This window comes from Rhamphochromis sp. 'chilingali' (genome assembly GCF_963969265.1).
Source record: "Rhamphochromis sp. 'chilingali' genome assembly, chromosome: 4".
NCBI classification, from domain to species: domain Eukaryota; kingdom Metazoa; phylum Chordata; class Actinopteri; order Cichliformes; family Cichlidae; genus Rhamphochromis; species Rhamphochromis sp. 'chilingali'.
In genome coordinates this window covers 21,716,106-21,788,194 of record NC_137948.1, presented here as the reverse complement: position 1 = coordinate 21,788,194, position 72,089 = coordinate 21,716,106, and the positions used below count along the sequence as shown (strand labels likewise).

The window sequence follows — 72,089 nt, the reverse complement described above, 5'->3', positions numbered from 1 at the left end:
ATTGTAATCATAAATGAAACAATAGGTTTGTGCTCCATTTTTGTTTTTATTATTTGAATCTAAAGTACTGCAAAAAGTCTTGAGCCATGCGTCATGTTTTATTTCTGAGCTACCAGATAGTCTTGTAAATGTTTAAAATGATCTTAAGCAATACTTCTCCAGGATTTTTGGAGATTTCTTTGGGCACTGGCTGCTTTTTCACTCTTTCTACTGTACTTGAGCATTTACAGAGGAAACTTTTGTGTTTGTTTGTAAAGCCACTGATTTATGAATCATTCAAGTATAAAAAGGGCGGATAACTCAAGGGATGAACCAATGTTGTGTCAACACATAACAAACAACGCAGCAAATAAACAGTTTTGTCTTTAGGCACTTTGTTCTTTAGTTGAATCTAAAAAGTAATTTCTTTTTTCATTAACAAGGCTCTGAAAACGTGGCACACACCAGTGTGGTGTCCAGAATGTGCTTAGAAAAATGGCATTAAACTGGAAAAATGGAGGAAAAAGGAAGCTTTCTACCGCAGTTTAACCCTCTGGGGTCCAGGGTATAATTGGCCGTTTTTGACTACTTTTGATTTTACCTCTATATTTCACCTTTAAAATATGTTTTTCTTGCCTTGTTTGGTATCATTATTTTCAGCACAACCTCAAATATCTGAAATTTGAGTTATTTTTTCATTTTGGTATACTATATTAGCACAGTTGATCTAAATTCAGACAAAAAATTCAAAACCCGAGTAGAAAAAAGTTATATTTTTTACTGTAAAACCCACAAGCATGTTTAACGAATCATTTTCATAACTTGAAATGCAAATAGAAATTGTACATTTCTAAAAATTATGCACAAGTTTTGCAAACAAAAAAGTTATATGGTACTATTTACCTAAAAATGCACCGGGGCTTCAGGTGTTTTTTATATAACCGTTTAAATCTATTTACAAAACAATCAGGTGTGCTGCATCAAATAAGAAGGCACACAAATTATTTGTGCCAGTCCAAAAAATTTAGTTTGTGTTCAGTATAAGACAGAGGAGAACACCACAGGCCTAAACCCTGCAGGTCTGACAGCAGGAGGTGCATGAGTCCAGTTTTCCATGTGGGAACAGCGTTTACACTGGAATCTGCCTTTGACGGCTTTTTTTGGAGAAAATGTGAAATTCAGCAGTCTAACTGGCACACAATACAAGACAATAACCACACAACCCACTAACTACAGCCTCCAAACACGCTAAACGTCACTAATGTCTCACATATGAAAACTCGCTCTCTCTCTCTCTGTCGCTCGCCCGCTTTCTGTCGCAGGTGTCACTCCTAAAAACTTCCCCTTCTCCCTAAACAACCAAATGTCACATGTTGCCATATCATTCTTTTTCATTGGCTGACATGGTAAAACCTAACACCAATAGGGAAGGGGTGTTTTTTCTTTTTCTTTTTTCACTCGCAAGCGGAGAGTGTTTGCTAGCGCTGTCTGTAGAAAACGCAGTTTTTCCCGTTCTTCCCACTGTAAACACCGGTGTTTTGTTCAGAAAAAAACATTGCGTGTATTTTTTATCATAACTCTGGTTTTACGTAGCCCATCGACACAATTCACAAACTGGTATATAGTCTGAAGTCTGCACTTTCGACCCAATTTGAAATGGAGAGTCTGACTTACTGCATCTTGTAGCTGTGTCGTCTTAAATTGGTCATGTGATTTTGACGCGCCGGCACGTCCGGCGACCCCAGAGGGCTAATAAGGAGAAATTATTTGGAAGAATTTGAATATGATTTATTGAGGTGGAGAAATTTATGTATTTATTGATTAGATGGCAGAATCCCAGAGGTGAATGAATTTGAGTCTAGACACTGGTAGTGGTGAAGATGAAGACTGAGGTTTGGATGGAGCTCTGACTGAGGTGTCTTTGAGGTGGAGATGCAGAGGAGGTGGGGAGTCTGAAAGGGAGAATGATGTGGAGGCTTATTGGCCCAAAGAAAGCAGGCAATAAGATGACTGGACTAGAGTAATGTTGACAGTATTGAGATTGACAGCGTGGGAAAGAGGTAGTGATGTAGAGAACAGAAAAGCAGCACTCAAGAAAGCAGGCAGATGAGTGATTACAGAGCTCCCTTACTGAACTTGCGCATAAGCTTGATATGAACAGTATCTGAAATCTCTGATACAGGACCCGAGAGATGCATCTAGCCCTTCAGTTTATCCATGTGTTGCTCACTGAAGTTGCATCAGAAATGGGTGGCTCTCAAGAAGCCATTTTTAAGGAAGGGAAACGGTGAGAAAGGGCTGATTATTCCAAATTACACAAGAACTGGACTGAAAATAAGTGGGAACAGGTCTGATGGAATGAAGAATCCAAATTTGAAAATTTTTGGTTCAAATTGTTGTTAGTATATCATGAGAGGATGGTTTCCGGTTGACGGCATGTCGGAATAGTCGCTCTTCGCAGGGCTCCTACTTTTATCACAACTACTTAATAATTTTCTCACTACCTGCTACAAAGTGGGGACTTATATTGGTGGTATTGTTTGTCTGGTGTCATAATCTGCCAAGATGACCAGTAGAAACACCAGGAACCAGGAGCAAAAAAGAAATGAGCTCGGTGCAGCTAATGAGGCTATCATGGCTATGCTAAAGACCACGCTGGATGAGCACAAAGCCTCGCTTTCGGCAGAATTCAAGACATCCGTTCAGCGACTTGAAAACAAGCTGGACAGCATCCAAACAACTCTCAACAGCCATGACCAACGGATTACGGCTTTGGAAACCACGGCCACAGCTACAAATGCGGAGCTCCAGGATGTGGTGGCTAAGTTAGCGGTAGTGGTAGAGGATAGCGATAAGCTGAGAGCTAGGCTAATCGACATTGAAAGCAGAAGCCGCCGCAACAACATTCACCTCTTGGGGGTCCCTGAAAATATTGAGTGGCCCAGGCCAACTGTGTTCTTTTCTCAGATGCTTGTGGACATATTTGGAGTGGACGTTTTGAAAACAGCCCCGGAGTTGGATCGAGCCCACCAGGCGCTGGTAGCAAGACCAGGCCCCAACGTGAAACCTCGAGCGGTTGTTGTCTATTTCCATAGCGATCAGACCCATCAGCTCGTTGTGTGCAAAGCTCGGGAAATGCGGGGTAAACTGAAATATAAGGGCACCCCCATCCATATTGTCGAGGACTATTGCCCTGCGGTGCTGGAACAATGGTCCGCTTACCGCAGAGTTATGAAGGAGTTGTATGATCTTGGACTCAAGCCTCAGCTTCGCTACCTGGCCAAACTGCTCATTATGACTGACGAAGGGAACCGGAAGCGACTGGCGTCACCAGGCGACGCTCGGAGCTACATCGCCTCACACCAACCTCTGAGTTTTAACATTCTGGAGACCTGATCTGAAAACATGGTCATGGTTGGATCCTGCCACTTCCGTAGAAGGGCTCATGACATTTTAGTTTGATGTTTGGTATCTAGAAGACAGCATGGTATGAGTGATTCTAACCTCATTCTTTTTCACTGTTCTTCTCTCATTTTCATTTACAATACCCCTGTTTATACTATTGTTCTAATGCCACTGTTGGCATGCTCACTAGTCTGCTACATACACATATATGTATATACTGTTTTACTTTATATAAACACATATTCTTTTATTATTATTACCTCTCCTACAGTTTGATTCCTGCCATGTACAAATGGAGGACAACAATACCTCAGCCTGCCCTTTGTTGTGCTTTTCTTCTGTCCGTTTTTGTATAGTAAGATACATCCTAGTTCCTCAATTTTTCTAGACGAATATAGACAAGGTATATTTTCATAGTGAGACCTTGCCGCCAAAGGGAAGCCATTTGATAGAGTTGTGATGGCAAAGTCTTCGCAGGGGAATGTTTATACCCTGCTGTGCAATGGACACTTGCAAGTTTTGTTTTCAGGAGTTTCCAGGTCCAATTTATGTTGTTCAACGTGCATGTATGTATTGTCCTGTTTTATGTTTTTTCTGTTTTGTTTTTTTTCCCCTTTCCTGTTCACAGCCTATTACCTCAAGTACAGACACCAGTCTTCCCCTGGCCACTGTCAACTTGTCAAATCAAAGACCTGTCTGAATACAGTAAGGTATGTTGAACACAATCAGCGGTCTTAGAATTGTCTCCTGGAAAGTGAGAGGTGTGAGGAATGCAACCAAAATTAACAAAGTTGTGGCGCATTTACAGCAGCTTAAAGGAAATGTGTTTTTTCTTCAAGAGACGCATCTCTGCAACAAAGAAGTGAGGTGACTCAAGAGAAACTGGATCGGCAATATATATCATTCCAAATTTAACGCCAAGGCTAGAGGGACAGCCATACTTATTCGTAATAATATTCTGTTTGAGTAACATAAAGTTATTGCTGATCCAGATGGCCGTTTCACATTTGTGTCAGGAAACTTGCAGGGCTCACTTGTAATACTGGCTAGCGTGTACGGGCCGAATTGGGACGATGACTCTTTTATAGCTAAACTTTTCTCTTCACTTCCAAATTTGGAAAACTATCATCTTATTATTGGAGGGGACTTTAACTTGGTTCAGGACACTCTGCTGGATAGATCGTCAACTAAGGCCTGTTCCTTAAGTAAATCTGCTAAAACCCTAGAATTTTTCAAAACTCAGCTGGGGATTGTGGATCTATGGCGACATGCAAATCCTACTACTAAGGCATTTTCTTTTTTCTCTCATCCCCACCATACATATACACGTATAGACTTTTTTCTTATCGATATTAGGTTTCTGTAAAATTAGCCATTGTGAGTATCATGTTATCGCCATTTCAGATCACTCACCAGTTTCTTTTGATGTGGTATTAGCGACCCCCTCTCGACCCATTAAACATTGGAGATTTAACTCTAGCCTGTTGATAAGGGATGACTACACAAAATTTTTGAGATCACAGTTCTCACTTTTCCTTGAATTGAATAACTCTACTGAAGTGTCAAGAGGTGTACTATGGGAAACGTCGAAAGCCTACATGAGAGGCCAGCTTATAGGCTTTGTGTCAAATTTAAAGAAGGAAGAGCTATCTTACACGGCCAGTTTATTGAATAAGATCAAAGATCTAGATGGCAGATATGCATCAAACCCAGATCCTAACCTCTATACAGAACATGTGAAAGATCAAGCCAGTCTCAATTTAACCACCACCGCAACAGCTATGGTTCAATTAATTGAGACAAAGCAACGCTTTTTTGAATCCGGTGATAAGGCAGGGGAACTTCTGGCCTATCAAGCCCGTGCCGAAGCAACCTCCAAACTAATTCCAAAGGTCAAGTCTGCTGCTGGTGACATAATATCAAACCCAGAGGGAATTAATGAAGTATTTGTTCGTTTCTATTCCAATCTGTACACTTCAAGTTCTCCCCCTCTATCAGAAGAAACTCTCCAAAATATAATTTTTCCAAGAATAGATAGAGATCTGACGAAGGGATTAGGGGGACCAATTACTGTAGTAGAGGTACAAGAAGCCATTGAATCCTTAAACACAGGTAAATCGCCGGGCCCTGACGGTTACTCTGCAGAATACTATAAAGCCAATTCTGATCTTATGCCACCATTGTTGAAAGATATGTATAATGAAGCCTTTTCAAAATGTCAATTACCCAAGACTTTGTCCGAAGCTACTATTTGTTTAATCTTGAAAAAAGACAAGGATCCTCTGTTCTGCAGCAGTTACAGACCAATTTCTCTTTTAAATATTGATTTTAAAATACTATCTAAAATTCTCCACACATCGTGCAACTCAATTCCAGAGGTTGTGGTATCTCTTGACGCGGAGAAAGCCTTCGACCACGTCGAGTGGAGCTTCCTCTATGAGGTGATGGATAGTTTTGGCTTAGGGGTTGACTTTATTCTCTGGGTTAAGCTACTATATTCTTCGCCATCCACCTGTATTCGTACTAACAACAACTTGTTTTCGCCTTTTCCACTTGAGAGGGGCACTAGGCAAGGGCACCCTCTCTCACCCCTCCTATTCGCCATTGCTATCGGGCCTCTTGTAATATGGCTGCGTTCAGAGGATAGATTTAAAGGCATTACAAGGTTCGGTGTGACCCACAAACTCTCCCTTTATGCAGGCGACTCCTGTACATTTCTGACCCTCTAAACTCATTCCCAGTGCTTTTTAACATACTGGACCAATATGGTACACTGTCAGGATATAAGCTCAATTATCAAAAAAGCGAGTTGCAACCCCTCAACTCCCTGGCCAGAGCTCTTCCCCACTCAATAGTGCCCTTTAAGTGGGCAGAAACCGGATTTAGATATCTGGGGGGTTTTATTTCCGCTTCTATACCTAAAATGATGAAGGAGAATTTTCTATCCCTACTAGACAATGTTGGGAAAGATTGTGACCGTTGGACTTCACTATCATTGTCAGTGGCAGGGAGAGTTAACCTGATAAAGATGAGTGTCCCCCCCAAATTCTTGTATCTTTTTCAACATGTCCCAAGTCTTCTTACTAAGGCATTCTTCGACAAGATAGAAAAAATTCTGTCACATATCATATGGGGAGGGAAACAAGCTAGAATTCGCAAGTCTATTCTTCAGTCCTGTAAAACTGACGTGGTCTTGGTCTGCCCAATTTTAGACACTACTATTGGGCAGCTAACATACAAAAACTCTTACATTGGGTTCACAACAACCCCCTGTACCAGCCTGGGTACAAATGGAAACTGCATCTAGCTGTTACTCATTATCATCAACACTCAGCTCACCACTCCCTTTCTCTCCAACCCTTGTTGGGGATAATCCAATAGCTAAGGAAGCGGTAACTATTTGGCGACAGTTCAGAAAATACTTTGGGCTACTTGGACTGTCTTTGCTAACACCTTTATTAAAAAATTGTAATTTTGCACCTTCAAACATTGATGCGGCCTTTAGAAGTTGGAAAGATAAAGGACTTAGGACTGTTAAGGACTTGTACAGTCAGGACACCTTTCTATCTTTTGCTGACCTATCGTCTAAATACGACCTGCCTAATTCCAATTTTTTTCGTTATCTTCAGGCTAGAGGTTTTGTAAAGACGCAGTTCCCTCACTTTCCCAATCTGCCTCCAGAAACAAATCTGGATATCATCCTGCAGACGAACCCTCATCAAAATAGACTGATATCAGCCTTGTATAAAATACTAGATACTTTGGTCCCCAAATCCATTTCTCATACTAAGTTGAGATGGGAGGAAGAGCTACAGACAACCCTGCCAGAACAGCAGTGGGTGTCATGCGGTGTAGTAGGACTCAGGCGCAGAGCAGAGTTCAGGGGAAAACAACATTTATTTACACAATCACCAGGTGCAGATATATACAGTGAGGGGAACGGGGGTCCTAGGTCCGAAAGGGAAGTCCGGGATTGGAGTCACTCACACGCTAGCTCTTCTTCTTTACAGTGGTTGAAACAACAGGTTAGTCACAGGTCCGGGGAAAACTGTGCACAGGGGAAAATAAGGTTACACAGAGATCGCAGCAAGTTTACAAAGCTTAAGGATTCGAGGCAGAGGTTCACTGACGTGTCTAGCATAATCATCCAGCAGTGAGGCTGTCTGCGTCCTGGCCTTAAGAGCACAACCCGTAATCAGAGCCTGACGAGATGCAGGTGTGCGCCAAGGGCGGGAACCTGCAGTGAGCTCCGCCCTGGCGAGGAGGAGAGAGGAGAATGTACACCAAACACATGTGGCCTTGTGGAGCTGGCCGGGCAGACACGGGGACCATGACAGTGGGATTCTGCTTTGAAATTGATACACTCGTCCTCAATTTGTGCCTGTCATGCTTTGATTCAGTGCAAGGTGGTCTATAAAGTACATTATACAAACGCAAAATTATCTAAAATCTATCCAACCATTAGTGATCCCTGTAGCAGATGTGGACTATCACCTATGAACCATGTCCACATGTTTTGGTCTTCGACATATTCGACAAACTTAGCCAAGCATATGGCCAGACTGTCCCTCCTAATCCACTCTCCGCAATTTTTGGCATTCCTCCCGACTTGAACTTATCTGGCCCCCTCAAACAGGCCCTAGCCTTTACCACTTTACTAGCTCTGAGGCTTATTCTGTTGAAGTGGAAGCTTCCTCACCCCCCAACTCATAATCATTGGGTGAGAGATGTACTCTTTAACTTAAAGTTGGAAAAACTTAGATTCTCTCTAAAAGGTTCTATTAGGAAATTTAACATAATCTGGAAATCATCTCTCTTACTGGTGGAGTCTGAAGTGAACTGAGTGAAGCTACATTATAAAGTTTGGATTTTTTTATTTTATTTTATCTTATTTTTACTTTATTTATTTGTTTTTCCTTTGGTTTTGTTTGGTCCCTTTTTTGTTTTTTGTTTCTGTTTCTGTTTTTGTTTTATTTTGTTTTTTGTGTGTGTGTGTGTGGGGGGGGGGGGGGGGGGTTGTTGTTGTTGTTTTGGGTTATGCTTGCTATGTGTATGGGTCTTGTGATATTCTTTTTTTGTGTGTGTGGGCAGAGACTGGCTCTCTGCGGTGTCTTGTCTAGTGTGGACCTGGTAGGGGGAGAATTCGTGATGGGGGGGTTGGAGGGGACAATGGACATACAACTGTTCTGAAATCAAGATCGACTTTGCTGTTGCTAACTTTGTATGTCATCGTTGAAATCAATAAAACAAAGTTGGAGTATATCATGAGAGAGGCACAACAGTGAATATCTACAGCCATCTACAGGCCCTGCCATGATTTGGGGCTGCATTTCAGTCAGTGGTGTTGATTCATTCCATCAAAATTGATGGCATGACAATAATCTCAAACACACTGTCAGTGCAGTATAAACACACACACAATGGAACATTAGCAGTCATGGATCGGCCTCTCCCCCACATAGCAAGGAGGTCTGGCCCAGATCTGGTATCAAGGCGGCACTGCTGGCTGACTTCTGGCGTGATAAGGTGTATGTCATCCAGATATGGGCCAGGCCTGGCATAGATGGCACTGTCTATGTGATGGCATGCCATATCTGGCCCGATTGTGGTTTGGTTTATGTGGCCCAGGCCCATAGAAAACAGGTCTTCCCTGGATCCGGCATCAAGCTGGCACTTCTGACTGACTGCTGTGATGGCAGGGTGTATGTCTACCAGATGTGGGCCGGGTCTGGCAATGATGGCACTATTTATGTTCCTATTTTCCTATTTTAGTTAGAAGACCCAAATGCCATGTTGCAATACTATACTGCTATGGTAGCCAACGTTTCAAATGCAGGTTTGACAGGTTTGTGAGTGTACACTTTATCCAAAACCTAGTGACAGTTTACTCATCTTTGCCAGTGGGTGGCTGTAGCTCAGGAGGTAGAGCGGGTCACCTACGGATTAGAAGGTTAGTGGTTCGATCACTGGCTCCTCCAGTCTGCATATCAAGCGTGTGAATGTGTACGAATGTAGTTAGGAAGCACTCAGTTTAGAGAAAGTGGGTGAATGTGGCATGTTACATAGAGCACAATGAGCAATCCAGGAGACTAGAAAAGCGCTATATAAGAGTCAGTCCATTCACTGTCTGAGCAGAGTTTTGTCATGTTACTTTTGCATGTTGTGGCACATGTTGTTATTACATGGCTTGATTAAGATACACATTAGGCTGACATCTGGGGCCAGAGCTGAAACTGTTCTGGGCCAGCACAGGGCCAGCAGTGTGTCTGCAACTGGCCCGTGGCTGCACACAACTTACACATGGCCCACATACTGCAAAGAATGACCGCCGTTTGGTGGCCCAGATCAGGTTTGCCAGAGGTAATCCACACATGGGCCAGCACAGGACCACCAGTGTGTCTGCAACTGGCCTTGTGATCTGGCAAACCAAATCTGGGCCACCGAAAGGCCGTCATTCTTTGCGGTATGTGGGCCATGTGTAAGCACATTGTGTGGGCCAGATCTGGACCATACCAATTTTGCTATGTGGGCCTGAACTTGAAGTAATGGAACAAATGGCAGAAAGCATCATAAAGAAGACCTTTGAACATCCTTCAAGAAGCCTGGAGAAGTATTCCTACTTAAAGAAATAACCAGAAAGCTTGCCTAAGAGAGTTCAGGCTGTGTTGATGAATAAAGGCGGTCATGCCAAACGCTGACTTTCAGGTTCATTAGAATTATATTACAGCACTTGAAATCATGACGATAATAAAAATAATAATAATATATGAAGCATGGAATAATATATACTATTATCTGGCAGATCGTGGTCTGACAAACAAATAATATTGTATTAAAGGAATTTTTTTCATATGGTATTATATGAAAAATTTAATATGATATTAGGAGAAATCTGTGCCTGTGAGTGAAAGCTGCTAACCTTGCTAGTATGAGCTGATAGGTTACCACCCTATCGTCTTTACTTCAAACAGCTCTTCACAAACCAGCAGTTGACATGTCAACCTTTTACACATATACTGTATACATGTATCATAGTAGCATTAACTGCTGAGAAGCCATGGGCAGAAGATCATGATGGGCTATGCTATCCTCCCAAGATGCTCTCTAATTTCTATACTGCAAGAAAACAAGTATGCGTATTTGAATTCAAACTGATGAAACACAAAGTGATGGCTCATTAATTTTTTATATAATAATGGACAAAAACAAAGAAAATGGACACAGCCATCCAGTGTAAAAGAAACAAGTAAAGAAGCCAAAAAAACCCAAACAAACTACCCTTTTACTCACTGCTTTGGCTGTTATTGTTCCACATTGCTACTCCAATAATCCTTTTAGCCATTGTAGAGGCGCACCAAGATTTACACTAACTACTCACACTCCTCAGCACCAAATTAGACTCACGCGGAGGCAGTTTTCAAAGCAAGCAGGTTGTTTTGGCAAAAGCTGCAGCATAGACAGGTTGCTACTTTGTCAGCTGAGTAACAATCTGTGGGCAGTGTAGTTGTTAAACGAATAAACACATCACTGGCTGAATTACCTCAGCGCAACTCACTCTCATTCATACATGCATGTCTCAAAGGTCGGCCAAGCATTTGTCGCAGTCTCACAAAGCCTCGTCCCTCTTGCACTTGAACACAAAGGAAGGTAAACCAACATCAAAAGCACCTCTGTGAACATTTGGAGGCATGCACGCACACCCTTATAAACCATAAGAAAAGATATTAGGGCCATACCTCAACCTCTGACTACTGTAGGTCAACTGCATCTTTATTCCAGAAATCAGTCCTATTAATAATTCATGCAAAGCCATCAATATTTCAGTCATAAGCAGTCATATTTCTGTTCTGCCTGTAAAAATAAATCATTAATGGCCAGCGGAACTCTTAAAAACAACAGAGCAGAGAGGTGGCGTGCATTTACGTATGTGCGTGCGTGCGCGCGCGCCTGTGTGTCCACCTAGACATGCGAGCTGCTGACCCCCAAGCACATCAGCGCATTCATCATTTTATCTGACTCCTATCCTCGATGATTTGTGTGCAGCCATCCTTAAATCACTTCTGAAACAGTGATTTAACACTCTGTATGGCACGGTCTATGCTCCTGATTAAAAGGAAATTAGTCTTTATTTTTAAACCGCATCATCAGTTGAGACTTATCTCCAGGCCCTCACTGGGAAGTACCGTGATCCCATGCTGAAATTGCTTTTTTTGTGTGTGGAAGTATCAACTATTCAAAGCAATTTTCTGGAAGTGTAATGGCTTTCACATTGTTGTGGAGTCCATATAGAATGCCAGGCTTGACTTAAGGCTGCAGTGACTAGGTGGGTTTGAAACAATAAACAACAAGCTGTTTCTAAGATGACTGTCCTTCTTGTATTTGAATCTGTGCACAAAAGCAACTCCCAAAAAAGATCAAAGTGAGTGCCTTGTGCAGCAAAAGTTTGAAACAAAAAAAGGGTGAGGACGTCACATATCATTAAAAAACACCTTCAGAGGTGAAAGTGGCAGAGAGCGCCGACACGCGAAAGTCATACCAGCGTCACTAACGCGAGAGCTTGCAAAATTTCTTCACAGCTCCCTGGTTTCACTGTCATCAGTATTCACTGACCAGAATGGATGAGAGTAATAGCTGGTAAAATGGCCTGACTGTCACAAAGCAAATTACTTTCATTTCAACCATCAAGTAGGGAAAGCCACTGACATGTAAATAGCAGACAAAAAAAAGAGAGAGAAAAAGAAACGAGAAAGGCACTTACGCAAAAGTCATTGACATGTAAATACCAACAGAGGGAGATGAAAGAGAAAAGAGGAAAGATGATAAGGGAGGGGTAGGGAAACAGAGCGGGTGAAAGAGGGAGAAAGACAGACTCAAAGCAACGTCAAGCTTTCGAGTTTCTGAAGAGCCGTAATGGTCCTCATTCTCATTCAGGTGTAATTTAAATGAATAGGTTGCCAATTTGATTGATAGAATCTTGGATGAGGCTTTCAGCTCTGAATGTAACCTATGAAGAAGGTAAATAACACTCTGCTCTTTCAAGTATCCCTCTCCCTATCTCTCCTCTCCAGCCAAGTGCAGTGCCACCCATGTGAGACAGAGTTGTACATGAGTCACATAATATCCTCTCTTTTGCACCGAAATGGCTTCCTCAGTGTGTCAAGCGCTGTGCTCCGGTGGCTGTCGCAGTTGCATCCCGGGCCCGTGCTGTATGAATGATGACAAGGAGCAACTGGCTTCCATTGGGATCTAATCAAATGTGAGGGCCCATGCGGCTGCAGCCTGATAGAGAGGCGCTTTAACAGAGCTGCTCAAGGGAGACTCATCCATCAACCTGCAACCAACCAAAGAGCACTGGGCTACCGCTGGCAGTGATGGAGAACTCAGTGACTGACTCAATGGAGGTGTGCAAGCGTCTGCCTGCACATGCACGTGTATGCGTCGACGCATAGGGGGAACAGAATATGAGGGAACATAACCTCGTTATCCCCGGCTTTAACGCAGACTTTAAAACGAGTTATGTTTGAGAGCACGGATATGTGATATCTGATAGATGTGCTAACAGAGTTACATGACATCAGATGAGGCCTTCTTGAAAACGGCAGGCGGAAGAACCATTAAATTTCGTGTCAGTATCAGTCTTCTCAGCGCACGAATGTTATCAGTCATGACCTTGTGACGATATGGATCCACTGCTGTCTACTGTAAGCTACACCTTGTGAACCAAGTGCTTTTTAAAATCTGTAATCGGCTAACAGGCAGCAGCAATGTCTTTTTAGAAAACCAGCTAAAGAAATGTCTGAGATTACTCGAGTCGTGCAAGTTTACCCTGTTTGAACTTTTTTTTTTTTATCTTAAAGAAAACATTCTCAGCTGAGCAAATAAAAAAAGGCTAACTGTGTGAAGAGCACATTTGGAAAACAGATCATAGCACGATTATCTCCTCCCTTAGGTTTCGGTAGAACAGACGGAAAAGCGACAAGAGAAATGAAGTGAATGAACGCCGATAAGGATCGAATGATTCGCCGATTTCAAAATAAGGGATGGGTTAGCGTGTGTGCAGGTGGGTGCTTATGTGTGTGTGTTTGTCTTCCTTTATCAGTACAGACAGCAGGCCTGTGAGGTCAGTACCTAATCACAGTGAAGGTTAGATTTCTATCTTACTATTTTCCAAGTCCCTATCTTTCCATCTCACTACTGGCCTCTCTCTAATCTACTGCCAGAGATCCACAGCAGGGCAAAGGATTCAGATAATATTAGTGAAATGTTTCCAGGTATTAACGCACACAAACAGCTACAGAGAATGTGGTGTGTGTGTTTGCGGCGGGGTGAAAGTAAGCAAGCATGGGAGGTTTAGCAAGAGCAGCAGTAGGTGTTATATATCTAATCAAGCATGGTATTGACTTTATGTTTATTTTGTGCTTATTTATTGTTTTCTTAGTCACATTACCTCTGCGCTGTGTCCCCGCAGTGACACAGCTGTAATTTACTCCCATAATTAAATATCTGGCTGAAAACTCAAAAGCCTGATTTTCTCCAATTGAATTCCCAATTCCTCACAGATACGCTGCATCAGCTTACAGACTCACTGAGGCTCCGGGTTTGGACGATGTTTGGAGATGTGTAAACACAAAGAGAGAGAGAAAGAAAGAAAGAGATGCTGGAAAATATGGTGAGATGATATTGTAGAAGCAACGAGGGGAAAAAAGATGAAGAGAAGTTTGAGAGGAGGAATAGAAATTGAGGGTAGAAGGAGCTAGAGAGGATCAGTGAATAAATTAGACAGAGAGAGATTAGATCTGCGACAAGCTGAAAGATGTAGATTTTTTCGGTGCCAGGACAGCATTTGGCCAACCCTCTCCTTTTGGGCGTCGTCCAGGCACTTAGAGATGGGTGACACACACTGGCATCTGTTTGTTTGTGTGTCAGAGCAGTGTGTGTGTGTGAGAGAGAGAGTTTACATGTAGCCACTGGAGTTTAGAGATTACAGCGAGAGGTGAGGCCAAACTGACAACAGCTGCTGACATATAAACCACATGACATTGATTTATTTCTGATTCCGGCTTAATACCCCTTCCTTACCCCTTAACGTACAGACACTCGTAACACATACACGCACGCAGTTATAAGTCAGTGTGATTGATATAAAAGCTGTCATGCTCTCTCCTGTGCTGTCAGGCTTCTCTTATCTCCATGGTGACACGGTGACAGGGCTCCATCTATCCCAAAGCCTGTGACACACACATACACAAAGGCATGTGCACAAATGGAACCTATATAAAAACACATGTACATATATAAGGTCTGCATACACAAATATGGCATTTTGGGATTTGTATTATAAAACCACTGATGAGTGAATGATTAGAAATCCTTGGTGTTAATGTAGATCTAACTCTGACACAAACCACCCACCTAAACGTTGCTGAAAACCAACCGACCAACCCCGCTCCCGTTTCTCTGCATGGATCATTAAACTTTCATTTGAAATTGAGCACACACAGCATGCGAAGGCTTCTGATGCTAAAGGCTTCTTCTAACCTACTGGTGGCCAGATCTGTCATGCAGAGTTTAGGTCCAGATATTTTCAAAGGGGGACATTCAAAAGAACTAGAAGCTGTCTATATATATAAACTGAACCAGTGTTTCAATGTCAACCGGCAAAAATCAATAAATAAATTACAGATGCACGCAGCAGCTATTGCAAGATCAGAAACCCAAAGCTGAAAACTTCTGTCAACAGGTTGCTCAGCTGTTGGACAAAGCAGAGGAGCAGCAAAACAAAAAGACTGACAGGCAGAGAGGAAAAGAGAAGCACAAGCCAACTACAGTAGTTAGTTATGATATACTACTACCCTCTGCTGGACGTGAGGGTAACCTGCAGGATATTATCTTCTTTAATTCTCTCCTTTTTTTAACACTCAAATTCTCATTATGCTAGTTACATTGATCTTTTTTATTTTTTAATCTAGCAGACAAAGTCCTTGGATGTATTGACTTTCACCTTTAAATACACGAAACACCAGACTAATCCAGCTTGTCTACCTCTCTCTGGAATAAAAAATGACAAAGAAGATTAATCAAAAAAAAGAGTATAAAAGAGAGCTTGAGAAAAGTATTGACTTATTGGATGTATGCTAAAGTGAGCCAAATACATTTTGTTTTAAGAGGAGATGAATCAATCACTGACAGCTTTCTTGGTAGCTATGGACCTTTAGCAAGAGGATTGCATTAACTGTTAGTAGCTGTTGTGTTGCATCAGTTTTGTGGTTCTTGCGTCTGGGAATAATTTTCCTAAATCTGTATGATTTTATGATTTAGCTCATTCAAACTCAGGGTGAAGAAAACCTTAAAGCCTTCTATGAATGACCACGTCGCTGCAGCTGGTTAAGGACCAACTTTTAAAGTTAGTTTCACTGAGGACCACACTATAAAATGAAGATAATAGCAAGAGCCCAAAAACCAGTATAAATACTGACAATATGGAACATTTAGTAAAATTAAATACATGCTTATGTAAAACCAAAGTAATTGCATATAGTTCCATAAGTCCTACAAGTCTTAACATAACAACTCAGTAGCTATCGAACCCAGTCATTCAGTTTTGTCTCTACAACGCAGACTAATCTTCTGCCTGCACATAAAAATGTACAAATACACTGAAGCTCAGTGCTTTTAAGATTTGGTTGAAAAAAACATTATCTGCTGTAGCCACGTCTCTTTTTAGCAGCAGCTACCCATTTATCTTTTCTGGTATGTGGACCCAAACATCAAACTGACACTTCAAATTATCTTCTTTGCAAAAGAAAAATATAAATGGTTATAAAGTTGTCTCATGGCAAAGAGATCCATGGATTGCTGTGCTATTCTCTGTTAGCTTGCTTGCTAGTTTGAAGCTGCAGTAGAGATTTGCCATCACAAGTGTAGCTTCAGCTGGGCATTGTATGGTCCCATTTCATCCACCAAACACTTCCAATCAGATAATGACCATCTGCTTTTTATGCAAAATCACATTTTGTAGGAAAACATAATTTTGCTTTTGTTCTGAAGGCAACTGCTATTTTTTAAAACTTACATATGTACATGTGTGCAAGTAGATGAGTCTTCATTGTAAATGTTTTGGTACTGCTGTTTATGAGAGATGTGTGCTGTGTTTTTGAAAGATGAATATAGACCGTTTTGTGGGTCTACAGGTTGAATTGCCATTACATAACTAAACAGAGAAAGGACCTCCAAACCTTTGCTAGCAAAGCTGCAAAGGCAGCAACTTCCTCCCACAGTACTCTTGAGTGATGGTGGAATCGAACCGTGGATTCGGACTGTTTTACTGTGAGACAACAGTGGTAATTGTCACTCAATGAAAGAGAGGTGGGGGGGTCACAGAGGTAACAGCATGCCTGGATAGGCTTGGGCCGAAATGGGCCAAAATATGAATGCTGTTTCTATAGCAATAATTGTTGGTAGTTGTCCTGTCTGCAACATCTAATTTTATCAGTATCACTTGATGAAGAGTGCACACTTTTCTGTTGTAAAATAGGATAATGAAAGCAAACACAATAACCAAATATTATACGTACAGAATAAAATATATACAGTATGTGCAGAAGATTAATATTGGAGAGAAGTGAGTTAAAGTTATTGTTGCAGCCCTAACAGCCCCAGTTTCTTTACAGTGTCCATGGACGTGGTTGTGCCAATTAGAGATAAAACTGGGTATGTAAAAATTTGAAAATAGCCTTAAATGACAGGTAGACTCAAAAATATTTGAGTTTGCCCTTTGCAAAATCCTTTCCCAGGAGTCTATCCCACCTCTCTTATTGAAATCATTGAATTAGATCTCGCATTCATGTTTGGTGCCTTTTGAAGCTTTAGGTTTTCATACTTTCATATGAATAAATAAGATGGCTATCTTGCAGTTAACTGCAAAAACAGCCTTTCCAAGAAGTGTGGTTTCCATTACTGGTAAGTGAAACATTAGTAATTTATCACTTAACGCTAATTAACTGGTATGTGTGTCTGTGCAGTGCACCAACATAGTGCTAGCAAGCTTTCTGTCCTCAGCTGATAACTTAACACTGCACTGTCCAGAAAGTCAACATGGAGGGAGAGTATGACATCACTGTCTTCCACGTGCTCCATCTGTGGTGTCGGCCATTAAAGGGATAAAATGAACCTCATTTCTGATGTGCAAAGGTCTCCAGCTTAACTATTTTCAATGAAATAATTCATCTTAATTACCTACTTTTTATTATGTCAAGGTCAGTTTAGCTGTTGGTAGTGGAAAAGTCTTTCAATCCTGTTAAATCATTTACAAAGAAATACTAATTGCTTCTTGGGCAGATCCATAGGGAGAGCTCTCAGAATAGGCTGTGAAGAAGATGAACATACAGTGACAGAAGGCCATCTTTCATTTACGCTCGTACAAGCTAAGTCAACAGTTTCCAAAAAGACACCCTTAACAGACTAATGCACACAGGAGAAGTCCAACATCTTCTTTCAGGTGCATCTCAGGTAAAGACTTAAGATTTCAGTGGACGTAAGATCACAGCACACCCTGTTCTCATACTATTGACAAATCCATCACACAGATATTGTGCAGAGAGGGAGGACTTTGCACTCAATATGGTAAGCCCACTTAGTCCATCACAAAGTGTTCAGTAGCTCCTGATGATTGCCCTTGGAGGCAAGATAATAGGCACTAGCAAGGTATAAAGAGGGAAATGTGGCTAAGAATGACTGGAGGGTGTCATGAATGATGCCCACTGTGTTTTTCTGCAACATCAGATTTCTGATCAGCACCCCCCCATACGTCTCAGTTAACAGAAGAGCGCCCACACAGGGCCACCAGCGACAACAAAACAACTTGAAGAATGTAAATTAAACATACCTGCAGATGCTTTTTTTTTTTTAAAAAACTGTGAGTCACTGTGTCTGTGTGCGTGGAAAGGGGGGGGGGGGGGTGCATGCGGGGGGAGAAGTGGGGGTTGGTTGGTCTGCAGGCCCCAGCAGGCAGAGTGAATAATTAAGTAAGCGAAGCAGAGTACCAAGCTGGGTGTTTTGTTACCCCCACTCTCACTCAGCACAAGCATACAGCATTAGATAACCCCATCTATCCACGTGTGTGTGCATGCATGTGCAGTTGGCTACTTTAGATGATTCGACCATTTGATACCTACAAAAGCCTCTTGCTGCTTGGTAACAATTCCAGACAGAAAGCCTATACATCCCCTATCACACTGAGACTGGCTGCATCAACTGCTGCAATCAGCATCAGCCTTGTCTGGGCTCAAAAACATGAATCGCATGCGCTCCTCTGTTCAATACTGCTGCACAGTGGCATCGAGGGCATGTAACAGTTTATAACGATATGATTTTGTTTTTCTTATTCTTGTATATTTTAGTTTGGCGAGAAATTATATGCGACACTGTAGGAAGCGCGGGAAAAAAGTTTCAGTCATCTCTGCAAACAAAATATGCTTTTTTTATTCAGCATTAGCATTTTGTTTACAATCTATTTACAACATGGACACACATGACAGAACAAGTGAGGACTTTTTTTTTTTTTTTGCCTAGATTTAAAATGAAAGTAAAATAATGTCGAACCAACTACAGTGAAGTGAGGACAGGTAAGGATGGCGCAAAAGACGGCAGAATACACAAGGAATTAAAGAGAAAGACAAAGATGTGGACAAAGGGAACAAGCTAGTACACTACAGAAAACAGAGCAATGATCAGTTATTCAAGCAGGTAAAATATAGACATCACGAGAACAGATACACTCGACTTTATATTTACTGAAACATAAAGTTGGGACATTTAAGTATGTAGGGTACAACATTATTAATACTGAAAAACTAAAAAAACTAAAAAAAACAAAAAAAACAACCATCTTTACAAACATTTCTCTTCAGATCCTGTTCATAGCTTGCGTAGCACTAGCAGGCCCATCAGCCATACCCACCATGGGCTGGGTTGGGCTGTGCAAGTGATGTTATAGCTCACAGAGAAAGGAAGGTCATAAAACTTCTCTGAAATATTTTAAAGTATTTGTGAACATTTTGTTCTTAACAACGTTGACTAGGTTAAATGTTCCGTTGCCATTACATTAAGGTTGTTGTTGTTGGTAAACAGTCCCTCTGCTATGATTCCATCCATTAAAAAAAAGGTAGAAGAACAAGAAGAAGCACAGTATGTGTAGCTTGGTAGTTTGATAAATCAACTAAAGATCCCACGTTCGTGATTTTTTTTTCTTCTCCTATGCCTACGAGCACCTTCTAAAATACAAATTAGAAGGATAATGAAACCCTGCAGACTCTAAAGATGATCTTCGACTGGCCTTGTACTTTGAACTCAGCAAAAGAGAATTTCCCCACAGGGACAGTTATCACTTTGACACATCATTATTCATTGTAAATGAGGGGTTTATTTCTATAGTTTGAACTATGTCAATCCTTTTTTCCCTTTTAAATACCTCTCTGTTACCTGTATTTACAATTAGCAGGCACAGTGGCAAAAATTAAGAGTAGAAATAGTGACAACAGTTAGGTCATATACAGTCATGGCCAGAGTTTTGGATAGTTTTGACTTGACTCTTCAAGATTCAGCTCAAGTGCAGTTATTGAATCATCAAAGGGTTAAACAAAAATACTGCATGAACAACTAAAGAATTAAAACCTTTTTTTCCAATGCAGTTTCTTATTTTCAAGATCTCAGATATAATTGAAAAGACCGGGTGAGTTTTTTTTTTTTTGTTGTTCCTCTTCCCATAAATTTAGCAGGTAAAATAGATTTCAAGCATGGAATTTGCATTTGGAAATCATAGCTGTGAAATGAGGTCAAAAGGAATCTCAATAAAACTGAAACAGACCTCATTCAAGGTCCCAAAACAAAGCAAATTCATTAGATACACAAAGAAAAACCAGGGTTTTGGTGAAGAGGAAAATAAGCCTGGATGCTAAATGAAGGCAACAGGTGTATGATCCCAGGATCCTTTATACAATAAAAACACCAAAACCAGAAGAAACCAACCAAACTTCATAAAAGCTATTAGAAAAGTCAGACCACTTCTGGAATTGCACTCTTCAACAGGTTGAAACTTAGAGCGGACCATGTCCAGAATGATGGAAAGAAAAAAAAGATACACGATATTTGGGACAACTCACAATCAATAACATAACACGGTAAGGCCAATATAATGAATGGGCTTGAGTGGTTTCAAGTGGCTCTGGGTCACTAGTATTTACTGATGATGGGACAGTCTAAAGTCAACAGATCGATACTTTCTGCTCATATTTAGCCAAATGCAGCAAAGCTGACTGGGTAACTGTTCAGACGGACAATGACCGAAAGCATGTTGTGAAATGAACCCAGTTTTTGAAGTTAATGACCTGGAATATTGTGCAATCACTGAAGCGGCCCTCTGATCTCAACCTGATTAAGCTGCATTTCACTTCCAAAGCAAACCTAAAGACTGAAGACAATAACTGAAAAAAACCTTAGACATGTCCATGGGTTCTAGGCATCAGTAGTTACTGAGTGCAAGTAATTTTTAACCCTTTATTAAAAGAATGACTATTTTATTTACCAATTATATTTGAGCCCGAGAAAACAGGCTTAAACTGTTGTACTTCGACAGTTAATGCAGCGTTTTTGTTCGGACCCCTGAATTAAAACAAAGCCTCCACTTGAACTGATATTGATATTTTGATATTGTGAGTGCCACTGTTCAAACACCACACGTGAACCACATCTGTTGTGCTTCATTCATGCACCCATCCTAGTCCAGAACAACCACACACACGTATTCAAGCACACTGCGTACCCATAAATCTGTGTAACTGTGTACAGAATGTGAATAACTTACACTCAGAATTAATATAATTACAGAAGGTAAGTTTGCACATAAACCTCAACAGCATTTCTAAAAGATTTACAGAAGTGAAGCGCTGAGTGGAAATCTACCTGAACAGAATAATTTAAAAACATCTGTAACACATTAGAATTAAAACATTTATTAACAAATCATTAACAGCTGAATCATAGTTGAATGATGTACAAAGTGAAGTGTAGCACTGGAAATGACATCAAAAAATAGGAGAGAGAGATGAGGGCTGAAGAATTAAAATATGGGGCTGATGATGCAACTAATCATGAGTGTAAGTAATGCCCAGACTCCTCCCCTCACTACATGAGCTTAAGTAGCTTTCTGATTTTACTTTGCCTGTTCATAATATTGTAATATCGTTACTGCAGAAAAAAAAAAAAAAAGAAAAAAAAAAACATGATCACCTTTTCACAAGGACAAGCCACATAGAGTTCGGCAGAGTCGCTCTCTACCACAACAAAAGTCAGTCAAGAGATAATGCAAAGACCGCACAGCTAAGTGCAGTCACAAGTTGGCACCACCTTGTGAAAAGGGAAAACAGTGCATGAACAAACTGGCCAGCCTGAAGACAACAGTACATTCTGTGGATAATGCAATTAAAGAACACGCAGACTGGGCCATACTCACGCTGACTGCTGCCATCAGCTGTTTCTTTGTTTGTCTGTTTCACGAGTATGAAGGACAAGGGTGGAGTGCAGATGTGGGCTAAGGATTCGGAGTGTACATGGTGCTGTCACACCGACCGAGATATGAAATAAATTAAAAATAAGACGCGTTAAAAAGTCTGATCATTAAAATGCATTTGTACAGTAATAAATAGTTTTACCCTCTATTTACAGTTCACCAAACACTTCTGCAGTTAAAAACATTTAATGCTAAATCTTTCAAAAGCCATCTTAATTTGTTTTGTTTTGATTTTTCGAGGATGAGAGGGTTGGCGCTCAAGATTCCCCCTCTTCATCATCCTTCCACTGGTAAGGAAGGCAGGAAGACAGAGAACAGGCAGGAAAGAAGACGCACGGGTAGAAATAATGTCCCCAAATATGTCTTTCCTGTGTTTCATCCTCAAAGAATTCACAAATTTAATGATGTATTGCTGCACCTGCTGTTGTGGTTGTTAAAGTTTTTGTTAAATATACCTCATTACACACACACACACACACACATTCACCCATATTCACACACACACACAGATTTTGAGCACCCGATGTCTTGCTCTGTCCTCACACGACGCATTGTGTATCCTTTCCACAGCCTCTTGCTTGTTCTGAGTAGCAGTTGCCACTAGACGCAGACCTAAGAACAGCCTTCTTTCCAAACTTTCATAAAACCAGTGAACCAAAAGCTAGAGCTGAGTCTGTAGGGCAACTTCTTCCTCATCCCTCCTAACCTTTCGAAGCATCAATTGATCTTCTTTTCATTTTTCAAGGAGCCGTTGCGTTTGTGTTTCCCATTGGCCATGTTCTCATTATGGCAATGTCCATTGGCCATGCTGCCATCATCTCTGACGTTATCGCCTCTGCTGTGGTCCCTGGACCTGCCCCTCAGCAATCGTGCCAACCGGCGTAGGGCAAAGACCGCAAGAGCCATGGCAGCCCCTACAGTAATGACCACATCCAGCAGGAAATACTGGTAGAGGGACACCTCATATACAGCTGAGCGCAGGTGGCTCGCACCGTTGTGACGGAGAATATAGCCGATCCAGTAAACAGCCCTGCTCACAGGGTGGCCTGGTTGATCTTTGTGAATATTGGAGAGATAACGGGCTTGCTGGCGGTACCTAGGTTGGTAGGTAGAGGAAAAGTGAGATGGCATAAAAAATGAGGAAGGAGATTTGTTGAACAAACACTGCAGTCACAACCAAATCAACATATAGCTTAAAATATGAAATATTATAGACACCCTAAATCACAATGACCTGATATCATGAAAGGTCACCAGGGGGTGTGCTACGACGCTAAGAAAAGCTCGAAGTCAGAGTTCCCTGTGTGGCTTTCTTTATCTTGCTAAATCACCATAGTAACTACTGTTGAACACATAACCTAGTCAGGAGGTTAGGTTCACCGAAAGAATCACCAATTCTCTCTTTTATTGCATGTTTTAAGAGCAATGTAAACTCTCTGCAGGGAGAATGCGTGTGCAGGTTGTTAAAACATACTTTATGAAAAACACTAAATGAACTGTAGGTAGCAATGCCAGAATGTACATGTGCAGAAAATATATAAATGTTTTTGTATTGTAGCTATTTTTGAATTGCAGCCACTAAAATACACACCAAGAATATCTGTTCAATCAATAAAGTTAACTGGCAACTAACTAAAGTGATTTCCACGCCTCCGATATTAGGCAGTAACATTTAATGTTTAAACGTATCCAATTAAAAGTTTCAGAGCTCTAATGTGTGGCTGTCATCTTAAAAATAAACAGCAGCACAGAGCGCTGTTGACAGTAATTAAACTGAATTAAAATGTTTATTTTACCACAGTGTGTTAAATCACCAGATTAACCGTTTTCTGCAGCATTAATCTCGTCTTAAATCGCAACAATTGCATTTTACTGTTATTTTTTTAATGTTAATTAAAGATTTTTGTCAGGTTTTTTTAATCATCATCGGCACCATCAGATAACATTCACTCAGAGGGATCATTTTGTGCAGAACAGCAGTCACATGATCTGTGAAAAACGCCTTTTTATATGAATGGAGTCTCAAGCATAGAGCCCAGCCTACTTCATAATACCCGTTATCTCTGACTTGGGTTTTAGGTTTTAGGTAAGCTAAAACCTAAAAGCCTTTTATCAGATCTCACTGATAAAAGCAATAATACACAAAGCAGTACAAGACAAACTAACCTGGTGTCTGTGATGACGCTGCTCAGGGCTGTAAAGAGGTCTTCCTCTGTCATGTATTTCCAGTGCAACATGATTCCCATTCCTTTGGCTGCTACGCGCGTCATAGTATCATAATGGTCACCAAAAAGAGGTACACCCACCACCGGCACACCATGATACATGGCCTCATAGATGCTATTCAAGCCCCCATGGCTCAGGAACGCTCTTGTGTTAGCGTGACCTAGATGACAAGAAACAACAGGTGGTTTTTTGTATGTTATGCATAAAGTTTTTGACGGGGCTGTTTTGCTAAGGTTAGAAACAGTTTAGAGAAAGTGAAACAGCAGCACATCAGGCATCATTCAAAAAGAAAACCAAAAAAAAAAAAAAAAAAAGGAAAACATTTTATGACCATGGCTTAGAGCAGTGGGTAACCATAACACCACAGAAAAACATACATTGTTATTTTTAATTTTATAATGCTTACTGTCCTAGTGTGTGTCCTGCAGGTAAAATGGCATTACATCGTCGCATAATCAAGTCCTTGCTGTCAGACTTTGAATGTGGCATATTCCTCATCCCTGTCAGGCACAATGAACCTGTGTGTATTCTTTCTAGTGAGGTTAATAAGTATGTGAAGAAGGGATCCATACTACACAAAACCTAGTGAGCCACACCCACAGGGTGAAACCAACAACTCCTGAGGGATGTGTAAAAACTTGTCATCAAGCAGTAGTACAAAAAATTTACGTTCTTACTTTTTTCAAGGTAAATATAATAACAGAAGAGTTCCTACAGTTTTTTAAAATCTTGTTTTTATTTTCTTTGAGTTTAGTTTCATTTAGTTTTCAGTGTGAGTTTACATCTTTCAGACTCATTTCTGTAATTTTAATGTTTTATATTTGATATTGTGAATTATTGTAATGGGGGCTCTTCATCAGATTAGAATTTAAGAAGGTCTGAACGGGTATTATAACACAAACGACACTTTGTGGAAACGGTTAACTCACATACATGTTAGTGTTACCGTTTCTAGGAAATGCACTGAGGTCTGCTCATATTTGTTAAATTTGACTAATCTTGCAAAGACAAGATCAAAATTACATGGTCTATATATTTTTAATTTATTTCTCGATGAACATGAACAATGATTTTTTTAACTACATGTATTTTGATTTGCAGTTTTAGTTAACTAGAATCACCTCGATCTGAGTCGCAAACAAAATATGTTGATAAAAGAACTGGATGCTACGTTTTTTTAATGATCTCATGTCCTTACCTAATAAGTCATTCTGAGGCATCCAATCAACAAGCTTGGTGTTGTTGCCAAGGTTACTGGGTGGCACGCCAGAGAATCTGAGGAGGAGGAAACAATGCAGAGGACAAACATTGAAGCAATTTATTTTAGTTTTGAGAAGAAAATCTTAAATTTAAGCCAATTGAGAAAAAAAAAAAAAATCTTGAGGTGCTTTAAGCAAAGTAACAATTTATTAGATTGAATAACGCACTTGCTAACACCTTGATAAAGTGTGACATTATTTTAAAGTGCTACCCAGACTTTACCAGTAAAAATCAAGTAAGAAAGTCCAAGTTTCTTCATACTACACAAGTGTTTGCATGTCACACTGTCTCTTGATTGCAGTTTTCAAATGCTAAATGAGGTCAGTAATATAGAGCACGGTTGGTAGAGCGTGGGGCCAGAAATAGTCTGTTTCCAACCACAGTGACTAACTCCGCACTGTGGTGCAGTGGCAAACAGTGTCGGTTGTGTAGCTCAAGCAGTCTAGTGCCACATCTACTAATTGCGATTCTTTCTGCTACAATGTATAATTTCTTAACACTTCTAAGACACTGGGGGGGGGGAAATAATTAAAATTATGAAAATATAAAAGAACAAAAGGGGACTACTGAGTGTACAACGACACTCACTGCACAGGTTTTCACCTTGATTGCTAATGAACACTTAGTGATTAGTGTGAATTTCCACAATAATGTGCTCAGTCAAATTCTTTTTTTTTTTAAACAATGTAGTGTTTTAACACAAAGATTTGGATGTTTAGTCCTAAGAGATCAGAAGTTATCCATAAAGATTATGCGAGTTGTGTTCATCCCTCACATTATTGCGAGGATTAGTCTGCCAGACAAATCACAGTGACTAACTTTAAAAAACGATATAACCGACAAACTAAAGAGACAGTCTGGTCAATGCATTTTTTTAGCTGCTAAGAGCTGTGATATATGTAAATGAGGATAATAGTAAATGCCAGCCAGACAAGGTCATTTCGAAACTGTAAGAAAACGTATACACAAAATGAATCATGCACAAAATATAGAAAATCGTATCTTTTGAAAAATGAGACCGATACTACGGCAACAGTGAATCTACACTGACCTATATTAACAAATTTAGTTGTTACAATCCACCTGCCAACACCTTTAGCAGCACATGGTAACATTATCTTATTTCTGTTTTTTCCCACCCCTTTTTGTCCAGCCTCAAAAACCTTTTTGTTTACTTCGTCTTGGTTTACATTCTTTTACTGATAATCTTTTTCTCTTTGGCTTAATGTGTAACTTCCCCTGGATAATGAAACGGCCCAGTCTTTGTTAATTTTGTTAAATGGTGCGAGTCCTATCGTCAGTTAACCATATCTAAGACAGAAGTACGCATACACAAGAGGTCACATTGTCTAAGGGTCAGATAGTGGAATGTATTTGTTCTCAAAAATATCTCGCAACAGTCACTGACTCTAAACTGAACTTTGAAGCAAACTGTGAAGCTGTGTGCACAAAAAGAGGCTATCATGTTTGAGGAAGCTCTGTCATCTCCACATTGATAAAACCCACTGATGATTTTATCATGCTTCTTTTGAATGTCTTTTGTCCTTTTCCTTGGTATCATATCTGTAATGAACAGAAACTCACTCAAATTGTTAAATTGTCTGATCTGTGAGCCACAGCTGAGCCCAGCACCCCTCTATACCCTGTATTTCCTCAGTATTTTGTATTATGCTTATCTGTTAGCTATGGTCCATGTTTGTATTGAAAAATGGAGAACAGAATACAAACACACACCTTTAATATCACGAAAAAACTCTAGGACTGACTCTCAGGTAATAAATCTACATCGTTTACCTCTATGCAAGTTTCTGTGTGCAAAGTGTAGAAGTAAATTACTGGTCACTAAAACACTTGTCAAGTGGTTTCTGGCTCTCTGTGATATCGCCAACTGATCAGGGGAGACATATTGCTTAACCAAATGGTGATGCCAAAACGACATGAAATACACCAGTGATTTATTTATTCTGAACTTCTCTTTCACACTCGTGCTTCTTTGGGCCTCAATCAACTACTTTGTTGATAATGTTCGATCTAAAATTTCAAGTGTTGCCGATGCAGTTGCTTACATCATGGTAAAAAATCTAAATGTAGATACGCTTATTATGAGTTTTATAAATGCCTTTGGTTATCGTATATCAGGGAAGAAAAAAAAACACACACACTTCAGAAAATTTTTAACATACTTCTAGACTGACTGGAAATGTGGGTGTGTCTTTCTGGCACAGTACTGAACTGGTTTGAATCTAAGTAACAGGGAGAAGTTGTGTCAACTGGCAGTAGCACTTCAGTACAGACAAAAATGACATTACGATCCACAGCATGCTACTTCAAACTTAAATCATGGGAACCAAAAATTAATAAATAAAAGGAAAATTAAAAAGAAACAAGTTTGTAAAAAATTTCTTACTGTAATTATGCAACTTAAACACAAATCTGCAAACCATATCTCCAGGGGACTTTAAGCCATTACATAAACTTAATCAATGTTTACATGTGCAAAACAATATTTCTTAATTCAATGACAAAAACTAGCTATATGGATTACACCAGCTCGCAGTGGTTTTAAATCAGTGCCCCCCAAATCTGCAGTTGTGACAGGGATGTTAACTGGGCTTTTTTGTTCTGCACATTGTGCAACTTAAAAAGTAAATGTTAAAAAAACTAAAAAAAACAACACAACGTACAGTTGTACTTACTCTTGATCTATTGTTTTATGCAAAGCATTTAGAATTACCTTGAGGTTGAAAGCACCTAGACAAATGAACTTGATTTGCATCAACAAAAGCTGAAAAGCAAAAGTGCTTTTGTACTCACAGGTGTTTAAGTTCTTCTAAATGCCTGTGTATGTCTGCATGTAAGCGTCAATAGAAATTTTTTTATATACTTTTTTTTTTTTTTATGTCTTTGACATTGAAAATGTTAAGTGGTGGAAGCAAAACATTAAAATTAATTACCGGTACATATTTTTTCTGACTGACATTTCTGGCAAGAATCCCTTTGACTGTCTACAGCGCCCGAGACATAGAACAGTGATACATAAATTTTTTGTTGCAAAATTACATAAGCATTGCAAGTACCTATAGAGCTTCAAAGAACATCACCATCATTGATCGGGTGGAATTCCTTGCGGTTGTGCCACGTGACTTACTGCTTGGAACAGTATGTTTACTTAAATAACAAAAGTCTTTCCAATAAGCTGACATTTTCCTAGAGCCACAAGACATGCAAAGTTTACCGAGCAAGCCTACCTGAATTTTGCCACCACTTTATATGTACACAGCACATTTTAAAGGTAGTGTTTACAAACTAAAAACTGAAGCAAAACTCATTAACTTAATCATCTTAGGTCTCATGTTTATTTCTGGGGCACCCTGACCTCCAAGACAGAAAAAAAATAATACTTAGAATTTCTTGGTTCATTTTAAATATATCAAAAATAAAACAATTCCATTGCATTTTATTTTGAATTTAAAATTCATTACTTAAATACCATTTTCAATTCTCTTCTTGGTCGGCAATAAAGAAAATAATGCACTCGACTCAAAAATATGCAGATCATGCCACTGACTAAATACTCGTGTGTTTTTTGTGTGGGGAGGCATTTCCGCAAATTCAGCATATGCATGCTACATTATGACTCCCATCTGTCCATCTCTGTCTGCTTCCCTCCCCAGCCCAAACTCTTTCATCTGTCTTTAACAAAGCACCAATTCACCGTCCTGCCCATCAAAGCCTACATTCATGGAGCCAATTATCAATGACACAATTCATTTGGCTGGCTCCCTGATACCGTCATCAGCCTTCTTCCTTTTTAACCTCTTAGTTTAGAAGGGAAACTAAAAGCTGCATTAACATACAATATCGCATAACTGTTGCCCTTTAAAAGAGGATCTTGTTTGTTCTCTACTGTGATGAGATTCCTGTATAAAAAGCCTGATTATCATACCATGAAAAATTAGGGAAGTGAAAATAGGGAATGTGTTTCATTTTACTATACGCAACAAAAGAGATGAATCCGTATCATAAAATGTTGCACACATAAACACAACCCGCATTTTTTTTTTTTTTTTTTAAATAGTCATCAAGGTAATATTGCAACCACAATGGAATCATCTGAGGTCCCTCCACCCAGTTTTTACAACAGTCAATTCTTGCAGTTTAACATTGCATGGGTAAGTTCACTTGTTCCTCTTTACCACCTCTCTCACCAAAACTAAATAAAAGACGTCACGCATATGTACGATGGCCTCATTTTACTAAGACACAGAAGGTCAGTAAGCTAACACGAATAAACTGGCACACGGCAAGAACAAAGGAGTCCTATTTCGCCTTGAGCTTTAGCGATCTGTTTAATCTGTATTTTCCAAAAGAAAAGAAAACAATCCCAATAAGATAATCAGTAAAGTCAGCACAGAGGTCTTTTTTTTAAATTATTTATTTATTTATTAGTGACTCTGAAATTTATCCTTGCACTTCTTGCCTTTTCTTTTTCACCACGTGTGGGATTTAAACGTGTGATGATAGTATACAAAGGCCAACTCGAGAGAAAAGGAATGGCACAATGTGGTATTATCTCTTTTTAAGACTTAAGTGTTACAATAAAATGAAGACTGATCACTGAAATATCTGTACTTGCAGTCCGAACACAAAAAACATGACAAGAAAACCTAAATCTCTGACCTAAAACCTAATAAAGACAGCATGCAGTGACATACCTGCATTTACACAGAGGAAAACATAATGGAAGGTTAACAGTTCACTTGCATGACATCACTGGAAACTGTGTAGTCAGGCCTCTACAAACTAGCTGCCAACCCTCTACATGCAGGTGCCTGTTCTGCATTATATACCCATCAGTGTAATGTTAAGTGTATCTACTGCAAATCAGTACTTTGCTCCTGGATTCACATTACACAAAAAAAAAGTATTATTATGTGATAAAATTTCCTTAAACCAAATAGTTATCCTTTATCCCATATTTAGTTAAAATATCCATAGAAATGTGGGTCAATGTGGTAAATGAATGGCAAGCTTTTCAAATATACCTGTTAATGATTAAAAGGTTGATGGATGGTTTTAATGTAACATTAAACTACTACCTCTCGTTATTAATTAATCCTGAAAGCAGTAAACAGAACTGAATATGCTGCAAATGCAGTTCTGCGGCTAAAAGTGAAGTAGCTCCTGTCGTGTCACATGGTCATATATTGTCTGCACCTCATTCACATATGCAAAAGTGTGTTTATCAGAGCAGTACTCGGGCTGAATTACTTGTGGCTAAATTTAGAAAGGAAAAAAAATTGCAAAGGTACTTCCATCCTTAAACTATAAAGTCACTGTCAACTGATCAAGTTTTACTGTGGCACGAACAAGTTTCAGCATTCATGGCGCAATTTTATTTGATCTACCAGATGACCTCTAGTAAAAAATGTTATGTCTCTTTCTTATGGTGGAGTAATGGCCACTGACCTTAACAGAGGCAAGTGAGGCCTAAAGTTCTTTGGATGTTGTTCTGGGGTCTTTTGTGACCTCTTAGATGAGTCGTTGCTCCGTTCTTGTAATTTTGGTCGGCCTGAGAAGGTTCACCATTGTTCCATGTTTCCACCATTTGTGGATAATGACTCTCACTGTGGTTTGCTGGAGTCCCACAGCTTTAGAAATGGCTTCATAACCTTTTCCAGACTGAGAGATCCCAATTACTTTGTTTCCCATTTGTTCCTGAATTAACCTTTGAGAATGTTTTGGTCTACTCCACTTTATCAGGCAGGTTTTATTTAAATCATTTCGAGATTATCGAGAACAGGTGTGGCTTTCCGAACATGTGATACACAGCAGTTAATTTATATCATAACACCTTTATTTAGAAACTACGTTAACTTGCGTTATCTTTGTCTAATATTTAAATTTGGTTGATGATCTGAAGCATTTAAGTGAGACAAACATACAGAAACACAGAAAATCAGGAAGAGCGCATACACGTTTTACCACCACTGCAGGTTTCTCCATAAAACACAACAAACAACCAAAAAAAGAAACAGAAAAGAAAAAAAAATGCCTAGTGGAAGACTGTTGTTAATTTTAGGTTTTAGAAAGTTCTATTCACATCTTTTAAATTGAAAGTAGATTCTTTACCTCCAGATAACACGTTGGGGCAGTCTGGCAAGGGCACCTGCTAGTTTGTGAGCAATGTCACTGGAAAGGTACTTTACGCCGGCTCCAAATGACACAACTACAAAGCCGTGCTCTTCTGTGTCTTTCACCCAGTCTTCAAAACCCTGTAGGAACATGAGAAAAAAAGACCAGGGAGGGATAAAGTACAGCTTTAAAAAAAAGAAAGAAAAAAAAACATGTATTTCATATTTGAAAGTGCTTCAATTTACAATTTAACTCAGGATTTTCTTTTAGAGCCTTAAGAACAAATACATGACATCAGCGTCAATAAAGCATGACTAAGTCACATAAACTCTAAACACTGTTTTAGTTATCTGCGAAGGTTTGCAGTCACGCCTATGTGACGATAGCATTTATTGTACTGACATAGCAGAGTTTATTGTGCACATCCATTTTGACAGGTTTGCATATAAATGTAGGATGACAGTATAAGACTGAATAAATGCTACAATCTAACTTTAATATGAAAACGCAGTACACTAAACTACTTTTTTAATAATGTTAGAACAACCGGTAATCATGTCTGAAGGCTGATAAGTACAGAGGCTCTAAAACCCAATAACATATTCCAGCCTGAAAACTCTGTAGAGATGCATCTAAGCTCAGATCCTTTGATTTTTAGAATGAAATTATATGTTAATTAACAAAAAACGTAATACTCTACAACCTCAACCATTTAGTATCAACTTTGTACTACTGTCAGATTTTTCTGTGTATGAGCTGTTGATATAGGTGCAATCAAAAAACATTAGTCATTCCTGATCATCAGCAACCAAGCCCAGAAAAACTGACGCTAAATAACATTCAATATGTACACAAGTCTTTTATAACACATTTTCACCTATTCAAAATATAAACTCACATAGATGGTAATATACGTAAAGGCCAGTTAGCAACCACAGGCAATCACCAATTGCAAGGAACAAATGTATATTCCTAAATGGTCAGGAGGGTTGCTGCCTGTCACGGTGAAAATGATAACTGCTAAAGCTCCAAAGAGACAGAATCAGTTACCACCTGACAACCACGGGTCAGTGGGAGAAAAAAACAAAAGTGGATTCTCCAACTGGTTGGCAAGTAGATGCTAAAGCAGGCTTACATTTTAGTTTGAAATTCTAAGGTTTGATATATTTAAAGTTTCTAAGAAAAACAGGACTTCTTGTTGCTCGAAGAAAACTCAGCAGAGGCCTCTATCAAGAAGCAATGTCACAGATCCCTTTCAAGAGATCCCTTCATTTGAATTGCCTTTACTGGAAGCAACCCTGGTGCCTACAGTTGGCCATGTAGGAGAGTGAAATCACCAGGGTAACAATAAATTTGAGTATAGTTATCCATAATGGTGGACTGGAGCAGACGTCATTAACCCATGAATGTTTGTTTTTGAGCACTTCTGTATTATTTAAAGCCAAGTTGGGTATTTCTGTGCTCCAAGTTATAATTACTAATTGAATGTTTAACAGTCTTTGCAAGTTTGAGGCTGGCAAGGTATAGTATTATTTCTATGAGTTACAACAAGGTTAAAACATTACCTTTTATGGTATCATTTTCCAAGTAAAGCCTTTTTACAAAAAAACAAAGCAAAAAAAACAACAACTTTTGAGTACTATTGATGTGTTGAACCTAAGATTCTAGCTATCCTAATTAGAGACCATCCAATACCTTAAATGCTCGCTCTATTCAAATAAAAGATGTAAAACTATCAGCACAACAACTGAAATAACAGAACTCACGGGTTCCTACAAACTACACTAAGCAAATTATAACCACAAATCTACATATAAATCCAATACCATACGCTTTTAAAGCACTCTTCCTGTAAAAAACGAGGAGTCGTCCATGAGCAAACCTGCAACATGGAACACTCTGCCATGTGGTGCTGTTTTTTGGGGGGTGTTTTTCTTTTTTTAGTAACAGCCTGCCATTACTTGGACTACAGTGCTTCTCAACAGGCACTTGAAAGAAGAAATCATGACAAACAGTCATTTGAGTTTGGGTTTGCTAGGGTTGGATGACTGGACTAATCTATGTTGGCTGTTTGCAGTTGTTTTTTTGTCTGTGATTGTTGTCATTTTATTTTGCTAATTTAGTTGTCTGAGAATTTCAGTTGGTAGGTAATTAATTTTAAAAAGATGTGAAGTCTCCTTTTAGGTTGTGTTGAGCTAGAGCTGAGAGTTGACAGTTATTGAGATTCTTAGCAATATTATAAGGAAAAGTCATACAAGAAGACCTTAAATGTCAACAAGTCTGTGTACTTTAGCATCATATGTTATGCCCAGCTTTTTATTAATTTACAGGCATTTACACATCTCTAAAAATATATTTGCTCTTACAGGTTGTTGAAAGGACAACAGGCAGTTGGATATTAACCCAACCCTGGGGCGTGTCCTGATGTGCACTTAAGAAACCATTAGTTTGTCCAATAGTAAAATATATTTTTGTAAAAGTGAGGATGGACTGACTAACAGTGGTTGGGGACCGATCAGGGAGCAGCCATGTTGGAGAGACAGGATTGCCGGACAAGTAGGGAGAGAGGGAGGCTAACGGTCCAGCTGCAGGAGCTAAGGCTGCCCTGGCACAGAGCAGCTTCACGGGCACACTGGGCTCTGTGTCCCAGCAGCATACCCCCTACTGTCCCTACAACACGGCCTTAGTGACCCCATAAAAGAGTCTCAGTGTCCCCAGAGTTAGGGTTAGAACAATGACCTCGTTCTCCCTCCACTTCCATTATAACCCTCCACACAACACTGCACAATACTCCCTATTGGCTGGTGTGGCATTCCTAAAACCCTCCGCAGCAGATACCGACAGCCCGCGCTCGCAATGTCCAAACGCTGGACTAACCCCCCCATCACTACCCGCCTCTCCTCAACACCCTTCCCCCTTTTGCTCAAAATCTGCCGTGTACATTGAACCTAAACCAATCATCACACCAGACTTTTCTAGAAAGGGTCACTTTGTAGCACATTGTGATTAGAAAATATCACAAGTGATAAAAAACAATAGATAATGGAAACTAGCTAGTGTGAATAACAGCAAACTGTGAAGACATAAAGACGAAGTCGTTTCAAGAGATAAAAGTGCAGAAAAACAATTCATTAACTAGAGATGTGTGAATTTGATTAAAATTCAAGAGGAACGTTGCAGCCAAGCTTTTGCAAGTTCCCAAAGGGTTGTTTTTCAACAAGTGGTTAATTACTCGGCAACTATTTTGGAAAAAAAAAAAAGCCAACATTTTATTGGCTCCAAATTCTCGTGTGACGATTTCATTTTTATCTTATGACTGGCTATAAGAAACATGGATTAGCCATTATTTTCTACTTAATGATACTACAGTTTAACAGATTAAGGCCTTTTCTGAAAAAGGGCTGCGTCTTTGATTAACTCTGAATAATTCAGTGACAAAAGAGAAACAGTTTGCAGAATGGATTTAGGCTAAAGAATGGAAAAAAATAAGGAGTATGTCCTTTCTCATGCCTTTATAATACCTCTCATAACTCTTCAGGGTTCTCAAACACAGACCACACCCATAACAAAATTTACTGTATTAATCTAATTATACTAATATACTAATATTAGTATAATACTTAGAAAAACAATGCAGCTTCCCATTCTGACCAATAAAGACACATATTTGCATAATGACCTGTTTCAACTCTGTTCCCATGAGCCAGCTGTACTACAGTGCTTCTGTCACCAGTGCATAAGAGCGCTCATTTTATGCTCAGGCTCCTATAGAGGCCTCTGTGAGCACTAGATGCAGATGCATTCATGAAATGTAGGCTCCATTGTTCAGATCTTGAAATGAATAAGCCTATCTCAAATACAAGTTTAGCATTGGGCCTGAGTACAAGAGAATAGGACATGTAAAGGCGTGAGGTGACACACCTGAAAATTTGAATGCAATAATTGTTGGATTTTTAACATTTGCTGCTTTCTTATGATACTGTCAGCAGTGTTTCATATGAAGGATAAGGACTGATTCAAGACTATGGTCACATTTGTATCAATGTATCAAAATACCTTGCTGTGCGAGCTGTTTAAATGCTGCATTAGCCAAAAGGAGACTGCACAAGTTCTCTTGGACATGACAAAATAGAACAACCCTCATAATAAGCTCGTCAGCTTTGTGTCCCTTTTGGTACTGACCTGTGGCAGTGGGCTGGGAGGCTTGGTGAGGATGCCACCTATGTACACCACATGTGGAAGGGTGGGTCTGGGGAATTCCAGAGCCATGTCAGTGCACAGCATCCACAGCCGGCTTCCCTGCACCAAGTCAGCCATGGCCACTTGAGGCTTTACTCCGTGTTTCTTCATAATCCGGTCATACTTGGGCAGTGCGATGTAATGGACTCCAAAGCGCTGTACGAGGTAAACAGCTGTGTTTGCAATCCTCTGCATCAAGGACATGTGGTCGGTCAGCAGCGAGTTGAATTCCGGTACGTATGATAACGGGGCCGGGGCTCCAACCTCTGCAGGGTACCACAGGCCAGTGCTGAAAACAGCATATTGCACACCCAGGATATGAGCAATCACAAAACCGCACATTTCATTGGGGTCCACTAGCAGCAGGTCAAACTTGGCCTCTTTCAGCCGATTCATTACTTCAGTATTGCCAACGACAGCATCGCAGTTCTGAGAGTAGTGGTCAAGAATGTCAAACAGTTCGAGAAATGTCAGGCGGCCTGAGAAGATGTTGGTGACTTTGGATTGGAGAAAATTGTCAGCTGTGGTGCTGTTAAAGATCCCTTGATAGCGCTGTAAATGGTAGTGAGGAGAGGGCGGGACCTCACGACCCTCTGAAACTAGAAAATGGGTCTCGTGGCCCTCCTTGTGTAGAGCTGTTGCCAGCGTTTTGAAGATGTAGAGGTGCGATTCAAACATGATGGGTGGGACCACAATCACTTTAGCGGCTCTTGTCGTACTGGGACTCCATGTGAGGAGGCCCAGGAGGAGTAGGAGTGATGAGGGTAGTAGCATGGCTGAAACAATAATAATAATAAAAAGAGCAATATTAGGATTACAGCTGCAAAATACACAGTACAGACATTCCAATGCAATATTATAATACAGATACAGATCACCGTTTATCCAAAAGCAATGCATCATAAAACTTTGTTTACTAGGAGTTACTTGTCTGTGTGCTTTGCACCTTCAAGGAGGAGGCTGATGGAAAATTACTAATTAGACGAGTTTATTTAGTTGAGATAAACCTTTATCTCTATCAGCAGAGCATGATTCAGAGAGTTGAAACTCTTATTTCCTGTTCATTGAACTTCAAGCCTGGAAATGAATTCTGCTGTATAAATTTTCTTTCAGTTCTCTCATACATACAAATCCATATGAAGAAATTACAAGGTCTCAGCTTTTGTGCCGTTTCATTTTTCTGGCATCAAAACATTACATTTCCTTATCAACTTCTTCTTTCTTCTGACGTACTTCGATTCCACCGCTCCATTTCTAATCACCCTGTGCGCAACTGTCGCTGACATGGTGTGGGTAGCACCAACGTCATTCTGAACCTCCAGCCGCCCTATTCACAAATACAAACACAAAGAACTATTATTGAGCCTCCATTTCATAGCCTGTGCCCTATATGCCTACACCCATTCTCTTGCTCTCTCTCTCGGCCCCTCTCATTTGGATTAATGATTAACAGTGAAAGCCTTTTTATGGAGGGTCGTCCACTACGCGGGTTACATTTATCTACAGTGCCTAACCCATAAGTTGCTACAGTTAGCTGTGTGGTGATGACATCCAACGGAAATGTATGGGTGCTATTTAAATACCTATAGATGAATATAGAAAGTTGTATGTTGGTCTGGAAGCCTTTCAAGGGTGAGCCATTTATGATATCCTCTCTGCCCCACAATACATCTCCTACATTTTGTTTTGTCATGGCACAAGTAATATCTCCCGATTGTATTACAATTGCACCTGTTGATTCTGCTCGCCTTATAGCATTCAATCATAATAGGAAGACACTTGTTTAATCACAATATGGAGTTTCTCTCTTCAAGGCAAGGTATGAAGAGGACTAAAGGATGTCACCATTTTGCATTAAAATAGCCTCAGCATGTTGTTACAGACACTTCTCAGCACAGACTGTTGATGGTAACTATAGAAACCAGCCAATGTCTACTGAGGACTAAGATGCGTCATGACTTAGGTTACCAACAATGGAGTCTGGTTACCGTGTGTGCAGGGACAGCTGAGGAAGTGATCTGGATTCAGAGAATTGAAGGATATAATATTATGGGATTATATGGATGGAGACAAAATGAGATGGGGAAGATTAGAGCAAACCTTGGGAAGACAGCTATTGTAGTTTGTAAGATAATAGTCAGCAGGGGAATGCTGGGAGATAAATCAGTGTAATGTTGATACTTTTGATATTGTGCGATTCATCTTACGAGCTAAGCCGCTGTTAAAATATACAAAGGTAATCAGACAAATGTGATGTAGGCAGTAATGGCTGCATTTTCCAAATCTACAATTAACGTCTTAGTCTGCCCATGCAGGATACTGATTTCCTTTAGATTTACATGATAATTAACAATGATTAATAAACTATTAAGCTTAACGAGATAAACTTTGTACAGTGTTTAACAAGTTTATTAGTCCACCACCCAATGTAAGGCTTATGCCACAGCTGCTCTAAATTAACAGTATTGGTCATTTAAAGAAAAATCTAAATTTAATGTATCTGCAACAGTTAATCTTCCACAACGCACCACCTCTTTAATCAAAAAGATAGAGACTCCGTTTTTTGTTTTGATGAAGATGCTAAATTACAGTTATTTAACAGGAAAAAAATGGTTTCAGTCGTTGAATATGATGCATGATCAATATCTGACAGCTCAGACATACAAAATATTTCTTAAAACAAAAAAAAACTAAGCATAACAACTCTTCTGCACAATAATTTGTATTTTTTTTATTCAAAATCAACACAAAAGTAACTGAGAAAGAAAGTATTTAATAGTTTTTGAGGGGGGGACTTTAACTATGTGATTATCTTAAAATTAGTCTTCCATTCAGGTTCCCTGTTTTGTAGCATTTTCTGCACACATAATGTCTTATGCATTACTAAAAATCAAACCAAGTATAGTTTTGGCAGGAAGCACTTTTATCCAATCAGTGCCACAATGTGGTAATTATACCGTGATTAACACTCTCTAATGCAGACTAACGTTTTCGGGATGTAACACAGCAGGAGGCCCCTTGCTGTTTCCACAGTGGGGGCTCATTAGTTCAATTCACCCTGGTGAGAGCGGAGAAGTGACGTCCAAGAGCTGATATTAAGTCAAACACAAGTCAGCCTTTAGCTATTTATTTTTGGCTCATATCTCTCAAGTGAAGCAAGATAAACTGGTCTTAGGTTTATTTGCTGCAAAAAAAAAAAGAAAAAAGAACCCAGCTGAGGACCTTGAAGGGCAAGACTGGCTAGCCTGAGGTAATAACGCTTGAATTTTAGAAAAATCAAAGAAAAAACAATCTAAAAGATTAAATGGGTTCAGACATCCAGATGATGGTAGCTTTGAAGTCCTATTGCTCGGCTAGCTGGTGACTACTGGCGGAAGACGGCTTCGTAACCTGCTGAAAGGTGTGATGCAATCCTTTTCTTTTAAATCATGCCCGAGGTTAAACCCTCATAATGAAATTTGACATAGCAACACGTATCTGGGCCTAGTGGCTGCATACAAGTGTCATCAGCAAAAAAAATGCAAGTGCACATATGTGTGAAAAGTTATAACAGGTCGAGTATATAAAAGGTTAGTTGAAATTCTGTGATATCTGGAAACAATACTTTGTACTGTTAACTCTAAGATGGAAGGTGATGCAAGAGCACTTCACAAATAAGTAAAGGTCAAGAGCCTTTAGATCTGCTCAGGGACAACGTGTTCTCCACTGACAAAGGGAAAAATCACAGCTTTTTGTCCAGTATAAGGTATTTTCCCCTCACCTTTACCTTGATTCTGAACACGCGACTACCCTTACTGCTCCCTCCCTTTCATCATGATTATGGCACTGCTACACGAGAACAGGTCAGACAGGCTCCGTCTTTTAAAACATTATGTCAGCAAATAAACAAAGACAGCGCGAATGAGTTTACAGTGATGGTATCTCATTAATGTGAACTACAGATAAGGAAGCACCAATCAATGTGGTCAGACATGGTCTGTCTTTTTCAAGAGATAAACATTGTGTCAGGAAATAAAGAAGGATAAAATAAAAAGGAGACTGGGATAAAGCCAATGTGTTCCAGCAACCGAGGTGAACCAGAAATAAGAAAGAAGTGATGAATGTGATAGTGATGGTATTAAATTCCCCTATTTGCTTAAAAATATTATCAATGGGGAAACAAAATAGGATTGGCCCTAAGTAAGTGGGAACACAGTTTGTTAAGTAAGGCAGGCTGTCACAGTCTAGGAGGGATATCCTTTTATCCCTTATAATAAGGGTAAGATTTGAGCAAAGGCACACGTCATAACACAAACCAACAGTCTGACTGTTAAATCAATACCGCAAAGAATTTCTGAGGACGAAATTCATCCCAATCGAAATTCAAGTTGGACTTACTTTGGTCTGTTTAGCAGTGACTGTCACACACGCACGAGTGACATAACTACCTCTGGCCTGACAGAGACTGAGCAGTCAAGAAAAAGAAAAATGTCAGGTGATCACTTTGCGTCGGAGGAACAGGACTGGCTTAACAGGTGCTCTGATGTTGACCCTCCCACAAGGAAAAAAAAAAGTCACAGAGAATCGCCGTCTTTACGCCTGGTATTGAAATACCTTAGCTTAAGGTCATATAAGACAGTCCACTGGACACGTGATATTAAACTGTAAACTCTAAACATCTGTAATGGAACGTAAAAGTCCGGCCAACAGATTTGATATCATGTGTGATAAGTAAGCTAACTAAAAAAAAAAACCCCCAAAAAAAACAAAACACCAATGTAGTAGTGGTCGTGTTTGCCTATTTCTACAGGTCTTTATATGTTTTATAGCTCTCTCTATATATATATCGATCATAGCTTAAGTCATGGGTGAAAAGGTTAATCCTTCAAGTCAAGAAGGGCAAAAATCCAGGGACCAAAAATTATATTTTTATGAGGAAAAATATATGAATAAAGCTGCGCACGCACACACACACACATATATATATCCAACTCTGCAAAATGGATCAGCTTTTAAATTTAAGGAAAAAATGCGAAACAATGATTCTCGGCTAAAGAAAGACATTTTCGGCGTGGATATTTCGCAAGGGACGTGAACACAGCATAAGATAGCAACCTGACTACACCTGCACCTCGAGGGGGATGGGGACAGCCGGCTGAGCTTTAAAAGAAAAGGTAAGAAAGTAGCCTGTAACCTGTCATCTTCATCAATATCAGCCACCTGTATGAAAAAATAAAACTGCCAAGTTTTATGGGCGAACCAGGTAAAAGCACCTGTTGACTAAAAGTTCGCCTGGGTTGGCCTTACCTGGGGACTTCAGTGTAGTTCGGGAGAAATTAAAGGTGAAACTGCAGCAGTCTCGATTTTCCTGAAGAGAATTTTACGCGTCGTGTAGAAACAACGCAAAAGGTAGTCAGTAAAACACGTCCCCCGGCAACCGAGAAGGAGCGGAGGGAGCATTAAACTCAGAGTCCCACACAGGAGTGGCCGAAAGGCGGGGCTATCTGTGTTGCAGGATGGAAGTGAAGGGAGTGGCAGAAAGAAGGGAAAAAACACGACGGAGCGGTGGAGTATAACAGCCCATACAGGTAAGCCTACATGCTAGGTGACTTAGTTTGTGTTGACACAATCGTTTTGGGTTTTTGTATTGTTTTTTTGGGTTTTTTTTAAATGAGCGTAGCGATCGAAGGTAAGGTAGAAAAGGAGGCGCCATGTTAAGTCTTTTAAATTCAAATCGATTAAATCAAGCAGAAAATTAAATTATATTCACTTTTATTTACTGTTATTTGTAGCCACAATCAGTAAGTTTGGACTTGTGTAATGACCGGATATTATGAGGTCTCGTAGTATCACTTCATAAGGCACCCTTTACAAAAGATTTCTTTATTTCTCTCACCTTTTATGTGGGTGTGCTTCTAATTAGTTCCTGATGGTGCCGGTGTTCAACACTCGGCCCACCGAAACTCATAAACGCTTCTAAATGTTGGGTGTGAACAACTTCAATACGCCGTCTGTTCCACCGCTTTGTAAGTTTGTTTTAACAGTAAGAAGAATTATAATGGATAATCAAACGATATCAGCTGATGACAGTGTGAATAAAATATATATTTTCCCAGATCATCTATTTACAGGAATACAGCACTATATGCACACTATACCCGATATTAGCTGCTTTGCTGTTATTGCTTTTGGGAAAGTGGGCTTGCTTAACTCCCCACCTACAAAAAGGTATGAATAAGGGAGAGATTCTTATCAGACAGCAAAGAGGTAGGAATAAAGAATTTAAAGGGGGGTGATTGCAATAAATGCTGACGGTGTAAGTTGTAACTGGTGTTACACAAAGAAGCAGGTCTGTTTACACAGCAAGCACAGAAATATAGGTGGGAATGCAACGTAATTTGGATGGTGGGGTTGAGGGATACTGGAGAGCAGGACCATAATGTGTGTTGCTAAAGACAAATGGATGGTTCTTCTCTAACTCACAGTGATCCATTTGTTTATAGCCTGCCCTCCACACAAAGACCCCCCCCTACATTCAGTGCCCTCTCCATCCCATTTCCTCAGCTATGCCCTGAGTCATCACAATATGCAATTCAGCTACTGGCTGCTGGGCCTGAGCATCCACTCAGTCCGCCAATCCAAAGGGGGGCCTGTATGTGGATTTACAGCGTATGCAACCATGTACTTGTTATTTGTCTGTGAGCTGGCCTTCAGCCTTCACTCTCCCATCATTATATGTCTCTATCCTACTCTACCCCTGGACACTATTTCTCTCTGTTTCACTCTCTCTTTTCCACCCCCCTCACTCTTCCGATGCTATTGTCTTTCTCCCCCACCCCCCAGATATCAGGTGCGTTACCTGAGCCCCATATCAATAGTTAATCACCCTGGGACACTCAATCTACAGCTCGCTGGCGAGGTCTCCCATTGAGAGTGGCGGCATTCGTGGTGTGCATCTTCATCTGTGTTTGAGAACAGAAAGCCTGCAAAGACTTTTATATTGTAACAGAAGCTGCTGTGTGTGCTGGGAAGGAGAATGGGCAAGGAAACAAGAAAAATAGAAGAGAGCTAGAGAGATTAGTAAAAGAAGTGTAGACACAGAGGGAATGGGGTAATAAAAATCACACTGCACATGTGTGCATGTACCGGAGATTAGCAAATCTGACAAATAAGTGCTTGTGTGGAATTTTAGTTTGCGCTTCTTTGTGTATTCAGGGAATATAAAACTGACATGGTCGGGGAGCAGTCCTCATCAAAAAAATGACTGGGGGGTAGTTGGAGGACAACGAATGCTGAAATGTTTGATTCATTTGTGTTTGTCTTGTAAACTGGACCAAAATAAAAAAATTTAAATGGGGCACTGTGCTTCATGTCCTGTGCTATCCCCTAGTGGAGAAACAATAGTATTACAATTTAGTGTGAAGCTGCCTGTGCTAACATGTTTAAAATAAAGGTGTGTTGTTGAAACAAGGGCACTGATGACCTTTTAAAGAAAGTTCCCATTTCAATTCCTGTAATTAAAATGGATAGAATCAGCTTTATTGTCATAGTACATGTACAACGAAATTGTGGGTGCACCACATCAACTGTGCTGGAATAAAATATAAGTAGTAGACAGCAGGAATAAAGAGCAAACAAGTGAAACGTGCAAAAATAAGAGAAAGGAACACATTAGAGAACAAATTGCAAAGTGGTTGGAAGTACTGCAAAGAAAGGACTTGGTCTGAACAGAGTCCGTGTGTGAGTGGCCTGAGTGATGAGCGTTACTCAGTCCATGATACTCAGTTCAGATTAGTGAGGTGGGTGGTCATCAGTGGGGTGTAGGGGGATAGTGTTTATTAACAGTCCAAATGGGCCCACGGGAGGAAGCTGTTTGTGAGTCTGGAGGTGTGGGACCTAACTGACCCAGAGGGCAGCAGGTCAAACAGGTGGTCATTTGTGATGGCCCAGGTTTTCCTGAGACAAGAGGATCAGGCGATGGCCTCTAGGAGTGGCAGAGGGCAGCCAATTATTTTTCTGGGCAGCGTTAATTACCCTCTGCACAGCCTTCCCCGTTCACAGTTGTGGCCCCTGCGTACCAAACACCCAGGCAGAGTGCGCTCTCCACTGAGGAGTGGTAGAAGGCCAGCAGTAGCTTCTGGTCCAGGTTATTTCTTCTCAGGACATGGAGGAAGTGCATCCACTGCTGGGCCTTCTTTACTAGGGCGACGGTGTTGTGGCTCCAGGTCAGACCGGCAAAGCTATGGGTGCCCAGATGGATGGATGGGATGTTGACCAGTTACTCATTTCATTAGACAGGCTGGCTTTGTAAGAAGCTGAATAAACCAAGGAATAATTTAATCGGGTACAACAGAATCTTTGTGACAATTTTCAAAGCTAAAAGTAATGATGTCGCATTTGAGTGCAGCTCATTGTAAAGTATGAAAATTGTAAGGTATGAAAATGGTGGCTGGCAAAACATTAGAAACATTAGAAACCTGCTAATGTTTCTAAGTCGTTTCAACAAGACTCCTTTAAATGTGAGCAGAGCTGCATATTAAAACTGGGTAACAGTTGTTTTTGTTGCAGGGTAACCAATGAATTGCATTGTACTAGAGGTGCAGCCAGTTCATTGGTTACAAATGGGTCAAATTTAAATGTTTTGCAGGATTCTGCTGTAATACAATCATATATATTTTGAAGAATGAAAAGAATTATGACCAGAAAGGCTGTTCTTATGAAGACCGTCACTATGTTCTGCTCGAAGTATATTTCAGTAACTGATTAGCTGATTCCAGGTGATTAGTTGGCTTACACCTCTTTTTTTGATGTCATGTAATATGTAATGATCACCACAAGGGGGAGAACAAACACCATGACCAAAAAGCCTGTATTAATCTCTGTAAGTTGGCCACTAAGTGATAAATGAATCAGCCTTTCTGTCAGCAACCTTTCTCCTTTACATTTTAAAACTTATTTCTCACGCTAAGTAGGAATACATACACATATACCTGTCTTTTCTTTACATTTTGCTTCCAAGGAACCAGACTTTCTTATCCCATGATTAAGACCAAGTGGTATTGCGCAATAGTTCTGAGAGTTTTCCTTTGCACATTGGCTATTTAAAAAAAAAAAAAAAATCAAATCATTTTCAGTCCAGTCTATTTTTAGAAGAAAGGTTGCTTTGGGAGGGGGGATTGTTCTTGTTTAGCAGAGAACGAATTCAAAACCAGTTCTCTGCCTTAGGTTACATAATTTGTTCCAATTTCTTTAATTTGACAGTTTAACAGGTATAAAATGGTACTTTTGCAACAACACAATGATTTCCAAGCTTTCCAAGTTAACTGACAACCTGGCATATCTCACCATGATGCGCAGTGTGGTGTTCAAGTAAATTTGAAGAACCTGGAGGACAAAAGTGGAGGACAAAAGTGGAGGACAAAAGTGGAGGACAAAAGAAGAAGTGGAAGGTAAAGGAGGTACAGGAGAGAGATACAACAGTAAGTGTTTACAGCCATCTGTGAAACATGGTGGAGTCTCTGCCATGAATTGGAGCGGTTGGGAATCATGTAAAAATGAATGGAAATATAAATGCAGACAAGCAGCATCAGATTTTAACCACCATGCAATACCATTGAGAAAGCAACCAACTGGTAACATCGTCCACTTTTTTTTTTCTGCTAGAAAAACACAAAATAAAACACTATCAGTCATGGAATGGCCTCCCCAGAGCCTGGATTGCTACATTATTACAGCACGGGATCATCCTGACAGAAAATAAAACAAACAGCAGTCAGGATCCAAAAAAGAGCTTTGTAGGAACTCTGTTTTTGCCTTTTATGTATCTATAGTTTCAGGCATGTTTGCATGTTCATACTATAATGACTGTAGCTTCTGTTTGTATGTTCCTCCTAGAGGAAGAGTTCTTCCTCCTAGACAAGTGCATCAATCTTGACGAAATTTTGCAAAAACATTGCCTAGGGTACTGTTAATGCAACATCTATGTAAATATTTTATACAAACTGTCGTATATAATTGTACATGTGATGGCTCAGTTTAACTAAATAATAACCTTACAAGGCATTCACTGTGTGCTACGCACAGGTCTTTGTATTTATAAAAAATGCAATTTTTTTATACATCCAAGTTTACTGTGACTTATGTCATTTTTAGATCAGCGATCTCCTGTCAAATCTCCCAACTTGAAAACTGAGTGGACCGATAGTGGGACAGGGATGCAATAGTATATGGAAACACTGCAGGTGGATTCACTTGATTCATTTGGATAGTCAAAAAAGTGTGTTTCATTATGTCATTCATGTCCCATACGACTGAATATAAGCGACAAAGTGATAGATGCTGAATTTTGTCCTTTGTAAGTCATGGATGTTAAACGATTACCTTGTCAGATAGTCATTCAATCATTTTAATGTGAGTCACAGAAATACAGCAGACAAGCACCCATAATTTTTTTAACCCTCCTGCCATCCTTTAAAAAACTCACACCCATCACCCTAGGGACCATTCTCAGCCACGCCATAAAAAGACCATATATCCATATTTTATTCCACTTTAAATTAGCCAACCTTGTAAAACTACTTCTCCCTGAAATATTCATGTAAAGTTTTAATTATATTTTCGTTGTTTTAACCCTTCAAATCCCAGTGTTATTACATGAGCGCCCTGTGTTATAAGCCCCAAAAACCAAAAAACGAAACTAAATATTTCCACAAAAAACCAGTTGAAGTAATATGTGATTGTCATTATAAGTAGGCCTTTAGATGGACCAAAGATTGGCACCAACATACATTTTGACCTGCCATTATTTTTTTTGCATTTTTTTTGCAATTTAAAAATTAAAACTTCAAGGCCCTGAGTCTTCATTGACATCCAAGAAAAGAAGAAAAAATAAAATCATATGATAATTTGGGGTTGAAAAATAGCGTTTATAATGGAAGTCAATGGGCAGAAAATGGTCCCCAGGGTGATGGGTGTGGGGATTTCTGCTGCTCAGCCATTTTAGGCTGATTTAAGGAATTCACACTGGAATATTAACATTGACAGGTAAAAACTATCCTGTGGCAAGTTTGGTTATATTCCACTGAACACAGTGGAAATGGCAGCCATTTAACACATAGCAGTGGCACAAAAAGGTCCCAAGAAGGCAGGAGGGTTAATATCCCTAACGTTGTTCTTTCTGTCTCCTCCTCAGTTTTCTCTCTTCCTCTTTCTAATGCTAGCACAGTAGCTCTGCAATCAGCCTTCTCAGCGATCAGCATTTTGTTTTCGTCCACCTTATCTCCTGTTTGCAGTTCCCTCTCTGTCATTATTGTGCTATTAGTTTGTTATCCTGGGGCTAAAACATTGACCTTAAAGTCACTGCTATGCTCAAAACATGGTTTCCAAGATAGCTTTTTCCTCACCCCACATCTGAGAGTTGTCCCTATATCTTTCTCTCTCAATACATGAACACACACACACACACAGAGACACACACACACAGAGACACGTACATATACAGTTCCAGTTTAAATTCACTGTATATACTTGCGAAGACAAAGTTATGCACATTCATTTGGATCCAGTTCTAAACTCTGCTCATAAACACGACATCACTGTTTCCTTTTTGAATAAATGGCATAAGAGTGTCGCAGAACTAAAAACCCATTTGTTTTATTACACTGAAGCAAGAAAGGAGATTGTGTGGAATCCAATTAAAGATTTCAGCACACCTGAGTCTCACTCACGACCTTTTTATTTTCCTGTCCTGTCATGGTGGAAGAAGACCGAGGGAGAGTGTTATTTTTATATCATTGTATTATTTCAATCATAATGCTTTCATTCTTTTCAATCGTCATTCAAAAAAGATGAGATGCTGCGTAAAATGTAAATAACAACATTATTGTTTTAAATATTTATGTTGTATTTTTAAGTTAAACTTGTGCAAAAACATCAAATGTTAAAGATTCAGAGAATCCAGAGAAATCTTTGTTTGTAATAGTGCAATAATGCTGTTATTAATGACTTTAACCCACACTGCAATAATAAAGCTAAAGCAGTTTTGTGCTGTAGTGTCAATTCTTGGGCTCAGAAGCACTTACCACTGTATCTTACCATGCATTTTAAAATCATGAACTTTAGCATTAAAAATAAAGGGAACTACTGGATTGTTGTGACCACAGAGTTCAAAATTCAGAATTGGTGTGCGTTAGTGCACATGCATCATTAATGATGAACAATGTATACGAGCATGCTGCCATTCTCAATATATTCTATTTTAGTACTGGTCTGTCTGCAGCATCCAGTCCTGTCAATCATTGTAAACAAATTGATTTTATGGAGCAAATAATGTAACAATGGAGGACCGAAACTGAGAAGGTGAAACCCAGTAATAAGCAAAAAAAACTTTGCATTTGGTATCTAAGGTTCACTAACATGTCATCTCATTAGATACCTCATAACACAGTTATATGTTACATTCTTGCCTAGACTTTATTTTTTATTTTGCTGGCTCCAAATTTAAGTCACTTCAACTGGATCCTGTACCAGCTGCCATAGGATGAGAGGCAGGGTGCACCCTGGACAAGTATTCAGTCTGTCACAGACATCTCTCCGGACTCACACTGACACATAAGTCAAAGGGGAGTGGGAAAGAACCCACACAAGCGTGGAGAGAACAGGCAAACTCCACACAGAAAGGCCCTAGTTGGCTGGTGGATTTCAATTCATGACCCTCTTGCTGTGAGGCAATAGGGCTAACCACTGTACCACTGTGCAGAGTCCTTTTACTTTTCCTAATGCGCTATTTGGCATAAAGGACTCGTAAATCATTGTAATATACAGCTTTACTAAAAGTATTGTGTGACACATATAAAAATAGAGTATATAAAGTTGCATTGGTGTAGCACGCAAAAGATGCTATCTTATGTGTGCAACTGCATACACAGATTAACCTCTGTGCATTTCTAGTTTGGGGATGTTTTCCATGACTTTGACCAGTTAAGAGAACTAATGATCTACTGATATTGTTACTAATAAATTAAATGTGAGCATTATTTTATTAGAAATGATTACAATTGCTTTTTATATACAACACAGTGTGACAGTAGGAAGCTTGCAAAATACCAGAAAAAAGTGGAGCATTTAGAGCGCTGTCAGTGCTTTGAGGATGACTTGGGACTCAGAGCTAGGCTTCATGGTTCAACCCTCTGGTGGCTGAAAGTGGGAAAATCCCTCCAGGTAGATTTGGGAAGGTTTTCCACAATATTCAAGAGAGTCGAGGCTATAGTAATGCCCTTTGTTCCCAGTCTTTCAAATAAATTATATATATATATATATATATATATATATATATATATATATATATAAAAAAAATACAGTATTAATAAAATAGTTTTTGGGGGGAGTGGGTATGTAGGTGTTCTTCAATAAAAGACCAGTATCATGGTACTTCACAGCATGCCTCTGTGCACTTTTTAAAAAAATAATAATAATACCGTATACACTAAACTCCATGATGTGCTTAGCCTGGCTCTCTCAATAAAATTCAACTCTCTTTTACCTCAAACCTCCTCACCTTGCCACTTTTTTTCCTTCTCATTTTCTCCCTCCCACCGCCTCAGCGAGCAGGTGCACTGTGACAGAGTCACTGAGCTGTGAAATCTCTGCTCCTTGAGACACATTTCATGCCCCTCCCATCCAAATGCGCACAGAGCCCCGCACACTCACACATTATGTTGTTTTTGTCCTATTTTCCAGCCCATCCTTTTCTCCGTCTCTCCTCTCGCGTGTTTCTCTCACTGCCTGCGCAAAGACTGAGGCAACAATGTGAGATCTTTATTAATTTTACTCTGTGGATAAAAAGAGGAATCAAACTGCAGAGCAGTGAAAAATGTTTGCAGAGTTTCAATTAGGCAGCAACATATTTGCGTGCATTGCTATGCTTGTCTGTGTGCGAGTGTTCCCTGTGTCTCTCCTGCATATGTCTCTGACCACATCTACATCTTTAATGTCTGAGACTGAATAATGTATGAACCTCCTGGCCTTTGAAACACACACACACACACACACCTCTTTTGCAGCTTCCTATTGCACAAATTTCATAAAGCACAAAGGAATGGCAAGCCATGAAAAATACAAATAAAATAAAATGTCATAACCAAGATTAAATCACTTTTTGTTGATCAACAGTTCAGAGTAGACCAACACTTCCTGCTCCTACAACCACCATGGTTTTTTCTACTATCGGCTTCCTGTTTACATGTTGCAAACTTCCTGTTGGAACAAACACAGAGTGCACTTCAAACATTTTCTTTGGGTTGTCTACATCTAGTTGTACTTATGCGGTTGACCATTTATCTTCCAAGTTGTGCACGGCCGCATGGTGCACTCTTGTGTGTCTTCCCGATGCAGTCATGCATGCCTCATAGTTCTAATTTGACTTTCAGATGTCGGTACTCTGTCATCCTTTTCACATGCCCACACACACTCTCCTGTAGATGTGAAGCTGAGGTCAAGGTTGGTTTCTACAGCAACTGTGCATTATAATGCCATGACCCACCTGACCACCAGGACTCTCTCCTCTCAGACTGGTAATAATCGGCTTTAACTTGGTCATCCATAAGTGGTTACAAGGCTTTTGCTCTTTTTCTTTTTAAATCATCATCTTTTGCGTCAGGTTGACAAATTAAAGGTAATATCTGGATAAACACATCCTCACTGTGTCACTGGACGGTATATGGAGGAAGAAAATGAAGTGATATTCTTAATTTTTGAAAAATTAAGAATATCACTTTTGAAAAACTGTGTTTCATCTTCCAGAATGTGGGAGGGCATGGTGTTGGAGTGGTTAACGGGGTTTTCTCACCTCAAGAAGGGTTTGAAGCTGCTGGTCAGCTGAAGCCTCTCAGCGTGACGTTTGAGTGTGTGTGTGTGTGTGTGTCCTGTGCCATTATGATGGACTGGCGATGAGCCAAAGGTAACACTGGAATAACTGTCAGTTAAATAATGTATATATTATTATAAACAATATTGCTTCAGTCATTTCAGTCACATGGAGCATTTCTCAAAGAGCCATCCTGCAGAGGATAGTTAACTCAACAACTGTATAGTTTGTTGCTGGTTCCTTTTGTCCCTTTAAATGTGCCACCCATCAGGCTACTTTCAGCTGCTCCCGTGTCACAAAGGTTCACCACAGCAGGATGCCCCTCCTCACACAATCCCTGGAAGTGAACCAGCAACCTTTCTCTTGTCAAGCTAATGTGTTAACCACTACACTATGGAGGCAAGGTATGAGCCATCATATAGCTGTAAACCATAACAATAAAGCCACAATGTGGTCCTGAGATGTTCTTTGAAAACCAAAAGTACTGCCCCACACAGAGAGCCACTGTGAGGAAGATCTTGGACTTTGCATGTTCAAAATTGGGGTTAACCTAACAGAGAGTGGCTCCACCCATACCCACAGATTATGCAGAGTGGTTCATTTGGGGGAATTTCTGACCTTTCAGCTGACCTTGGAGTGAAACTCTCTCACACATCACTCCTGGGCAAACAGCACTGATGAGACTGATTTATTTGGGAGAAAACACTTTTCTCTTTTTCTTTGAATTCATTTTTGATCATATTTTAATTCGAATAATTACTTTTATTATCCTTTTTACAAAATATAAAATGTCTCTGCAACCTTCCTTTATGATTAGATTACTTAACGCACACTGTAAATGAAATCTGTATTTTAACAGGATTTTAATTTTAAAAAATTTACAGAATGTTCCCATTATTTTAAATACATGGAATATCAATATAATTACCTAAATTAGTCTGTGAGTTAACTTGTCTAATGTAAAATAACATGAAAAAATTGTGCCTAATAAACATGATTTTTGCATATTTTTTTAAAAGAAAATTTATTTCTTTTTACAACCAAAAAAACACAGTCACAATTTTACTAAAATTTCACATATATTACTTTAAAAAAAAAGAAGAAAAAAGATTGTTGTTAAATTCTCCTTTTATCTCGTGCTATTAGCCTAATATTAATCCCATTAATATACAGCACCAGATAGAGTTTATGCTCATACATGACATTTTCTGAAAAATACAGTTTTACTTTATTAAATTAGGGTTTTTTAAAGACATGTTTGGGATTTCATTTTTAAAACTCTTTGTGGGAACAACTGAATATGAATATTATAATCTACATTTTTAAAAGCCATCATTACCCTTTAAAAACATGCAAAGCGAAGTTTGCGGTAGGCCTTATTTGACTGCTGGAACAGTCCAAATCAGAACTGCACATGAACTGCTCTTCCCAAGAGATCTTTTTTTAAATGTGTTTGTTTTTACCTCCTTTTGTGTATTTAATTGAAAAAGTATACAAGAAAATGTACATCATAGATACTGACAGTAATTTATTGTTGGAGTGCGAATTACAATAGATTCTTGCACAAAACTGTAAATACTGAAGACCAGCGCTACAGTTTTCGTAAGCGGTAATCACTGGAAATCGCTTTAGCTGATAGCAGCACCACATCCAACAATCAGGAGCGTCTGCTACGCGCGGATACAAAAAAACAGAAAAAGACACAGAGCTCGTGCACGCATCCGAGCGCGTTCCCGTTTTCTGCTGCGCACAGACAGCCGGTGCGGAGAGACGGTGAGGGAGGAGAGGCTGCTATTACTAGTGACAGGAACGGCAGCGAGCACATACAGTCTGGAGAGCAGCTGATGCGACAAGGTAGGAAAAAACCACCAGAAAGCTCCGTGTTGATATTTACCGAGCTGACGCTCAGCGTTCGTCGCAGATGCGACGCAGATTGAACTGCTTCTGTTTCAGCGCGATTGCGGTGTCCTACAGCCGGACCCAATGTCCTCTCTCTATCTGTGTGTGCTGTTGTGTGTCCGCAGATGCTGAGCGTCGCCTTGCTGTGTGTGTACGCCGTCGCCTTTGGACACGTCTCCGCTCGCTCCGAGAGCGGCAATTTTCTGGATGATAAGTGGCTCACGGGGAAATGGGATAAATTCAGAGATGTAAGTAACATTTCAGGCTTATATTATTATCGCCCCCACCACCCCAACTCCACATTATCTCATTTACGCCCCGCTCCAGCCCCCCTCTTTTCTCTCCCTCTAGCCACCCTCATTGGTTTGTGATCACGCGCTCCTCGTTTTGTCGTTGTGTCCAAGCGCCGCGTCACGGGGCCCGTTGTGCCGTTTGTCACACGTTCATCAGCCGCTCCGCTGAGACAGTAAATACACTAATAGCGATGCTGGGATGATCCTTGCCTGTGAGTGTGTTTCCGCGATAGCAGTCCCTGCTTAGCAGAGATAGCCGAGGCCTGTGCGAATCACAAAGGCGCAGAGCAGTCTGTGAGGCACCACAGAGTCCCCCCAAAAAGGGGCCTAATTATAATAAGCAGGTATGAGGAGAGAGTCAGCAGCAGCAAGGCCTAGATGAACAATGTAGAGCGAGTCCACTTTAAACCCACACACCGTGGGTCCCTGTGGGAATATTAAAGGAATATAACGCGATGTGTTGTGCGCCTTTTGGTCTCCTCTTTTAACAGCTTCTTAACTAGCTGACTTCAAGAAGGTGCTGTCAGCCACGATTAACCTGACGTGGGTATTTAGGGCCACTTAGTGAAGTTAATGCCGCCACTGATTGTCATGGCACATACCAGTAGCCTCTGACCATGTGGTCCTGCTGCCAGGCTGCATGCATATGTCCCATAAACAACTGTCATTCTTTACAGTAATGGAAATACTTTTTTTTTTTTACCTTGAGCAATACTTAAAGATTTTTTAGCTTGTAATTAAAGGCATAACATCTGTATTATACAGATAAAAAACTGGAAATAGTCCAATAGAGTTTAGGTGGTGTGTATTTGCTAAAAAAAAAACACGTCTTCCCTCTAGGCACAGATTAAATGGCTCCACACCAGGACTGATTTGTGCAGGCTTGAACTTGTTCTCACTCACAAGATGGGATATATGAAAATAAGCATGTCTGCACATAACAGTCTTTATGTACTGTACCTCAGTGACTGAAAAACAAACAGATTTAACATGATAGAAAAAATGTACTCCAGCTCTGAGTGGTTTTACCACACTGCTGAACAAATGCACTGGGAATTGTTACCTGAAGGTCCTTGACGTGTTTGATATCCGACAGAGAGGCAGAGCAACAAAAGCGCAAGTGAAATGTATTTATTTTATTTTTTTTTAAAGCTAAGAGAAAGTGCTGTTTTTTATACACGGCTTTCTATGTAACTTGTACTTATTTGTCTCACTTTCTCTGCCAGTCACACTTGTGTGAGATCCCATCAGCTCAGGTGGAGCCATGTGATACATTCAGGTCCAACTATTGAACAGGATTTGGATTATCCAAATAGAGTGTCAGAACCAAGAAGAGAGGAAATGTGATTAACTGCGCACCGTGTGCTATTTAGGATGATCTGACATCCTGAGCTACAAGAAGGCGGTAGAAAGAAAGTTAGCAGAGCTTTGTTACTGTGTTAATGCATAAGAATTGATAGATAGATGGACAGATAGACAGGTGAGAAGAAGCGGCAGAGTAATGAGAGTGGAAAGGAAACATGAAAGCATGTAGAATGATTGTCGGTGAGCTGAAAGCTTCGTGTGCATTCACATCTGTGTGATTTAACCTTGAGGCTCAGCAGGCATTAGAGTTAGAGGTGGAGTGCAAAAGTACTGAATGCTCTGTATATACATGTGTGCCTTTCATTTCCCGTTTTAAGGTTGTGTCCCAAATTGTCTGTCTGTGTGGTTTTGTTGTTTGTTTGTTTTTTCTTTTTTGCACTGTTGCACGCAGTAATGTATCTGTGCATTTTATAAAGCAGCTATGTTCAATCTATTCATCTTTCCTTTCGGATATTTTGTATGCATTTCAACACTGTGGTTGAAATCCAACAATCCAAATATAGGTCCATTAAAATCGAAGTTTTTTAAAAAAGAAATAAAATCATATTCAGTGCACCTATCTGGAACTAGATGAAACACATGTGTTGTTAGGCTTGCTGTGTTTGTAGATCATTAACACCTGTGCAGTGCTTCTGGAGTCTAATTTCCGATTCTGTTTCTGTGCTAATGATGATGCACTATAGTTAGAGGTGATGGCAATTTGACTGATATAGTCATGCATTAAGGAACACAATCACTTCAGCAGCGTCACGCTGCTGTCACATACTGTGTGCACTCGCTGTACAGAGGTTAGAGCTCGAGGGGCCAGCAAGCAGCACAGGAAAGCTGCAACCGACTGTCACAAGACATCGAGCACAACTTGTGAATACATATGAACTTTGTTTTGGAGACATGGCCTACATAATGTTTCTATACAGGAAGTGGTTACATCAGCTTTTTTTAAAGTTGGGGTTTCCCCTGCAGGGATTCAAAGACTATTTAATTAAAGTCATGTGATTGCAATGCATGAAGTTGTCTTTTAACTGTTCCATAGCTGTCAAAGATTCACAAAGGACCACAAATGAAAAAATATTCCCATAAGACTTTGTCAAATGACCAAATAGCAGGCTAGGTTATCTTAAACATTTTCTCTAACTTTAAATGTTGTGAGTGTTACAAATCCTTGTGTGCATCTGCAGTTACGCAAAAGCCACCCCGCGTTTCTTTACATTGTGCTACCAAGGATCCAGGCTTTCTTGGTTTTGGTTTTTTTAATGGTCTTGACTAATAGTTCTTCAGTCTTTCTGGTCTTTCAAAGTTTTTCATTGGACATTGGCTGCTTTTTCACTCATTTTCAACCTAGTCCCTGTAACTGTAAAATGTTTATATTTTATTTGTTAGTTTGTTTGTTAACACTGACCTATGAGTCAATCAATTATACAAAAAAGCACCTAACTCGAGGTTTGAGCCAGTTGTATCTACAAAGCAAACGACTTAGCAAAGAACCGATTTTCAATTGTATGTTTAAGCACTTTGTTAGTAGCAGCCTGTCGTAAAAACAGAGAATTTGCTCCTGTTTCTTTAGTTGAATTTATGAAAAATGCCAAAGATAACTTAATTTGACAGATATAAAATTGTATTTTTGCACCAACAAGGTGAATTCCAAAGAGACACTAGCCGACAACTTGGTGTGTCACAACAGGTGTGCAGTGTGTACTTAAATAAATTTGAGGAAACTGTGGAAGACAAATGAAGACGTGGCAAGCCTTAAAAAGAATCTACAGCAGATGAACAGTATCTAAAAGTTATGAGAGATACATCTGGCCCTGCAGTTGATCCATCTGTGTGGGATCATCTTGAAAAATAAAGCTGGTCATACCACACAATGACTTTCAAGCACGTTAGAATTGTACAAATTATTTTTCCTTTTCACTTGTAAGTTTACCTATTTCAGTAAATCTCTGCACCAATTTCCATAAAAATGAAAGGTGATAAGAGGTGGCTGAAGTTAATAGCAATAAAAACAAATGGAACAAAGTTGAAAATAGTTTAAAACAAATTAAAAGCTAAAAAGGATTTTTTTTTAAATAGTGAAACATACACAGTTCTTCCACCAGTGCACTGGGATTCTGTGCACAACTTTTTTTTCCTGTGATTTTCATTTTATATGTCAGGCCTGTATTTTTTAAATTTTTTTTTATTGTTTTTACATCTTTCAGCAAGAGCCATAAGTGGGTTTCATGCTAAGTGCACTATATGGGATTTTGGCCACTGGTTAACTGTTAAGTCCTGTTAGGGTGGCTGTGGAGGCCTGGGGCTGTCTTATTCAGCACTGGTGCCATCTCAGTTTTTAGATATTCTGCTTCTCTTGCTGGACCTTGGCCTGCTTGCAGCACTGGCACAGAGCGAAGAGACTGTTAACAATTGGAGGAAAAACACGATGAGTGATGCGTGATGACATTCACGCCAATTTATTGTGCGGTATATTATAGGAGGAAAATAACATCCTGTGTAGGCCACTCTCATAAGAGCAGATTATACCTTTTTGTAGTCGCTCCTGTCTCTGTGTTTTCTCTGTGTGTGTGTGTGTGTGTGTGTGTGTGTGTGTGTGTGTGTGTGTGTGTGTGTGTGTGTGTGTGTGTGTGTGTGTGTGTGTGTGTGTGTGTGTGTGAGAGAGAGAGAGAGAGAGTCCTACACTGTTTGTGTGTAGGAAAGGTACAGAGCTTCAGGCGTTTTCCGCTTCAAAGCACCTCAGTGTAGATTTGTATGTGTTTGCGAGTGCATGCATGCGACAAGCTTGAGCAAGACGAGCAGAGCTGGCACAGTGAAAAAAATGTACATATTTCTCCTGTTAGACATCAGAAGGAAGGTAACAAGGACAGGAAAGGAGGTCATTAGGATGCAATTAGAAGCACCGAAATCAGATCTGGGAAAATGTGAAGTAAAGGTGAGAAAAGCGGTTGTCGGAAGCAAGATAGTCACTAGGAAATGTTTCTACAGGCATCCGGATAAAACCGCATCAAATCGATACCCACAGCAGCAAATTAGGGTATTAGCCACATACTGTTGTGTTTGCATGATTTGGTGCACATGAGGAAAAAAAGGCTGTTAGAACCATGAGGGAGAGCAAAGAATAGAGGTGGAAACAAATGGAGAGATAAATTGAAAAGTTGCCATTTTCGAGCACACTCAGGAGACCTTTAGGTCTATTGTTGAATTTTAGGTTTTCTGTGTTTTTTAGGAAAGTGGGTGGCGGGTTGCATGTGCACTGAAGTGCATTCTTCCAGTTATTTGATGTTTTGTAGTGCTGACAGATTCTGACACTGCAGTCAGGGCTGTGGTGATAAGTATGTTTGTTTGCAGAGCTGTCTGTACATGGACGTGCGCTCATGTGTGCGTGTGTGTGAGTCCGTGCTTGTGTGCATGCGTCTGTTGATTCCATTAAGGAATCAGACCGCAAGCACTTTTGTTGTCTTGACTGGTCCAGAGGGCCTGGCCCTATAATGCAATGTTCTCATTATTCAGTCTCCACAGTTTGCACTGCTGGAAGGGGCACATCCTGAACAGAAACAAATACCTCACTATATGGCTTCATCTCTGCTCTGTGTCTTTTCCTAATGCTAAGGAAGACCTCAGATTGTGTGTGTAACTCTAAGCAAGAGAAGCAGATGCTCACCTTTACCACAGCGTTTTTTATTATTATTTGAAGCTAGAGACACACGATGTGAAGAGTACCAAAGAGTCTGTAGTGAAGGTCAGAAGGATTAACAATAAAGGACAAGATGGAGAAATTAATTAGAGCTAAGAAAGAGCAAGAGTTGACCCTATTCCTCCACACAGCAGGCAAGGAAGCGAGACACAGGGAGACACTCTTGACAGTTGAAGTCGTGTTTTTTCATAATGGGGATGTTGGGGTAAACAGCTTCAGTTCAACAGTGTAAATAATTCTACATCATTGTCACTTATAGACTACAAAAAAAGTAAAATAGAAGCATTTGCTTTGCCTTCATACATTTAGTATAATTGGTTTAAGTCAAGATACAACATTTAGTCATATACTGCAGGTCAGCAACTCTGTCGCTGTGAGCAGTTCTTTCATTGGTCCAAATACAAGCAAGCAAGCAAGCAATTTATTTATATAGCGCTTTCAGATCAGCCACCAGCTGAACACAAAGTGCTGTACACTTGACATGCCAAACATGATACATTGAGCATGTTAAAAAAATGAGAAAAATAGTAATAATAATATAAGATAAGTAAAACATATATATATAAAAAAAACACACACATTTAAAACAATAAAATCAGCACATTAGATTAAAACAATAAAATCAGGGTCAGACTGTGTCATAAGCCAAAGGGTAAAAATGAGTTTTAAGACGTGTTTTAAAAGTGGACAGTGAAGGGGCCTCTCTAATAGAATAGAATAGAATAGAATAGAATAGAATAGCCTTTATTGTCATTGTACAGAGTACAACGAAATTGGAGTGCCACTCCCTTGGTGCAAGTTTCAATAATAAATATAAATGTAAAATATAAAAAGTACAAAAAAAACAATCGTAAGTACTCAAACAATAGTATGTACAATATATACAGGATAGCAGCATTAATATAATGACAGTATGAATAGCAGCATAATATAATGACATATATGATATAATGTGCTGGGAAAGATTGTTCCACAGATTAGGAGCAGCAATAGAGAAGGCCCTGTCCCCTCTGAGCTTTCTCTTGGACCTGGGTACCTCCAGGAGCAGCTTGTCAGCTGACTTGAGAGACCTGGGGGGTGAGTAAGGATGCAGAAGCTCAGAGAGGTAAGTTGGGGCAAGACCATTTAAACATTTAAACACAAACATGAGAATTTTAAAATGAACTCTAAGATATACAGGCAGCCAATGGAGTGAAGCCAGGACGGGAGTTATGTGCTCTCTTTTACGAGTTCTGGTTAAAAGTCGTGCAGCAGAATTTTGGACCAGCTGCAGACGAGAGAGAAGATGCTGACTAACTCCACAATATAGTGCATTACAGTAATTTAAACGACATGAAATAAAAGCATGGATTACCGTTTCAAGATGCGGCCTGGATAAAATAGGTCTTATCTTTGCCAAGCGCCTTAGATGATAAAAACTGGACTTGACAGTACCCCTAATTTGACTATCTAATTTAAAATCACTGTCCATCTTAAAACCCAGGTTTGTAACAACAGATACAAGCCGTCTGCAGTACTGTGTGCTATGATTGCTAAAAATCTTAAACAAAACTTAAGATAATCTTAAGTGAATCTATACAAGTGAACTGGAGTAAGATGTTAGAAAAACAGTGCAAACTTGTCAAGCACATCCAAAGTAGATAATTTGGAATAGCACACTGCAGTACTTCATATTTGTAAAAGTACACTCATATTACCAAACGTCCTGCCATGCCAGAGCTGTAAAGCTCAACTTGGCTGTCTTCTTCTTCTTCTTCTTCTTCTTCTTCTTCTTCTTCTTCTTCTTCTTCTTCTTTTTAAACTTCCTTTCATCTTCATTTAAGTTTTTAACGTGTGTTTGGTGGAGCACATTTGTCTTTGCTGTTGTGTAGTTTCTCACTGTGGCCCAAGCAATAACTGCTTCATAACTGTAGTTACTCTGGCCTTCCGCTGTCATTGCTTTTTCACAATTCATCTCTCGCCCGTCCAAACCACTGCACCACATCGCATTTCTCCATGTACAAAGTGATGTATGGCCAAAATATATCACAGCAGCACAATTAATCTGCTCTGTACGAGGGAGAACGCGAGGAAACTGTGTCCATAGAAATCAGAGGCCACTAAAAAAAATGTTTCTTTGAAGCCATACACTCATACCTAAACTTATTTATGTATTCTAAGTGAAATTATGAGTAATAGAAGTAAAGACACATGGCTTGTTATTTTCGTTTTCATTCATGTATTAATGTGCAGCAGACTGATGCGCGAGCTAGTTCACATTCATAATGTCTAATACTGCAAACGTCATGCTGTAACTTCTTCTAGAGAGACACTTAGCAAACCCATTTCAGAAAAGTGGCCTCCAATCACAGTCACATGCTGAAGAGTACTGCACAAAGCAAGCACGGCTTCACTGTTTTGCATTTGAGTACGCAGAGGAAGGTCATCATTAAGGAAGGCATCTCCATCAGTACTGTGGGAGTTTTTCACTTTGTGCTTTTAGACTTCAGCTTTTGAAATCTGTGGGATGGGTTTTTTCTGTTTGTCCAGCTGTGGCCACAACAGCACAGGGTCAGGGTTTTTTCCAGAAGCAACTTCTGTTTTCCAAGTTAAAAATTTGACATTATGGGGGTTTTGGGGGGCAGAGGTTTTTCCTACTTTGGAAGTCAAGTTGAGCCCATTGATGTATGAGGCGCTCTCATAGGTCCTGGGACAGTTTCTGATGTATTCACAGGTGGTTTTGTCATTCTTGTGTTGTGGTTCTGCTTTAAATGACTCCAGTCATAAATAGAACATGAACGACTTCCTAATCATTCCTCATCCCATATTTAGAGAAGAAGAAGAGCCTAAGGAACTCCACAGAACTGAACCATCAGTGCATGATTTATGAATTTCCAACTACAATTTATCACTAAATTCACAAGGAGAGTTTTTGGTCTTTGTGCATTGTAGTTGTGCTGAAATGAGTCGTTCTTATAAGATCTTTAAACTATCTTTCTGATCCGTGGCATGGAGGTCAGTGGTTGCTTTTTAGACTTTAGAGTCATTCGAAAAAAGGACTTGGGTGAATAATTGGATTTGAAATTGTCTCTGTGTTTTCAGCTGCATTGCCATTATGTTTAAAACACAAATCCCTTGTCATAATTGTATTTTGTCATTAAAACTCTGAAATTAGCTCTAACTGCTAACAGTAAATTTAGTTTCATTTGTTGCTTTTGTTCTTTCTGGAAAGTTTGTAGTTTGTAATGATTGCACTGGAAACTCTAAATATGACAGTTTTATAAATGAGTTGTGTTTTTTGATTACTGTATGCAAACATCATGTATGACTAAAAGGTTCAGTGCTAGTACACACATATGAGAAAAAACATTAATCTTTTGGATTTTTGGTTTATTCCTTGTAACGGATGTAATCTCCAGTAATGTGTGTGAGTGTGACTGAACGTGGACGACAAACACAACAGAAAGCAGGCAGGTGAGACGACAACAACGGGTTACCATTGTGACAGAATCCGAGAGACCGCGGTGCGGTGTTGGGTTTGAATGGATGCCCAGAGACAGAGGGAGAGACCAGACAGTGAGATCTTTGACCTCAGCAAAACAACACAGAGCTCACAAGTTCTTAAGCTCCTTTTACATTTGCATCATAAGCCAGCGCCCGCTGGGTGTGTCTCCATCTTGGCCTTCTATTAAAAGCTGGCAAATTGCTCACCTCTGCGAATTCCTTTTTTAGACTGTGGGAACATTTTCACAGGCAATGAACCGACTCATTCAACTACACCGAGGAAGATTTTAATAGAGCAGAGCATTTTGTAGGATGTTAAATATAAAAATGAATCACAAAAAACTTATATTTTCGGGTTATATATTTTTATCTCTGTAAGGCTTCTCCTTATGCAGAGAACATAAAAAAGATCTCTTAGTTTGCAAATTTTTATAGAGGTGCTCTTATGATACCACAATTTAGCTTATTTGTTAATCATCCTTTTTATTTCAATCATATCCAGTTACTAACAGCAATTTTACACAACTTAAATGGTGCAAAGCTTCACCAGCTGCACCACTATAGCACTGTCGTGTAGAAGCATGTGTTGCATGAAACAAATTTCTCTTTTCAGTGATATGAAGAAGTATAAAGCACATGCACTGACACACAGTGAGACAAGGACATCTTTTATCCACGGAGAGCTACTTTCATAACATCGATATTATCGTGACAAAATCAAAGCATGCTCAATGATACCGGATGACACTGTATGCTTGTGTGTGTGTGTCTCCAAGTGCTAAACCTAATCAGAATTAATTCCTGCCTCTCTGTTTCCGTAATGCTTTCTCATAAAGGAAGTTGAGGTTTGTATGACTCTTTAATCTGTAGTCTGTGTACGGTGATCATGTGTAGTGAAATATTTGCTTAATATGTGATCTGAGCAGTATTTTCATGATATGTTTCAGGAGCCTGGAACATGGACTCCATCCAAGCCCTTTGATCAAGGTGGGTGTGATTGAGAAAGAGTCAGAACTGAAGTGGCTGTGTTAGTCCTAAAATAATCAAAATAAGAGCACGGAATAGTCATAGCTATATATTTACAACTTGGCCCATGTGTTCTTTGTGATTAGGAAATATAGGAGGTAATGTCAGGCAGGTTAAGCTTGTAGAGACTCATTTGATGAACATTTAGCATCTTCGTCAGTCTGCAGACATATGGTCAGATTTGCTAAATGTGATCAAAATAACACGTGAGTGCAATCCCAAATACAAAAGTTGTGCTGTTTCCTAAACACAGGCACATTCAGTTCACTTCGATATGAAGTGCAAAAAATAACATAAGAATAAAAACATTCCACATTAAATGTTGATGCAATTAGAAGTAAATTGTGTGTCACAAAAGTTAGTAAATCAGGTTTTGTACTTGATTTAAAATATCTTCCTATATTTTTGCACCTTGAGAAAAGAACTTCTAGAAATACATATGCAACACAGACAGTCGCAAAAAGTTCGCACGTCTAACACACACGATCGTGTCACTGCACCTTCTTTTTAAAGTGCATTAGTAAGTCGGACCCTTGATGTATGCATCGATCTGCAGACGTAGTGTAATATGAACTGGTCAAAGCAGGAAAAAAAAGATTAATACACTTTCAACAGTTTCCTGTTCTTATAGAAGTTGTCACTCTGTTTGGCATCCACCAGCTTGTTGTGCAGGTTGATACAAGCCATGCTCATATCCAGTGTATAAATATCATCATGGTGGCTCTTTCTTATAAAACGAGATTTTGAAGGTTTTACTTGTAAGCCATCCCCAATTATTTTAACCTCAGCACCCAGCTGAAAAAAACAGGATGATTTCCTGTTCTTTTATCTTCTAATGTCCCATTGTATTACTGACAGTGCTAAGCTCTTACACACATCGAGGCACGTCAGGACATGAACTCTCACTTATCGCTGTATCCTCAAACGCATCCACACACACAGACATGTCAGGCAAACAATAGCATTAGATAGTGTGTTGGTGGGTGGAGGCAGGATAATCTTCCAAAGCTGCTCAGGGATTACAGTAAGGTTCTTTAGCGCAAAGGTCATTCACAGACTGTTCTGGGAACAGCTAAGGGCCTTAGGTTTTGCTCATAGGTGACTCGCTGAAAGCTGACACAGGGTCAGAAGCAGCTAGCTTGTCTTTACTGGCAGGGATCATACCGTCTGCTTCAGATTCAGATCCAAAATCAGCCCCCACCTTTAGTGCCATATGCCTCTCTGCCTGTGTGATCTGACAGTAAATCAGTTTGAGGATCTCCACAAGAGCACACATATAAATGACACTCAACGGATGCTGATGTAAGATCAGAAGTAGCTTCTAAAACCATTTCCATCTGTTTTTAGCTGCAAGGATACTTAACGGCATTATGGCTCTGAGTTTAGTGTGGGAGACACGTGGCCAGTGTACTCTGTGAATAAATACCGACTCAAATAAACACACGCAAATGCACTTCAGCTTTAAACAACTTTTCACGTCACTGAGATGTGAAAGTGAAAAGAAGCACTTCGTTTAACTATGAACCATTGATCTAGATTTTGAAACAACAAAAAGGAAAAGCTAACCGTTGCTCGTAGTATTACGAATTATTGGAAACTGTAAATAGAGAGGCTATAAATGTTGCATACACATGTTAAAAAGCATGTTTGTGTATGTCTCTTCTGTATTTTTAGGCCTTGATCCAGCCAAAGACCCTTGTCTGAAAATCAAATGCAGTCGCCACAAGGTGTGTGTGGCTGAGGATTTTAAGACTGCCACTTGTGTCAGCCAGAGGCGAGTTAGGTAAGAGTGCACACACACACACACGCTTGATATTTTAACAAGCCTGTGTGTCCAGCTGCCCCTTATTTTTCTTTTCAGATGTTTCTGTTATGAAGTGGAACATGAATGAGAGAGAATTTTGGAAAAAAATAAAAGCAGAGTTTTGTGTTTTGCATTTTTTTTTTTTGTTCTTTTAATGTATGGGGCATAATAAGTAGCAGCACCAGAGGGGCTGCTGTTCTCCTTCTCTTCCAGCTGGTTTACTGGTTTTCCAGTCTCTCTTGCGACTGTTGTGTGACATTACAGTTTGGTCCAATTACCCGCAGCACTGGTGCTTTCTTACAATGGACCCAAAGTCCTGCCAAGTGATATGAATGGGCTTTGTACGTGTGTGTGTTTTTCTGTCTAGGACACTGCAGACTGGGCAGAGGACAGTAACATCATACTGACCCCATTTCCCATTCTTAGCAACAACACAATTCCCACTACAGTGTGCAAGCAAATCAGAAAATAATCACACACAAATCCTAAATCCTCGTCTCATTTTTTTGAACAAGACAATCCAGCACAGATCCAAAATGCTTAGAAAAGATTTAGATTTAAAGGAAACTGGGAGGGTGGGCCCGACGAGGCACTGTGATGAAGGCATCATTGTTAAATGGGACTTCATTTGACATGTTTTAACACTCAGATATTCAGTGATTGTGAAAAACAACAAGTCTTTTCAATCTTCTCTCCAGCTTTAAAGATGCCAATCTGTACCAGAGTCCAGGGTCAAAGTGCACACCGTGCCCCGTGGTTCACCCCTCGCCCGTATGTGGAAGTGATGGCCACACCTACTCCACCAAGGTGCCTGCACACACAAACACCCATAAGTCGCACTTTTTTCATTTCCCCCTGATGAGACATGCATCCTGATTCTGCTTCCTCTTCTGCCTCGTCCCTTCTGTCTCTGTCGCTCTCAATCAGTGTAAGTTAGACTACCAAGCATGCATCACGGGAAAGAAGATTACTGTGAAGTGCCCTGGCATGTGTCCTTGTCCCTCTCAGCTTGAACAGAGCTCCGCAGAGAAGAAAGGTACACAGTTTTGCACACTTGAATGCACACGCTGCAAGCCTGGGTGGGGTTTGCCACGGTGTTCAGCCCCATCTTTATTATAAAACTCCTGCCCTGGTGAAGGGTCGTTGCGATAGCTTAGAGTTTCTGTGCCATAGCTGACTCTTAACTCCTGGTGTCCATGAGGAGGCAGGAGGACATTAAAGTGTCACTTTCCTGTCATTAATCTTTAGTGTCACTATTCTGCAGTGTGCAGCGAGTCGGAGCTGAAGGAGGTGGTGAGCCGCCTGAGAGACTGGTTCAGAGTGCTGCATGAGAATGGCAACCACAAGAGGGTCAAGATCCAGAAGCCAGAGAAGAACAGTGAGTAGGCTGGCTTTAGTGACACACTCAGTCATAAACAAAAACTCTTAATATAGCCACCCACTCTTTTTGATCTCCCCCCACCCACAGAGTTTGAAGTTGGGACATCAGCTATTTGTAAGGACCCCCTGGGTTGGATGTTCTCCCGGCTGGACACTAACTTTGACCTACAGCTGGACCAATCAGAGATCAGGAGCCTCTATCTGGACAGGAATGAGCCCTGCTCAGATGCTTTCTTCAAATCTTGCGATATAAACGCAGACAAATTTATAACCAGCTCTGAGTGGTGCACAGGCTTCCAGAGGTACACAGGTAAGGACACACCTGTTTTCTTTACTGTAACACTGTTTGCACTGAATAATGTGCTGAGATCTTAGTGGAAGAAACACAAGGACCCAGTCATATTAGTTTGCCGAGCTTTATTTGGAAAAGACATTTACATTAAATTAGTAAAATGATGACCTCAGCTGTCCGCTATTGCAAACATGGTAAAGATTCAATTTGGTGTTCATGCTCACTTTTTCTTTACAGAGACAAATTATTAGCAACCTTTGAAATGCATTTTAAATTTTACCACCTAAATAAAGTGGTTTATATTATTTAACCTAGCCGTTTGCTTATGAACCTGCCTGATGGACTGATTTGTGATGTCTGTCCTGCTGCGTCTTTATCGCTTTAATGTAGCAGTTTTACTTTGCTATTCAGTCTCTTCTGTCACTTTAGCAAGCCATAATCAACTGAAATTGTGCAAAGGTTTGAAAACAAGATCTAAGTTTTCAGTCTCAAACTTCTACAGATATAATAATAAGAGAGACCTTGTATTCAGTCGCAGCAGCCTTTTTTTCTCAGCACTGGATATTATTGTAGTCTGTACAGCACAATAAAATGCAAAACAGTGTCATACAAAAAAAATGCATGAAAAACACATTTGTATGAAACCAGGGATGAAAACTTGTTTTGGGGTAATAAAGGGAGACTATTTACCCACGAGTCACAGGAGGTACACAAACAAGCATCGATATGAAAGCACAAAAGCAGACAAAGGAAGGAAGATTTACGCATTCCCAGAAAAGCAGACTTCTGCAGTCTGTCAACAGTGTGTCCCTTGTCGGTCTCTTTCAGATTCCCCATGCAAAGCAGAGCTGTCCATTATCAACAAAAAGCAAGCAGGCAAGAAGTTACTCGGTGAGACGCACGCAGAATCACAAATACGCGCACAAACGCTGTGCGGCCTGAACTCATGGTGTGTGTTTTGGCTCGCTCCTGTAGGTCAGTATTTGCCATCTTGTGATGAGGAAGGTTACTATCGGACCCACCAGTGTCACAGCAGCAGCGGCCAGTGCTGGTGTGTGGATCGCTATGGCAACGAGGTGGCTGGCTCACGCACTCATGGCCCTGCAGACTGCGGTAGGCAAGACATCCAAGCGTGTCAAGTGTGTGTGTTTAAGAAAATGAGAGACACACAGCATGATGGGAAAAATTAAGGGAGAGGAAATAAATCACAGATATCAATGTAAGCTCATGAAGCCTGTCATCTGTTTCTGTTCATCAATTTGCTGGAGGCTGGATAAGAAGATCGTTGCCACTGCCATAGTATTTAGCTACATCCACCAGCTAGGTAGTTTAGCTTAGCACAGCAACTGAAAAGAGGGGAAACCTAGCGAGTGCAGCTCTTTCAAAGGCAACAAAATCCTCATGCTGTTTGTCCCGAAGCTCGATTTTTCTCACCTAAGCTTATCTCCACACTATTGCTTTAAGTGTAAGGCCAAATGAAATCTGTTTTGGGCAGTCATGGTGATATCTTTGGCTTTGACTCCAAATGTGTGGCTGCATCACACAGGGAGAGAGGTTCTGGTCCATAATATTATGGTGCAGGCAAAGATAGTCCACTGAACCAAATTTCTATCAGAGTCAGTGGAATACATTCACTATGTGACTGTAAATAACAAACAGAAGTAGCCATAGTGAGGTCACACATTGGTTAATGAGTGTTTTTGCTCTCACAGTAATAGCTTTTTGAAGTCAGACAACTCGAGCACAGGGCAGCTCTGTCTGCAGCTAATCAGATTAATTGTGAACATGTCAGTCACACAATTGGGTATAAAAAGAGGATCTTAAAGAGGCGTAGTTTCTTGGAAGTAAACATAGGCAGATGTTCACTCAAAAAATGCTTAAGAACTGATGCAGCATTGCAAAGAATAGTGGTATAAAATTCTTCCACAAAGATGTGAGAGACAAAGTCATACAGAAAGCATTTACTTTAAGTTACTGTTGCTAAAGGTAGTTCTACAAGCTGCTGAATCACTGGATGTACTTTGTTTTTCTCAGGGGTGCGTAGAGTCCTAGGAAAGCTTTCATTTTCATGACTGTATAGATTACATTTTTCCTATAAAAGTATCAGACTTTATTAGATACAAAACTGGGTTTCCTTCCTGTTTCCAGGTGTGATTTTGGAATCTTCCGGAGACCTTGGCAGTGGAGACTCGCTGTTCACTGATGACGATGAAGACTCGTTTGTCCTCAATGACCAGACCGGTATGGATGATGAGGACATTGAAGATGAGGATGATGATGACGACGACGAATACCTGTCATAAATTTAAAAAACAAGAAAAAAAAGAAAAAAAAAAAGAGAAAACTGTTTGTTTGGTCAAACTGCACGTTTCTAGGTGACTCCCCGGGCAGATACTTAATCGTAATAACAGCCTATGGACTATTCTCTGTGTATTGTTTGTTCATAAGTTAGAAAAAAAATCAGTATTCCTGGAAAAAAGTTTATGATTTCTGTTCCTGTTTAAGTATAAAATATGAGTGGTTCATGGCACTTGTTCACTTGTGTGTCAGCCAACCAGAGAATATTATAAGGACTAATCGATAACCAATCCACTGCGTTGGATTTGGTCACATGTGCAAAGACCTTTCCCTTCATTGGACAGTCCGTGTCCTCCAGTCTGTGTCCTGTCTTTGTGCACCACTCCGATGCCCGAGTGTGTTGATGCCAAAGGCACAATGTTAAAGAGATTCCCCCCCCCCCTTCTTCATTCCTCCATCTTCTCCCCTGCACCCACCTCTTTAATCCTTATCAAATGTTCCTGTTGTATAGGTGGGATGTTGATGATGTAGATAAGAGAATATTGCACTCTTTAGGTTTCTTTTGATCTTGATTTGTAACTGTGACTGTAACTGTGTGGAAAAACAAGATAAGAGTTAGACATGCTTCATTAGGAGAATTAAGGCAAAAAATAAAACCAACAAAAAATGCCAGTTGGATAACAATCAGAAGCGACGTGCTAGCTGTTTTCAATGAGACACAAATCAAATGCTCAGCAACAAGGAAAGACAAATTACTATGTGGCCGGTGGTGGTGTTGGTGGGGTATTACTGTTATCTGGTTTCTGATCCACTTTAGGATGAATACAGAAGATGAAGCAGATTTGTCTTAGCATGTCCAATACTGCGTGATGTTGTTTTTATTGAACCCGAGGCCAAACCTTTGAGGAATTCAAAAAAAGTTGTAAAGTGGTTCAGCCACAAATCCATGTAATTAAAACATGTTTATTGACCTTTAATGGGTTGATGAGCACAAAGAAAACTGCTGAAAAATTCTTTAAAAGATAGCGTGCAGTTGATGTTTTTGCATTTTCAGATACGAGTCTCTGACTTAACGTGTTAGCACACAGAGTAACAGAACAAGTCTCCTGCACAGCAGTAACAACGTAGATCCATGCAGGTCTGATGACATGATATGTTGGGCGAAGGTTAAAGGGGAAAGGTGTGCCTTGTAGTGGTGGTCGAAGTCGGGGAAGCATGCTTTCTGGACTGACTTAAACGCACCGTTACACTGCATAAGAGCGGCTTCACTGTTAAGCCTGTATACTACTTGGACTTTGGTCTGGCATGTGTTTTGGGTCTCTCTTATGATGGTGTTACTTAGGCCATACTTCAGATTTTCTGATTTGTTACATAGGATAGCTAGAATGTAGATAAGCACAGAGATGCTTAGCAGTTAAGGCGTAAAAACACTTAGATTCTGCTGGTTTTGAAAATGTTTTATATATTATACACTGGCTAGAGGAAGCTTTGGTTTAGACAGCTTTATATGAGAAGACAATGTTCATCTTACAGTGTTTGCTTTTACTTTGTTTCAAAAGCTTAATTTGTATCTGATCTGCTCTAAACTACTTATTGTGTGTCAGGGTTGAAAACTGAATCTGATCCCAGATGTGTATTGTCGATAAGTCACGTGACTGTCTATGCAGACCCGGGATCACCTAAGCTCCTATGTTAATTTTTATTGATTAGTCTGCCATTTGGCTTCATTTTGGATCAAATATCTGTTGAAATTCCATGTTAACACATTAAAAGTGCCATGTAACTGTTTTTTTTTTCTCCATCTCTAACTTTTGTTTTTTGCTCTCCTCATTCGCTCTAACATGGAATTTCAATTCACTTTATGAACCTGGAAAGCATTTCGGTCTTAAAGTGTGCCGTTTCATGAGTGTAACAACGTGCAAATCATTTTGATGACCTCAGACACTGTAGACACTCTCAACCAATCACACACTGTCATCACAGCTCTGATAGTGTTTAAAGGTTATGATACAGATGCATTTTTTTACAGTCTATGTATGATTTGCTGAAATAAAAACTATATTGACCAATTTTGTCATCATCACAAGTGTTGCAGGACAAGAATCTGCGCAGAAAAGCTCTTGTTTCTTTTTGAGAACGTTTCTGTTCTCTATTTCTGTTCTCATATTTGGGAAAAGAACGATACTGCTGAGGCTTGTATGTGTGCAGGAGGATTGGGGCCACTAAAAACAAAAGGGTAGCATAAGAACTGAAACAGAGAACAGAAACATTGTCAGGAATAAAGAAGTTGTGGTGGGGTTTTGTTTTGTTTGTTTGCATATTTGTTTTTACAGTTCTGACATCATCTTAGCTTTTCTAGCACACTCACAGAATTCTGGAAAACAGACCATAGGATAAGGTTCGGGAAAAGCCCGAATATATTGAATAAACCTGGAATATATTGAATCAACCTCAAATATATGAAATAAAAGTCTGAATATATTTTCTGTCCTGCGACAAAGAAATGGCTCTATATCGAAATTACTTTGGTGTGACTCCCCATCATGCATCAGGTTTTTTGACCTTTTCCTTAGATTAAAAAAACACAAAACCAAAAAAAAGTTTTAAAAAATTCTGAAAAAACTGGACAAGGGCAGTTTCAAACTGAAAGAACATACCATATCTTCCCCATTTCTGTTCTTAAATTTAGGAAAAGAAATGTGTTGCTGAAGATTGTGTGACGTTAGCGCAAGTCAAGTGAAACACCCAGTTGTTGAGCAATCTTTTCTGCAAAATATGTCCTGTTCTGCATTTTTCCTCATCATTATTCAGAGCAAAACTCCTTTTAAATTACTGTATGACTTCAGCTCAGTACATGGACACTAGGGAACACGCAACACACTGGAGTTGGTCTTCCTGTTAATTTAGTCAAGGTTGTAAGGATCTAGAAAGAAAACAAAATTAAAAAGCAAAAAAAAAGAGAGATTCATTACCCATTTATTACAAAATACTGGCTGCGCTTCACACACACACACACACACACACACACACACACACACACACACACACACACACACACACACACACATATATGTATGTACATTGATCAGGGTGCCCATGCTGACTCGTGTCTACCACTAAAAGCACCAACAATGGGCTTGTCAGTATCAAAACTGGACCACGGATCAATGGAAGGTGACCTGGTCTGATGAATGACGTTCATCGTAACATAATTTACCTGGGGAACACTTGGTACCAGGATGCACTATGGGAAGAAGGCTAGTCAGCAGAGGCAGTGTGATGCCTTGGGCAATGGTCTGCAAGGGAACCTTTGGTCCTTTACTTTGACACGTACCGCCTACCTAAGTATTGATGCAGACTATGTTCACCCTTTCATGGAAATGGTTATCTATCGATCGATCGATCGATCGAGAGGGTTCATGTTTTTAAAGGGGAGATTATGCTCGAGGATTTTTTGAGAATTTGTTTTTTTTTCTCAGAATTCTGACATTAAATTCAGAATTGTGCCGCAGAATTATTTTTTCTCGGTAAGCTACGACCACGGTGAGCTACGACTTTTCTCAGAGTTATGAAAAAAAAAAAAAAGCCTGAACCAAATTGTTTTTTGTCCCCCCAGTAGCTTTAATCCTCCCTTGTAAGTGTGGTAAAAAACACACCGCATTCATTCATTCACCAGTTCATTATTTCTCCACATTTTAAGCAGCACAGCTACTTTTGGATGATGTCATAAACAATAAAAGGACACAACATGTGCCATAAAGTGTTTATCCAGGACATGAGAGAGAGCCAACAGCTGTCAAGAGTGACACACACAATGCAGTACTGCATTATGTAGGAGAGAAACAGGTGAATGTTTCATGAGTCACATCACACCCACATTATGCACACATGCATACATGCAGAACATAAA

General features: G+C 39.9%; 2 protein-coding genes across 2 annotated transcripts; one reads left to right on the top strand and one right to left on the bottom strand.

The window, feature by feature from the left end:
• Positions 1-18,884: 18,884 nt before the first annotated feature.
• Positions 18,885-41,252, bottom strand: ugt8 (UDP glycosyltransferase 8). Its single transcript, XM_080881366.1, has 6 exons — positions 41,096-41,252; positions 35,753-36,585; positions 31,568-31,710; positions 25,374-25,450; positions 24,116-24,335; positions 18,885-23,045 (listed from the first exon to the last, which is right to left on the bottom strand). The coding sequence occupies exons 2-6, from the start codon at positions 36,581-36,583 to the stop codon at positions 22,667-22,669; spliced, it is 1,650 nt and encodes a 549-aa protein (XP_080737492.1). The 5' UTR covers positions 36,584-36,585; positions 41,096-41,252; the 3' UTR covers positions 18,885-22,666.
• An 11,115-nt stretch (positions 41,253-52,367) lies between these two features.
• On the top strand, positions 52,368-70,635 carry spock3 (SPARC (osteonectin), cwcv and kazal like domains proteoglycan 3). Its single transcript, XM_080879777.1, has 11 exons — positions 52,368-52,505; positions 52,676-52,798; positions 62,327-62,366; positions 64,080-64,188; positions 64,908-65,016; positions 65,137-65,245; positions 65,474-65,587; positions 65,678-65,899; positions 66,710-66,772; positions 66,857-66,994; positions 68,030-70,635. Exons 2-11 carry the CDS (start codon positions 52,676-52,678, stop codon positions 68,182-68,184), a joined length of 1,182 nt encoding a protein of 393 aa, XP_080735903.1. The 5' UTR covers positions 52,368-52,505; the 3' UTR covers positions 68,185-70,635.
• The last annotated feature ends 1,454 nt before the right edge of the window (positions 70,636-72,089 follow it).

Excerpts from the sequence above, each read along its gene's own strand:
- spock3 (XM_080879777.1), top strand. The coding sequence starts at position 52,676 with ATGCTGAGCGTCGCCTTGCTGTGTGTGTACGCCGTCGCCTTTGGACAC. Across the intron at positions 65,017-65,136 it reads GCCACACCTACTCCACCAAG|TGTAAGTTAGACTACCAAGC; the intron begins GTGCCTGCACAC and ends GCTCTCAATCAG. Across the intron at positions 65,900-66,709 it reads AGGCTTCCAGAGGTACACAG|ATTCCCCATGCAAAGCAGAG; the intron begins GTAAGGACACAC and ends GGTCTCTTTCAG.
- ugt8 (XM_080881366.1), bottom strand. The coding sequence starts at position 36,583 with ATGCTACTACCCTCATCACTCCTACTCCTCCTGGGCCTCCTCACATGG. Across the intron at positions 25,451-31,567 it reads CCCCAACGTGTTATCTGGAG|ATTCTCTGGCGTGCCACCCA; the intron begins GTAAAGAATCTA and ends CCTCCTCCTCAG. Across the intron at positions 23,046-24,115 it reads AGCGTCATCACAGACACCAG|GTACCGCCAGCAAGCCCGTT; the intron begins GTTAGTTTGTCT and ends CTACCAACCTAG.